The 72,089-nt window shown below is 40.4% G+C and overlaps 1 protein-coding gene across 1 annotated transcript; it reads right to left on the minus strand.

Moving 5' to 3' along the window:
• Positions 1-1,412: 1,412 nt before the first annotated feature.
• Positions 1,413-34,857, minus strand: LOC306861347 (mycolipanoate synthase-like). Its single transcript, XM_079403561.1, has 6 exons — positions 34,784-34,857; positions 34,537-34,690; positions 9,984-10,144; positions 8,634-8,840; positions 8,251-8,432; positions 1,413-8,147 (listed from the first exon to the last, which is right to left on the minus strand). Exons 1-6 carry the CDS (start codon positions 34,839-34,841, stop codon positions 2,586-2,588), a joined length of 6,324 nt encoding a protein of 2,107 aa, XP_079259687.1. The 5' UTR covers positions 34,842-34,857; the 3' UTR covers positions 1,413-2,585.
• Positions 34,858-72,089: the final 37,232 nt, after the last annotated feature.

The following is a 72,089-nucleotide window of genomic DNA, read 5'->3' on the forward strand; positions in this document are numbered from 1 at the left end:
TTAGGCCTCCGTCATGAGAATGGGTGACGTAGAGAGCCATACAAAAATTATTTCCTTCATCTATACCGATGAAGTGGTACGCTCACTGCTTTTTCTTCGAGGAAACGTGCACAACAGCACACACACTGAACCTAACCGACACAAATCGCTGTGCAAACCTAGGTGGCATAACCACTAGTTCTCTGAGCCCTATTTGGGAATTTTTTGCATCAACAGAAATATGTTTTTGGATCACTGGAAGCCGAGGAGTGGCGGCCGGTGATGTACAAGGCCCGTGCACAACCATGATTGGACTCTGGTCTGATCATTGGATTTTTTACCTCCTAACTAACCCTAACCCTAACCCTAACCTAACCTAACCTAACCCTAACTTACCTCTATCCATTGACGGTTAATCAGCATGCCTCCACTGCCCCTTCTCCACTCTTGAGTTCTTACCACTCGAGTTCTTACCACACTTATACGGGGGAGGGGGGTACTCTGGGTTCGGGCCATTCCTGAGCTCGGCACCCTTTCCCAGGACAGCGCGCCAACTACGCATTATTATACTCGCCAAATACGCATTACTATACACCAGCTAATTATATGTAAGTGTGAACTTGTGAATTAGAGTTTGCCAGGAAGTATCTGTGTATTGCTGCATCAAGCTGTTCATCTGAATGAGTGTTCAGTTCTGCAGGGTATATTGTAAGCCCAAGACGCTCAAGACTGACTCAAGAACACATTTATATGTTAGTGTTTCTTTCCGAAAATCTGGAAATGGCAAAAAAAAAAGACACTTATGGAAAACTGTAGGCCAGTGTAGTTTTGGGTGAAATTTTAAGCTTGGAGTAAGTGAAATTGTTTACATTTTTTATTTTGTTCTTTTCAATGCTTATAATTTATTTAGTTAATTACTCAGATGTTTACAATCCTTGAAATGCCATAGTTTTAATTTATAATAATATTTTTAGGTGTTGTTCAGTCATGGCATATTTTGTTTAATTTATAAATAAGAACAGTGTTATTCAGTCATGGCATATTGCTGTGTTTTTTAGGTTTGTAAAAAGAAATTTCATACTTTTATTACTTGTGGAAAAAGTAATAATTTGATAACTTGAAACACAATTTTAAATTAGTAGAAAGAATGCCATTGATTTTTTGTACATTTTATTTTTATTTAAATTTATTAATACAAATAGTGCAGTGTTCATATTAGCATGTTTATTTATTTTTTTTGCATTGGTACCGAAATTGGTACCAAGAACTGTGGATTTTCACTGGTATTGGTACCAAATACTGAAATTTTGGTACCGTGACAACACTAGAGACAAGGAATAGCAAACAGAGTCTTTAATACAATCCAAACACAGGGTACATCCACAGTGGAAACACAAACATAACAAGTGGACCCGACAAACACGACTGAACAGACTGGGGCTTAGAAACACAGGATAACGAGGGACAGACAGGTGCTGGGAATCAACTAATAATCAAACTAAACGAGGACAGGAACAAGACCAAATAAGGACAAACAGGAACAGAAACAGGGGCAAAACACAACACAGACAGTCCAGAATCCGGACACTTTCATTGTAGTTTTACTGATAAATGATCAAATCATATTTACATCTCATTTTGTATTACTGATTCAACATTTTCTTTGTAAAATATCATGATACTAGTATATTCACCATAATGTATTTTAAAATTACTATAAATCTTACTAATACTATTTTTTGGCAGATCCTTTTTTGTCACGGCACCCAAGCTTTGGAATTCGCTTCCCCTGGCACTCAGAACAGTCACCTCTTTCAGTGAATTTAAATCAAAGCTTTAAACATATTTGTTTAATCAGCACTATCACTAAATTGCATTGTGTATTTGTCCCATTTTTTTTCTATTTCTATGTCCTTACTACATTTTCTGTGTTTAATGCAACGGCATTATTTTCTTAATGAATTGGTCAAATGTCCACTGTAATTGTTTCTTTGTAATGAGTATTTGCTGTATTGGTGTACTTTGTAGAGCGTCCTTGAGCCTGGGAAGGGGGCTATAGAAATTAAACATTATTATTATTATTATTATTGTTTGGATTAATTCATTAAATCACAATTTATTTCATACTTTCAAGGATTTTATTTAAAATTTGTAGTTACCTTTGACCCAACTTAGATTTGTCATGATCTCTTCAGCTAGACGAAATAGTAATAATAATAATAAAACAAAAATAATCATCATTAACTTAATCATCAGCAGCATGTCAGTATGTGCCACTAATACAGCTTCGGTTTCATGTACATTAAAACAGATATAGAAAGCAATTTTCAAACTGAAGTGATGTGCTGAATGTGTGTTTAAACCTAGTGTGATTTTGAAAAAAAAAGCATAAGTTAAAACAATGATGAACAATGTTAAATCCACAGTTAAGGGCTTATGTTAAGTCCACAATTTTAATCTAGATGAACTTGAGTAAATTGCATTGTTTAATTGAGGACCGTATTACTAACTATACATCCATTTCACATCAGACTGTCATGAATTTCCAAGAAAGTCCTTGTTTTGTGGCTACAACATGACTGCTTTAGAGAAATACAAATTACAGATCATAAGTATGTAGAATACCTCTCATCTTCACTCTGATTTCTGTCTACAGAGTTCTTTTCCAGGATTTTAATGAGAGTTGCCAATGTGCTATTTGGATCCAGCAGAGTCACTAGAGGGACATTTACACCTCTATCATTGAAGATAAGATTTTGCAGAGTCATGGCTAACATTGAGTCAATGCCTAAATTGAAAAGATGAACATCATCATTCAGCTCATCCATCTCAATACCAGTCGTTTCACTGATCATGAACCTCAGACAATCACGTGATGAGGATGATTTCTTGGGTTGTTCAGGTCTGGTGATATTCATTCCAGCTTTACTATTAGCTTCCTGTGCTATTTTGAACAAGCGTACATTCAGTGTTTTGTTCTGACTGAGAATGTTATTCCAGTTGTTTTTAAAATTGAATTTGCATACAACCTGTTGAGGTTTGTTGATCAAGAGGCACTGCTCAAGACTTTCATGGATTTCTGGAATCTCCAAAAGCATGATTCCCCTTGCCTCCAGAAATCTTTGAACATGGACTTTGTTCAACAAAAGACCAAGATTCAGAGCTCCCCAATTAATGGACTGTCCAGAAAGCCCAATGTTTCTGCGGTACTGACAGAAAGTGTCCAAGAATGTATTAGCCGCAGCATAATTAGTTTGTGAGGCATTGCCAATGAAGGCAGCAATGGAGGAATAGCACACAAAGTAATCCAGATTGCACTCTATGGTAGTACGATGAAGGTTAATCACTCCATTCACTTTTGGCCTCATGACTTTCTCATAAAGCGATTTGTCAAGATGTTCAATCAGCCCATCGTGCAGGACAACCGCACTGTGGAACACCCCTTTGATGGGACTGGATGGAAATAGTTTTCCAATATTAACAATTGTCTGTTCCACTTGCTCAGACACAGAAACATCACACGGCAGAGACTTAATGACCGAACCATAATTGGTATTGAGTTTACTGATCTCTTGTTGCATCTGAGGGTTTGGACTACTCCTAGACAGAATGATAATGTTTCCTCCTCCTTTCTGAGAAATGAACTTTACTGTCTCAAAGCCCAAACCTGTTAGACCACCTGTGACAATGTAGACTGAATTTGCCTTGAATAGATTGTGTCTGGGCATCACTGAAATGTCAGACAGCTCGTTCTTGGCTTTACTGTTTAGATTGATAATGGGTAGGATCTGGCATCTGAAGTATGATTGATATTCTTTTGAAGAGAAAAGACCAGTGTTTTGAGATTTCACTCTTTGAGCAGATGTTGTGTCAAAAGACAAGGACTTTCTGTCCAAATGCATGGATTTCAGCCAGCGGTAGATGTGTGGCATTTGCATTTGCAGAGACCCTTTTTGCATTATCTGGGACATGAGGAGGGCATGGAAGCGGACTTCCTCATTTGTTCCTCGAAATGTTGTATTGAATGGAAATTCTGTCTTGTTGTCATAGACAAGAACAATGTCTTTGATGCCTCTAACACTGCTAGCTCTTTCAGTGGTTTCGACATGATACGGAGGTAGAATAACAGCTCCCACAACCTCACTAAAATCACAAGACAGCTGATCAGCCTGCGTGCACACTCTTACATTCCAACCTGATCTGTTTGCAATAGCAATTAACACATTCATCAAAGCTGAGTCAGGAACAGTGGAGAAAATACCCAGTTTCCATTGCTGTTTAGCTTTGGGCAAAGTCTCATGCAAGATCTCCCAAGCCAGTACCATGTAAGAGACACAAGGGATTTCATTCAGGAATGAAAGACTTTTTGCTTTGTAGCAAACAGCTGCTGGGATAACTACTTTAGTCGTGGCAGCCACAGGGTAACAAGACATAACATGATCACCAACTTTAAATTTGCTGACATCTTTACCAACAGCTGTGACAGTGCCACTGAAGTCAAGGGCTAAAAGCTTGTGATTTTCATTTGTGTGCTTGTTCCAGTACAATGTCTGACCATACTTCAGGTCAGGAATGCTGACTGGAAAGTAATCTGATGAATGAACACATATTTTACTGAGATGAAGCTCAATATTTTTTTCTTTAATCAGTTCAATGGAATTATCCATTTGAGCCGCTGACACATTTGTCATTTTATATGGGTCGGATGTTTGCAAGATGAAGACTTCTTCATCAAACATGAGGAGGTTTTTTGAAGAGATTGCCATGGTTGGCAAAGGTGTGTGGGTGATTTCGGGTTTGAGAATTTTGCCCTGCTTCACTACTAGCTCTGGATATTTGCTACAGGAGTATGATCTGAGGACCTCGACCAAAGCACTGATGTCTTCAAAAGAGGCAGAGCCCATGTCAATCAGCTGGAAGGAAAGTTCTGGCAACTCAGCTGAACATGCTCTTGTCATGCCTGACAGAACAAACCCAGGGTTTATGTGGTCCACTAAGGTCTCAGATGACCTATAGGTTATTACTCTAATAACACCTGAGAAATCAACTGCTTTGAGATATCGGACAAGCTTTCGGAAAATCTCACAACACCCCACCATACTGTCTAAGACCTTCTCTGATTCGAGGGAGGTTTGGTCTGCATCACCCCACATGAATAAAATTTCCTGGAAGTTATTCTTTACACTTGAAATTTTCAGTTTTGACAAAAGGCGTTCAACTCCATCTTGTAACAGTATGTTACCTTTTGAAGAAGACACATATCTAGATGTTGGGTCCAAGTACTGATGCAAAGCTTTAGAAATTCCTACCTGGTCAGAAAATACCAGTGCCTTATTCTGTGTATCAAACGTGGCAACTTCAGAGATTATACTGAAATTGTTGTGGAAGAAGTACTCTTTGACTACTTGGGGACGACTTCCTAGCATTATGATCTTCACATGCTTCAGTTCAACTAACACCCTACCTTGTTTGTTGGCTAAGCAGCCACAAACGTCAAAATCATCTTCTCCAACATGGACTGCTCTGAGATAAACAACCATCTCCTCTTGCAATGGTTCAAATACAGTCAGGCTGCCTATTTGCACAGGATATTGGGGTCTTGTTGATACACCCCCTATAGTTGCAAGAACAAGTTGCATGACGTAATCCAAGACCACAGGGTGAAGGTGATAGTCATGTAATTGAGGCAGTAATTCCTTTGAGACCTTCACAACAGATATAGCCTCTCTAAATTCTTCGCCACAATAAACATCTGCATAATTTCTGAAGACAGACCCATACTCAAATCCTGCTTGACTTAGAAGTTTGTAGAGTTCTTCAGTAGTCATGTGGAATGTGCATCTTTTGGAAATACAGTCTAATGAAATTAACTGTTCTTCAGGACTTCTACCTGGTTTTGCTTCTACTGTGCCAAATGCATAGACTGCAGAAGTAGACTGTATTTTGAAGTTACATGTGTTATCAGTCAAATGGTCTGAATGATCCAGCTGTACGTTTATTTCTGGGGCATTCTGGGTGAAAACGAATGGACTCTGGAATGTTATGCTGAGCTGCAGAGAACTTAGTGGAACCTTGGGTTTTGTATATTCCATGTAAGTTGCTAAACCCAGCTCTACATAAAATGCCCCAGGAATGATGGAAACCCCACCATGCTTGTGTTCCTGCAGGTAGGCCACTGATTCAGATGATAAATCACAGCTGAACACTGAACTGTCTGTACCCATTTGTGTCACTACTGGATGGTTGCCAGTGGGACTGATCAACTGCAAATTTGAAGCAAAGATATCACTCTTTATGTCATCAAACTGGTATCGTGGGTAAGGAATTGGTTCAGTCTCAAAACCTTTGTAGAACATTTCCCAGTCCACTTTGAACCCAAGTTCAAACAGTTTGGAAACAGCTGCAAGCATTGTCTCGTGATCTTTATCAGGCTGCACTGAGGGAATCACAGTGAAGTCATTTCCCAGAGTTTCAGTAATGTACCTTTGCAAAGATCTTCTTGGACCTATTTCAATAAATATCACACTCCTTTTGTTTTTAGCTGCAGACTTTACAGCTTGTTCAAATTCAACTGGTTCTCTGATATTCTTTGCCCAATATTCACCAGTAATAAAATCTGAGGAACACAAACTAACACCAGTCACTGTTGAAAACAATTCTGTCTTCAAATTATGTGCCTGCAATGAACCTATACTCTCTTTCACTTTGGATAAAATGGGATCCATCTTGTGACTGTGGTATGCTGCAGGTACATCTAAAATGTAAAGGAACAAATCTTTTCCACTGACTGAGTTGCTCAAATTCTGATGCAACCTGTCAATGTCATCTGCATCTCCTGAGAGGGTGCATGACTGAGGGCTGTTACAAGCAGCCAGACAAACCCTTCCTGAATGAGATTTTTCAAGAATTTTCAAGACTTCAGAAACAGCCATATTACTGACTACTAGCATCTTCCCTCCTGTTACAGTGCTTTGCAAAGAACTGCGATAGTGGATGACTTTCACTGCATCTTCAAGTGACAGTAAACCAGAACAATGAGCTGCAGCAACTTCTCCAATAGAGTGCCCCAAAACAGCATCAGGACTGATGCCCCAGTGTTTCAGAAGTGTGACAACAGCTACCTGAATAGCAAACAGAAGAGGCTGGACAATCTTTGGATCAGAGAGCTCTGCACTTTTCTCAGATTCATTTTCCAGCATCTCTATCATATTTAAACTTCCATAGCTTTGTAACAGAGTTTCAATCTTCATGACTTCCTCTCTGAAGACTGGCTCTTGTTTTAGGAGCTGCTTGCACATACCCTGATATGTAACACCATTGCCACAAAAGACAAAAACTAGCTTAGAGTCTGTCCTTGATGGTACATTTTTTCTCTCTACAGAAGCAGTAAGTTTCTCTTGCAGATCTGCCAATGATGATGTTTGAAATACTCTCCTGTATTTGTGTTTCAAGTGACTTCTTCTACATGCCGAGGTGTACAGTAAAGATTGTAGATCTGATATTTTCCCTGCGCTGATCTGTTCTGCCATATCTTCAATAATATTTTTCATGGATAATTCTGAAGCTGCAGAGACCACAAAATACCGATGGGATTTGTTTATCAGCTTAGTTTTTGGCTTTTTTGATTGCACATATTGTCTGACAAGTGCATGTGCATTTGTTCCACCAAACCCAAAGTTATTGATTCCTGCTGACCTCTCTCCTCTGCAGTCACTGATCCATTTTTCTTCTGTGGTTGGGATTTTCAAATTGAGAGATTCAGTGTCTATGCTGGTGTTTTCCATGGAGTGGAACAATGATGACACAATGGTTTCGTGCTGCATCATCAAAAGAACCTTTATGAGCCCTGCAACACCTGCAGCAGATTCTGTGTGTCCAATATTGCTCTTAACTGAACCAATGATGAGTGGCCCTGACTTCTGAGGTCTTGCTTTGGCAATGACCTTTGAAATACTACCTGCCTCTATTGGATCTCCAATTGGAGTCCCAGTCCCATGAGCCTCAATGTACTGGACACTAGTCACGTCAGTCTCTGTTGAGTAGATTTTTCTAAGCAGCTCCTCCTGCTGTACCATGGATGGTTTGGTGATTGGACTAACACTGTGGCCATCTTGATTTACTGCAGTTTTGCTGATAATACCCCAAATATGATCATGGTCTTTAAGAGCCTGTCAAAATACAAACAACTTATGGGTGTTTCTTGCAATAGTTTATCATTAGGTACATTGTTGTCACAGTGCCGTGTTTACATGAAACAATCTTTTTATTTACTTTTTTCAGAGGCTTTAATAGAATGACCCCGCATCCTTCACCTCTGCCATATCCATTTGCTTTGCTGCTGAAAGGTTTACTCGTTCCATCAGAGGAGATCATTTTTGCCTTGGAGAGAGTCACGAAAAAGGTTGGCTCCAATATACAGGTCACACCACCACACAAGGCCATATCACAATCTCCTGTTGAGTGTAATACACATAACCACAAAACTTAAGGGGGTGGGGGCTGCCTAATGGCTAATAATATGTTTGATTCAAAAGCAAAACATACATGAAACATCTAATGTCTTTAGCACAGTAGTGTATAATAGTGCATATACAATATACAGAATATGGACAATATTCATCCACAGGGTTTACATACATATTTTTGAAGATTACCTTGTTTTATGGCTTGACAAGCTAAGTGAAGGGCAACGAGGGAGGAGGAGCAGGCACAGTCAATGGACAGTGAGGGGCCAGTGAAGTTGAATATGTATGAGATGCGGTTGGCAGCTATGCTCATAGCGGCACCAGTGGCATTAGTGTGGTTTATATGTTTTGGATTTATCCTCACACTTGCCAGCTCAAAGTCTCTGTTCATTAAGCCTGAAAAACAAGCAAACAAAAGACATGTTAGCTGGCGATATGCTTTTATCCATAATCATTTGCTGTATACCTATTACAGTGCAACCTGAGGTTAAAGGGACACTCCACCCCAAAATGCAAATTTTGTCATTAATCACTTACCCCATGTCGTTCCAAACCCGTAAAAGCTTCATTCGTCCTCGGAACACAATTTAAGATATTTTGGATGAAAATCGGGAGGCTTGTGACTGTCAAGCAAATTACACTGTCAATGCACAGAAAAGTATAAAAAACATTGTCAAAATAGTCCATCTGCCATCAGTGGTTCAATCTTGATTTTATGAAGTGACGAGAATAGTTTTTGTATGCAAAGAAAACAAAAATAACATTTATTCAACAATTCGTCTCCTCTCTGTCTCTCTGTGTCAACGTAGCAAAGTCCGTACGCTATTCTCTGTCATCAGTAACGCATGGATACGCTGTTACTGATGACAGAGAATACCGTACGCACTTTGCGTCCATCGGATGCTCTCCAAAATGGCGCTACGCTGACACAGAGAGACAGAGAGGAGACAAATTGTTGAATAAATGTTATTTTTATTATCTTTGCGTACAAAAAGTATTCTCGTCGCTTCATAAAATTCAGATTGAACCACTGATGGCAGATGGACTATTTTGATGATGTTTTTTTATACTTTTCTGTGCATTGACAGTTAATTTACTTGGCAGTCAATGGGTCAGTCACAAGCCTCCCAGTTTTCATCCAAAATATCTTAAATAGTGTTCAGAGGACGAACAAACCTTTTACGGGTTTGGAACAACATGGGGGTAAGATTTGCATTTTGGGGTGGAGTCTCCCTTTAAGTGCCTTGCTCAAGGCAACAATAGTTGCAGGGCTATGACAAGCAACATTTCAGCATTACTATTTGTGTGGTGACATAAAGGAATTAAAGTACAATTGCACATACTGAGGTCACAACAAGTTGGATCCCTCTTGTGAACCAGGTAATTATGGATAAAATTGATGTGCTATTTAGCAACGCATCTTAACCAGAGGTTGCTCGGAAGGTACTTCCCATGCAGTAAGTGCAAATACTTTTTCACTGGGATTAAAAGACATCAAAATTACTTGTTTATTTATCTTATATTTAGCTTGTATGTTACCCAAAAATACTCCTGTTCGCATTCCACTGGCCTTTTCCATTGGTATCCCGGCATCCTCTAGGGCCCTGTAGGTGCACTGCAACAAAAGTTTGTGCTGAGGGTCCATGGTGATTGTTTCAGCATTAGTGATGCCGAAGAACTTGTGGTCAAACTCATTCAAGCTACACAGAATAAAACATGAGGGTGTTATTGCTTGTGGAGTTCAGACGCTACAGAGAAAAGGACAATTCCATCATCATTCATCCTCAGGTGATTTAATTCCAAACCTGTATGACTTATTTTTTGTTCAGCGGATCATGAAGATGATACTTTAAAGTCAGTGGACTCCAAACTACATTGAACCTCATTTACTTTCACTGTAAACCCCACATTAACCAAAATAGCATGAAACCGTACAGGTTCTGAAAAATGTTAGTAAAGATTAACAGAATTTTTTCCACTGAATTGTCTCTTAAAATACTATTTATTCTATCTGCATAACTTTAAAAACAAAGCAAAGAAAATGGTTGTGCTAGAGGAGATCTTTTTTACTTTCTACCAACTGCTTAAAATATATAAATCATTCAGTGATCCAGTGTGCAATGCAATGAAATGGCCAAACCTCACCCAGTCTACAGTATATACTAGTTTTGCCTTGGAAGTAGTTGTGTTTTTCTAGTGCAGTACATTTTTGAGGTTTGTACTAATGTGGCAGCCAGCACAAAGTGTGGGAAAAATTATTTGATCCCCTGATGATTTTGTACGTTTTCCCACTGACAAAGAAACGATCAGTCTATAATTTTAATGGTAGGTATTATATGAACAGTGAGAGACAGAATAACAACAAAAAAATCCAGAAAAATGCATTTCAAAAAAGTTATAAACTGATTTGCATTTTAATGAGTGAAATAAGTATTTGATCCCCTATCAATCAGGAAAATTTCTGGCTCCCAGTTGTCTTTTATACAATTAAGGAGCTGAGATTAGGAGCACTCTCTTAAAGGGAGTAATCTCAGTTTGTTGCCTGTATAAAAGACACCTGTCCACAGAAGCAATCAATCAATCAATCAATCAGATTCCAAACTCTCCACCATGGCCAAGACCAAAGAGCTGTTCAAGGATTTCAGGGACAAGACTGTAGACCTACACAAGGCTGGAATGGGCTACAAGACCATCGCCAAGCAGATTGGTTATGGCACTAATGATGTTCGACTTCGCCAGTCAGAGATCACTAAAAATAATGTTAAAGAGGTGTGTGAACTTGCAAGTATGATGTCAGACACTGTAATATGCTCTTCATCCCTCCTGGGGTGGTGCCGCTCTTCTCTCTAGAAATATGGCACACAGTCTTAGAGTTCGTACTTGACTAACTGGGGCCCAGGTCAGGAAGCAGACAGGCTGGCTAAACCGACCGTCTGCTAGCCACCTCATGTCACAGAAGTCAGTTCATTCTCAGCACATAGAGACTCCTTCACCTAGATATCACACTATAGAGACTGTGTCTGTTCCCCGAACTAGAAAATACAAAACACGTTCAAACCAATTTAAGAGTAACAATTTAATTGACGTTCAACAAATAAATAATTTATATAGTACAGAGAAACAAATGATAAAGCTTGGCTTACTGAATATACTTTTCGTCTCTTTTAGAAGAAAACAAACATAACCCCAGGTATTTATTCAATACAGTGGCTAAATTATAAAGTAAATAAAAAAATAAAGTATCAGCAAGTGTTGACATTTCCCAACAGCACAGCAGTAATGTAATATGAACTATTTTACTTCCAAGATCGATATTATCAGAGATAAAATTGTACCTGTAAAGCCATTGTGGTGGTTTCCCTTCTTTCTGAAGAATCACTCTCAGAGCCTTGTGGGGTTTTGATGCCAGAAAATAGACTTTATTATAACAAGACAACAAAGCCGAGGAGTCTTCTGCAGAACAGTCCTCCCAACATTCTCTGAGATTCTCTTTATATAGTCTAGTTTCTAGGCGTGTTCAGAACATTTCATACATGTGCATATTTCCTTTTTTGGCAATATTTATACATATGTTCTTTCCCTAGAGAGAAGGGGCTCCTAGACGTGTTTAAGGAAAGAAGCCTTCTTTGTATTTCCACATATGTTTTCCATCATAAGGGTCTGAACATTTCATCCAAGCGAGCCCTTAACACACAGGCATATGCTTATATTGGAAATATAACTTAAGACACAAGTGGTTAGATTCACATCAATTATACTTGATTAATTCATATTTTGACTAATAAAAATCTTCTACACCGTCAGCTACAGTACCGCATCAGATAGTACACTATAGATCCCCTGACGAACAATTCCACTCATTCTCTACTATAGGAGATGAAGAATTGTATAAACTTGTTAAATCATCTAAACCAACAACATGTATGTGTCACGGTCACCAGGAGCAAGGAGCGAGGAGAGTCAGGAGATAACGTTCACAACGTCTTTAATAGAAACCAAAAGCCAAGGAACACAGGAACATGGAGACATGATGCACACAACCGGAAACAAGGGACAGAACACACTATAAATAGACAGACACATCTGGAACATTACCAAAGCATGGCTGGGACTAAATGAACAGAATAGGGACCAAACAAGAACAGGAAAAACCAAACAAGGAGCTTTTGGGTGACCATGGCGGATCAGAGGATTCAGGCGGTCATGGTGGGTCAGGAGCCATAGCGGGTCAGGGTCCCGTGGCCTTGGTCTTCGGCCCGGCCACTATGGCCATGATTATATGGCCCCCCTCAAAAAAAATGTATTGGGGAAATCACAGTCTGATGGGCGCTCAGGAGGAGCGGGCACTTGGGGGCGTTTTGGAAGCGTGGAGCTCGATGGGACCAGCGGAGCCATAGGAGACGATGGACGGCTGGACGGGACTGGCCCTGGAGAGGCGGGCACTGGAGGGCTGTGTCGAAGCCTGGAAGGAGCTGTGACCTGTAGGCTTGCCACATGAACCGCCGGTGGACTTGCTTTGGCCGCGAATGGCGGCATGAATTTCCCCACAGATGGCGGCGTAGAGTTCCCTGCGGACGGCGGGCTTGCGTTGCCCGTGAACGGCGGCGGACTTGATTTCCCCATGAACGGTGGACATGACTTCGGAGCCGCAGACGGTGGTGGACATGACTTCCCCGCGAACGGAGGGCTTGAGAGAACTCCCTATAACCAAACATTGTATAGATTTTAAAAGGGGAAAGGAAAGTGGTGTGTGGCCAAGAATGGTGACCCATACTCGGAATTTGTGCTCTGCATTTAACTCATCCAAGTGTACATAGTGGTGAACATACACCCGGAGCAGTGGGCAGCCAATGCTGCGGCGCCCGGGGAGCAGTTGGGGGTTCGGTGCCTTGCTCAAGGGTCGCACCTCAGTTGTGGTATTGAGGGTGGAGAGAGTGTTGGATATTCACTCCCCCACCTACAATCCCTGCCGGACCTGAGACTCGAACCCACGACCTTCGGGTTACAAGTCCAACTCTCTATCCACTAGGCCACGACTGCCACAGCAGTAATTAAAATATTGTTAATTACTTATAAAGCCCTGAATGGTTTAGCTCCTCAGTACTTTAACTAGCTCTTATCGCATTATAGTCCTCCACGTCCACTACGTTCTCAAAACTCTGGCCATTTGATAATACCTAGAATATCAATATCAACTGCAGGCGGCAGATCCTTTTCCTATTTAGCGCCAAAACTCTGGAACAATCTACCTAACACTGTTCGGGAGGCAGACACACTCTGTCAGTTTAACCCCCTGGGGTCTGAGGGTGTTTTGGGGGCCTTGAGAAATTTCAACATGCCCTGACATTTGTGCATTTTTCAGTTGCTTATAAAAATATAAATGGCTAAAGTCTAATAACACTGTTAACAGCACAAACTGGGCTACAATAATATGTCAGGCAGCATTTATGGACATGATTGTGTTTTTGAGAAAGCAACGTTTATGTATGTTTACGATCGTGAAAAACAAAAATTTTAAAGTCCCTGAAATAAGGCCATAAAACACATACAATTCAAGTCAAGTCAAGTCGAGCTTCACTGTCATTTCGCTACATGTGGGGACATACAATGGAATGAAATGTCGTGCCTCGCAGGACCATGGTGTTACATAAATACAGACATACAACAATAAAGTAAAAAACACTATAAACCTATACACAACTAACCTACTGACAGATTTTAACCTGTTAACCTTTGCCAGAGCGACGGCGCACTGAACGCTCTTTGTTTGCATGTATCATTGTTTTCTAATAGAATAAATGAAATGGGACAAAGTTAATCTTGACAAACTATATACTGTATCATTCTGAAGGTCTAAGCCTCAAGCATCGACGACAGATCGCTGTTTTTCGATGGAAAACTTATAAGGAAAGTTTTTGTTACATTTGTGTAAGCAGTACACATCAAAACATGCAGAATAAAAAAGCAGTACGTACCATTATCATTGTAATAACGAGTCACAAACGCGTGTCCACTGCTGAAATCCCAGTTTAGTTAGAGAGGTAAGGGTCCACAGAACAACATCCCAGCGAGCACTTTTAGTCCAACGAAACAATAACGTTGTAATAAGGATGAATATTCCTTTGTTTACATTTCATTTCTTCGGGAGAGTTATTGTTCGTGTCCGTTATGGAATAAATTACGCTCAAAAACAGCGTCTTGGTGGTAAAAAAACAACACAGTGTTGTAGCATACAGTTTTACAAACAGAATGAGACCGTCCACGGAAAAAAAAGTCTCAGAAAAGCGGAATATAGTTTATTTTAATTTGGGAAACGTCTTTAGTCGTGACCAGCTGTGAATATTGTGTGTAACACGTCGATAGAATTGACCCGGAGGTAATATAGCCTCGGTCGATGACGTCATCGGCGCGCACCCGCAACACGAGGCTATAAATAGATGAGCCACAGGTGCATCATCTGGGCCCGGTTTTTCAAAAGTAATCCACTAGGATTTTGGATAACGGATTGGATCAAATCTTGAAAATGGGTTTTTCAAAAGAAAAAAACGGATTACATAATCGGATTAGATCACATAATCCAATCTTGGTTTTGATCCGGATCAAACCTTTAGTTTGGGTTTTTCAGAACTTTTTTGTAGGATTTGGATCACTTTGATCCAAAAAATCTGGATTAAATTGATCCCATCAGAAGGGTGGATTCAGCGTGGATTTCATGCCCAAAATGTAATGAAAACTTTAAAAATGTATCAAATAATACTATATTTGGATCATGCAGTATCTTACAAGATATCCTATTTATTCATAAGGTTTTAATTTGATTTGTTCATCCGTCAGGCTACAGTGATTAGGTAGGCTTTAACGTATTCAGCCTTTCAGTATAGGCCTACAGCAAAGTAGAAAGAGTTTGGCCTCATAAAATAATCCCCCAAACAGCTGTCAAAATTGACCAAAAACAATAAATTTTATTCTGTCACTAATTGATATATATATTCATCACAACCGAAAATATTTTTGTTTTTTGAATATTTATTAGTGATGCATGCAATGATGACAGAATAACCAAAAAAATGCAAAGAATGGCAATCACTGATTTTTGAAATCCAAAACAAATCCAAATCAGAAATAGTGTCTAACTATTGCGTCCCTTGTTGCTCTTTACATATCTATAGTTCTGTCAGGACCACTATTGTCAAAATGATAGATACTCAGCATAAAGTTTGGTTTGGCGGTATGGTTCTGTTCTGGGTAAAACTCCCTGTCCATCCATGCAGCCTGTCATGAATGAGCAGGGAGAGCAGCAATAATAATAATAATAACCCCCCAAGGGTTAACAGAACAGAACAAAGCAGATATCATTGATGTACTCAATGATATTTAAGTGTAACATTATTCAAGAAGTCTGATTCAGCAAGTAAAATCAGAAAGCCAAGTACTGACTGTGCGAAAGGAGGAGTTGGGGATGGAGGAGGGTAATTTGCTCCTGAGCAAGCGGGAAAGGCTGCCGATTCAAACTGAATAGAGCTTATATAGGAATGCCGCAATAGGTGTCGTATTCCTATAGGTAGATGTGATCGGCTGAGAATCAGCTGATGCAAGCTTGACTCACGTGACCTGCCAGAATTAACGCTAACGCTCGATTTCTGTCAGGACCACTATTGTCAAAATGATAGATACTCAGCATAAAGTTTGGTTTGGCGGTATGGTTCTGTTCTGGGCAAAACTCCCTGTCCATCCATGCAGCCTGTCATGAATGAGCAGGGAGAGCAGCAATAATAATAATAACCCCCCCAACACAAACGAAAGGCCAGAACCCCAACACACGATAGGCCAGAACCGCCCAAACCACAACTGATGGCATTCTGAAAGAAGCATAGCCTTCTTAAAATAGCAGAGACTGGGGCAGCAGGAAGAAGGCAGTGAAGGGGTGCTCTTCTTTATAAGCAGTTAAGAAGAGCAGCAGCCCCTTACCGGAGGAGAGTAGCAGCAAAGGGGTGCTCTTCTTTATAAGCAGCTAAGAAGAGCAGCAAGCCCCTTTAATGCAATACCTGAAAAAGATGCAGAAAACGCACTAAAATTGGCAGCCTAATCTGCAGCAAACAGCATACTGCAGCCATATGAGCAAACATGAATGGTTCAAGAGATCGCCGGTTCTACCTGGCCTAAAAGATTCAGCATCCATTTAAAAACTCTATAAAACAGCATATAACAACTCAAATCAACTCATCAGTTTACAAGTGTGTCGTCTCCCACTGAAATTGTGCTCGTTGTGTTATGTGTCCTCAATCTTGACAACCCACATGAGCGAAGACAAAAAACCTTACCAATACACTCGATAGCTTGCAGCAAGCATGTTGCTTGCTTAAATCACAGCATGTTGCAGTAGTCAAGAAACTTAAGGAAATAGCAGTCCCAATACTAGATGAGCCATAAGCAACAAGCATATTTCGAGAACAATCAGATGGTCTAAACAACAGCAAAACATTAGCTTCTTGCTGTTGCAAATTTAACGAAGTACCAGCACTTGCGGTAACACCAATAGTTTAAAGCAACAAGCAGGTCTAGCAACAAACATGATACTGAGCACTAGATAAGCCCTAAAAGCAAGCGAAATCCCTATACCCTAACAGCTTTAAAGCAAATACCTTCTGAAATAGCATAGACTGGGGCAGCACACCCTTTAAGAAGAAGAGAAGCAGCGAAGGGGTGCTCTTCTTTAATAAGCAGCTGAGAAGAGCAGCATGCCCCTTTATTTCAGTACAGCATATGGTCAATAGCCGAAGTTTAGGCAACACCATGTAGCCCTTATCCAGATAACCGTTAGCATTAATAACCTTTGGTAGCAAAATCTACATACTGCCCATTAGTATCAAGCATGTTACAGGTACACTAATTAAAGCAACAGCATATCACTAAATTAAAATACAGCGTTTTGAAAATAATGGTAGGATAAGTTTAATGAAACATAATTCCCAATACTAGATGAGCCTTAAGCAGCAAACCTGTGTCATATCAGATAGCCTTAAACAGATTAAAAATAAGCCTGGCTGTGGTAAGTTTAACTGGGTAATGTTACCAGTGTGTCAAGATACACCAATGAGCCTAAAGCAACAGCATGCCTAGCAAACAAACATGTTACTGAACAACTGCCTTAAACAACGAGCAATATTTGATAGCATAATTGCCAACATAGCATAAGGCAATGAGAATGAAAAAGAACTTCACTTAGCTTCGTGAAGACATTCAGAGTGAGATGAATAAAGGGTTAAATGTTCAGTTGTTACGTAAGCTTTAACCCTCCGTGATATCTTTGCTTCTTCCAGCAGGGAAAGCAGATCTCTTGTAAAAGTGTTGTTGATGCAGTCACATTAGCACAACTTCAGCGAATTGCGGGCATTGCAGGCAAGAGTCTATATCAATGATATATCGTTGTGAGAAGCAGTGCTTGCTCAGGTCACTTCCGAGTCTATCAGCTTATATCAATCACGGTGAATTCGCGTTCAAATTCACAAACTTGAATCTGGTGAGAACTCTGTGAGAAACGAACCCATGAAAATTCCTGATTGAAGCTTTCCCATAGAGATGGAATTTGCTGTCTAATTTGCTCCTGAGCAAGCGGGAAAGGCTGCCGATTCAAACTGAATAGAGCTTATATAGGAATGCCGCAATAGGTGTCGTATTCCTATAGGTAGATGTGATCGGCTGAGAATCAGCTGATGCAAGCTTGACTCACGTGACCTGCCAGAATTAACGCTAACGCTCGATTTCTACATTGTGATTTCCTATCCTGTTTGAGCACTGGTTATCCAGATTTGGTGATCCTGAAAAGTTCGTATCCGGATCAGATTGATGTAATCCGATGTTGCTTTGAAAAACTGGCTCAAAAGTAAATTGGATTACGTGATCACGGATCGCAAAAAAAAAGGATTACTAAATATGGATCAATTTTATCTGGATTAAACCTTTTGAAAAACCGGGCCCAGGATATGTTGTCTGAAGAGCAGTCCTGGGACATCTTCAGCACGGCAAAGCAGCGCAGGGAACAAGGTTACAGTTAAGTAACCGGAAACGTTCCCTTTTGAAAGCTACAATCGATGCTGCGCTGCTCAGCGCATTGGGAACGAGAATACCCACGCCGCCGTGCTTGGAAATGTCTGGACCACACGGTTGTGCAGGTGTGCCCACAAGAACGCAATAAGGCCTAAGACATTAGCTTGTGATGTTGACTCAAGGACATGAGAGTCCGGAGTGGCATGAACATCCAAACTATAAAATCTTATGAATGTGTGCGGAGAGGACCAACCTGCCGCATCACAAACCTGTTGTAAGGGGGCACCCCTTGCCAAAGCACTAGAGGAGGCGACCCCCCTGGTGGAGTGAGCCCTAAGACCTATAGGCGAAGCTTGACCGCGCGCCTCATAAGCAAGAGCAATAGCATCCCTGACCCAATGAGACATGGTCTGCTTGGTGGCAGCTGCTCCTCTGTTACTACCACCATAACAGACGAACAGTTGCTCTGACTTACGCCACTGGCTAGTGCGGTGGATGTAAGCCTGAAGAGCACGGACTGGACACAGTCTATGAGATTTCTCCTGCTCCGGCGTTGTGAACGGTGGAGGGCAGAAGGCCTCTAGAATGACCGGATGTACAGCCGAAAATGGAACCTTAGGCAGGTAATCAGGACTTGGATGCAAAATCACTTTCACCATTCCTGGGGCAAAGTCTAAGCAGGATGGAAAGATAGACAGAGCCTGCATATCCCCAATTCTCTTCAAGGAAGTTATTGCCATGAGAAAAACCATTTTTAGAGTCAGAAGTTTATCAGACGCTGATTCTATATGTTCAAAGGGGGTTTGAACCAGACCCTCGAGAACTGTAGCTAAGTCCTATGAAGGGATCTTGGTTTTTACTGGAGGGCTCAGTCGCCTGGCCCCCCGAAGGAAGCGAGAGAGCAGAGGATGTCTCTCGAGTGGCGCCCCGTCTACCAAGGTGTGGCAAGCCGAAAGAGCGGCCACATAAACCTGAAGAGTAGCAGGGCATGTGCCTGTTGATAGTTTCTCCTGCATGAAGTCCAGAACTGAAGCAACCTGGCAGTTGACTGGATCTACATTGTGTAAAACACACCACCTTTCAAAAACACCCCATTTATTGGCATAACTTTGTCTAGTGGAGGAAGCTCTAGCACTCAGAATGGTCTCAATAACGGCAGGCGAAAGCCCAGTGTACCTCAGTTGGTTCCCATCAGGGGCCAAACATGAAGATTCCACAGGTCGGGCCTGGGATGGAATATCGTGCCCTCCGCCTGAGACAAAAGGTCCCTCCTCTCCGGAATCGCCCACGGCGAGCCATCGAGGAGAGATATTATCTCCGAGAACCACACTCTGTTCGGCCAACGTGGCGCTATTAGCAAGAGGCAAGACCCTTGTTGGCGAACTCTGGCTAGAACTCCCGGGAGCAGAGAAACTGGAGGATACGCATACAGGCGCATCTTGGGCCATGTGTGCTCCATCGCATCCAGACCCAGTGGAGCTGGGTGACTTAGAGAGAAGTAGAGGGGACATTGCGCTGTCTGTTGTGAGGCGAAGAGGTCCACCTCCGCTTTGTAAAATTTGGTCCAAATCTGTTTCACTACTTCCGGGTGGAGTTTCCATTCCCCCGTCGGTAGCGTCTGCCTGGACAGTAAATCTGCTCCCACATTCAAATGCCCTGGAATGTATACTGCCCTGAGTGACAGGAACTTGTCCTGAACCCAGAGAAATCGCCGAGAAGACGCTATTCTCTAAATTGGATTCTGTATCCTATCTGCACTGTGCTTAATACCCACGCAGAAATGCCTGGCAGAAGTTTCCACGCTGCCAGACTCTCTGAGAGTGGTATTAATTTTAATACTTCCTTTTGAGGGGATGTTATATGTTCCGCGTCTGGAATGACAGCCGGAAACAACGGAACATCTAACATTTCGCTGGAAACCGCTGCCCCCCGAAGCACGAGAGGTGGCGGGGATGGAGTGGTTTTGTGAGGGTAGCGGGAAGGGGCGAAGAGATCTTGAACGCGCCCCATCCCGCGGGGGACTACCCCCACCAGATTGGGCGCCAGACCATCAGGACTTTCACTTCTTGTTAATAATAGTCCTGAGGTCTGGCTTGGGAGGTTGCTGAGCGCGGCGAGCCTGTCCCCAGTCTCTACGAGGGGGAGCACGCTCCGCCACGCTCTGCTTTTTAACCTCCCTAGCTTTTGAAGGACCGGCGCGGGGCTGGGTGGCAAACGGCCCCTCCCCTTGAGTGCGGCGAGGAAGGAACTGAACGAATGCTTCTTCGTGTTTCTCCACCTCTTTAAATCTGGCCGCTATGGTGTTCACGGAGTCACCAAACAAACCAGAGGGAGAAACAGGGGAGTCTAACAGAAACAAACAATCTTTCTCTTTAATACCTGTCAGATTCAGCCACAGGTGCCTCTCCGTGCTGACTAAAGCACTCATTGAACGGCCGATGGCACGGGCCGTTTGCTTGGTTGCACGGAGAGACAGATCTGTGGCTTGACGAAGCTCAGAGAACGCTTCCTCGTCGATGGTACTGCCCATACTCAAATCCTTCAACAGGTCAGCCTGGTATGCCTGTAACACTGCCATAGTGTGCAGCGCAGCACCAGCCTGACCTGCAGCTTGGAAAGCTTTACCCACTAGTGATGATGTTATACGACAAGGTTTAGTGGGGAGGGTAGGTTTCTTTATCGAAGATGCGGCTTCGGGCGAGAGATAGCTCGCGAGCGTCTCTTCAACCCGAGGTATCTCCGTATACCCCTGGGACTTCGCACTCACGATAGTCGAAAAAGTCGACGTCGAAGGCACAAAGACGCGAGAAGTATATGGTTTACTCCATGACTTAGACAGCTCATCATGGAGGTCCTCGAAAAAGGGGAGAGACTGATGTTGTGGTCTCTCCCTTCTGCCACCGGACAGAAATCTATCCTCTAGCTTATTACGTTTGGGGGTCTCTTGTTCACGTGGCCAGTCAAGCTGTAACCTGGCCACCGCGCGAGTAACCACCTCTAGCAATTCCTCGACAGATTTCCTTTCGCGAGAGGAATGCTCAGAGGCTGGCTGCTCGTGATCTGAAGAACCAAGAGATATATCATCCCCCTCCTGAACCGAAGAAGCACCGGAGCGCGCTTCGAGATCACGAGAAGTGATGTTAGGATCTGGTGACGCAGCAAGCGAAAGGGACGGACCCGTCTCTTGCTCGTCATGCAGATCCATACGAGAGCCCCACGATGGTAATGCGGGTGCGGACTGGAAATAGTTCAGACGGGAGCGAAGCATCTTAACTGTGAGCTGGTCACAATGCTCGCACCCGCCTTTCTCTATAGCCAGAACTGCGTGCTCTTCCCCCAAACAAACAAAACAGTAATCGTGTGTATCCAGCTCAGACATGGGACAGGAGCATGGAGGGACACAACACTTACTGATTTGCTGGCTCATTTCTCATCTTTTACTTTTTAAACTCTTTGTTGAAACGTGTCACGAATCCTGGCCATGCTCTTCCGTTAACTCGCCACCAGATGTCACTCACTCACCACATTGACTCTTACACTACACAGCACACTGGACTACAGTTCCCACAATCCATTGCACAGATCACAGCTGTCACCATTCACACATCACACACACCTGATTATCATTTCACAATCACTCACGCACTATTTAAGTCTGGGACTTGCTCTTGCTCAAGGCCGAGTATTGATCTGCGTTTAGTGCTCACCTAGCGCTAGCTGCTTTACCGTGCCATTCCGTGTTTCTGTTTTGTTTCTGTAATTGTTAGCGTTTATCTCTCATTCAGCGATAGCAACTTTACAGAGCCATTCTTATAGTCTTGTCTTGCCTTGTTTATCTTGCCGTGTCTGACCCTGCCCGTGTTTCCTGGATTTACCCCTTTGCCTTGCCGTTTGGACTGTGTTCGCTCCCCGTTTGGATTATTGCTGTCGACTCTGGATTATCTCTCTGCCTTGCCCCTTTGGATGCTGTTCGCTGATCGTTGACCCACGCTTGCTCCACGGATTGCTCTGTCTTGTCCTTGCCATACCTGTTTGCCGATCTCTGACCCTGCCTGTTTTATGACCATGTTTTATAATAAAGCTTTGCATATGGATCTGCACGTCTCACGTCTCGTCAGCCCCGTAACAAAACGTGAGCAAAAAAGATTTGAGAATGAGAATTTTCTGCACACTACCTCACTCGATGCACACATGCACAGAATGGTCTGAAGACAAAAGACCTGATGATGCACCTGTGGCTAATCTATTTATAGCCTCGTGTTGCGGGTGCGCGCCGATGACGTCATCGACCGAGGCTATATTACCTCCGGGTCAATTCTATCGACGTGTTACACACAATATTCACAGCTGGTCACGACTAAAGACGTTTCCCAATGCGCTGAGCAGCGCAGCATCGATTGTAGCTTTCGAAAGGGAACTTAGCGATCTGCTTTATCCATAAAAAACTTCTTCAACATTTTTCATATGTGTGTGTGGGGAATGTGGCCGTATCTGCATGATTATCATCTGTATGGACGGACATCAGCATATTTATTACAGACTCTATGACAGCTATCATTGTGATTCAATGATCAGCTATTATTGATTATATGGCCCATCTGTATGATTATCATCTGAATGGACCCACATCAGCGTGCGATTACTGACTGTATGACCATGTCTGCCAATATCACTTCATGTCTGGCAATCAGAATACTTCAATATACATACTATCTCGTTTGGCTCTCATCGAAGGCGGTCACATTTTTCTTCCCTCCCTGCCCTTATCACCCCTGCTTGCTCTCTCCTGTCTTGTCCTTGTCTGACACTGAAGAGACTTTCTCCGCAATATTCTACAAAACCGAAATTATGGATCTGATCAACTGGTCTCTTAATGCAATTGACACCATCTTGGGATCGGGAGAACCCAAGTGTCCTGCTGGCTACACGATGGACGCATGGAAGAGGTGGCGGGTCGTGTGTCTGGCGGCTCTTTCCGTGGAGGACATTGAAGACATCTACCTATTCGGAACCATGATAACTGGGTTTCTGCTGTTTGGATTAGGTGTTACCCTGTTATTGGAGAATTCAGGAGACGGGAAAAGCTGTCCAAAACCTCACAAGGCTGCCCGTCATGATTGAAGCAAGCGGTCAACTCTGAGACAGAGACTATTAACCGCAATATGGATTCGATCACGGCTAAGCTCTCGGCTTTGGAAAGGAAAATTGATGGACAAGGAGATCAGAATGGACAATGAGAATAAGTTGTGAAAATAAAAGGCAGCTTTTCGCCCAAAGACCAAACAATCTTATCTCTTTCGGCTTCCCAAAACAACAGAACAGCTTGGCAAGGTTGTTCTGGAATCTAACTCCCCGGATGAATACTGCAGAGAGACGCTCTTTCTTCCCTCCCCCCTCAACAAACACCTTGTGATTGTCGAGCGTTTGGGTTCCGGCCAAGGTCGTTTCCATGGCAATACAATCTGCGGACTGAGACAACTTGTCTGGAGTGCCAGCGCGGCGGATCTCTAGGCACACGAACTTACACATACACACATACAGATATTCATTCACCTCCCTACCCCCATCCAACGCCTTTGACGCTTCTTCCCGTCAGACTGATAACGGGTCTGGGTTAGCGCTGTAATGGCTGCAGACCGGATGGCTGGTCGCCTGAGCTGGATTATCTTGCAAGTGTTCCTGTATTGACTGTGCTCTATGCTGAGGTTTTTTGTCTGTTCTCACACTGTACTCCCGTTCAGGAGCATAGTGTGAGGATATTTTTTTTCTCTATAATAATCTATACTGACACTTTTTTTTCCGTAGACGGTCTCATTATGTTTGTAAAACAGTATGCTACAACACAGTGTTGTTTTTTTTACCACCAAGACGCTGTTTTTGAGCGTAATTTATTCCATAACGGACGCGAACAATAACTCTCTGAAGAAATGAAACGTAAACAAAGGAATATTCATCCTTATTACAACGTTATTGTTTCGCTGGACTAAAAGTGCTCGCTGGGATGTTGTTCTGTGGACCCTTACCTCTCTAACTAAACTGGGATTTCAGCAGTGGATGCGTTTGTGGCTCGTTATTACAATGATAAAAGTACGTACTGCTTTTTTACTCTGCGTGTTTGGATGTGTACTGCTTACACAAATGTAGCAAATTTGTGCCACTCAGTCCTTATAAGCTTTCCATCGAAAAACAGCGATCTGTCGTCGATGCTTGAGGCTTAGACCCTCAGAATGATATATAGTTTGTCAAGATTAACTTTGTCCCGTTTCATTTATTCTATTAGAAAACAATGACACATGCAAACAAAGAGCGTTCAGTGCGAGGTCGCTCTGGTGAACGCTAACAGGTTAAAGGATTGTTAGGCTGCATTAATTAGGTCAACCAGAAATGGGAACACTTCCCATAACACCCAATGTACTTCTTACATCGTAAAAAGAATGGCATCTACGCTAATATTGGTCTGTTTCTTTCTTATTCCGAGATCACCGTAGCCACCTGATCCAGTCCGTATCCAGATCAGATAGTGGATCAGCACCTAGAGATGACCTCTACAGCCCTGAATGTTAGCGGAGACCAGGACACTTAGATGAGCCCCAGAGACAGATCCCCAGTGAGGACCTCATCTCTTAGACAGCCATCGGGACAAGACCTCTGGAATCAGATGAGTCCTTTACACAATCTGACTTTGTTGCAGTTGGAACAAACTGCTGGTTCGTCTGGCCAGAGGAGAACTGGCCCCCGACTGAGCCCCCGATAAAAGTTTTTTATCCATTCTGGTACCGATGGAGTTTTGGTTCCTTGCTGTTGTTGCCTCTGGCTTGCCTAGTTGGGGACACTTAATTTCCAGCGATGTCGTCGACTTGATTGCACAGATACTATTTAAACTGAACTGAGCTGGATGATGACATCATTGAATTCAATAATGAAATGCCTTTAACTGAAAATTGAGTGTTTAATCTTGTCATTTTACATTATTGACATTATTTTCCTATTTTGATATTGGAAAGTTGCTTTGACACAATCTGTATAGTTTAAAGCGCTATATAAATAAAGGTGACTTGACTTGACTTGATTGGTGAGAAGGTGACAACAGTTGGTGCGATTATTCGCAAATGGAAGAAACACAAAATAACTGTCAATCTCCCTCGGACTGGGGCTCCAAGCAAGATCTCACCTCGCGGAGTTTCAATGATCATGAGACCGGTGAGGAATCAGCCCAGAACTACACGGGAGGATCTTGTCAATGATCTCAAGGCAGCTGGGACCATAGTCACCAAGAAAACAATTGGTTACACACTACGCCGTGAAGGACTGAACTCCTGTAGCGCCCGCAAGGTCCCCCTGCTCAAGAAAGCACATGTACAGGCCCGTCTGAAGTTTGCCAATGATTAAGAGGAGAACTGGGTGAAAGTGTTGTGGTCAGATGAGACCAAAATCCAGCTCTTTGGCATCAACTACTAAGTACCACCAAGTACTAAGTCATGTTTTGCGAAGGGGTCAAAAACATATTTGACTCATTAAAATGCAAATCAATTCATAACTTTTTTGAAATGCGTTTTTCTGGATTTTGTTGTTGTTCTGTCTCTCAATGTTCAAATAAACCTACCATTAAAATAATAGTCTGATCATTTCTTTGTCATTGGGCAAACGTACAAAATCAGCAGGGGATCAAATATTTTTTTTTCCTCACTGTACACTGCGGCATGAAGCTTTTTATTGATTGTCACCATTGTTGAGTTTCTTGTGCTGATTGAACTCTTTGTGCTCAACATGTTTTTATATTTTTCAGAATAACTGATTGTTGCAACTGCTGGATCTCATGGTGCAATAACACAGGTAATGCAAAATATTAATGATAACACATTTAATATCACTAATTAGACTTTAGATGAGATTGGTGAATCAAGCTAATTTCATGATGGTCTTTTGTCATCATGAATACGTAAGGCCCGCCAAATTGGCCTAATGATGGTTTCCAATAGAGCGGGGGAAGGTTTCCTGTGTGTTCTGTCTTTTCAGTGTGGCAAAGTAGTTTAATTCCAATTTATTTTTATTTGACTCCATTTTATCACAACCTCAAATTTTAGAATAGAATGTCAATTTATTGTTGGTCAGTTGTATAATAGTTTAACTACACATTAATCTATTTAAATCTTTATTGAATCCGGATTCCTATAACACTTTGAGTCTCTTACTGGCCAGGTATACAATCTCAATCAAATACTCGTCAGTCTCAGACAGAGGCAATTGACTAATATTATTTGGATAACCATACCATGCTTGTTAATTTCTAAAAGTATATTATTTAGCCCCCATAGATCTGTACACACTTAATTAAACCAGAGGTCATGATCAGTACCTTCCTCTCATGGTAACGTTTTAATCATGTCGTGGTTTCCTATGTATACTTAGTTAGAATAATATTACAATAATCAGAGGTTGAGGCTCAACCTATAGCTGAAGTCAAAAGTTTACATACACCTTGCAGAATCTGCAAAATATTAATTATTTTACCAAAATAAGAGGGATCATTCAAAATGCATGTTATTTTTTTATTTAGTACTGACCTGAATAAGGTATTTCACATAAAAGATGTTTACATATAGTCCACAAGAGAAAATAATAGTTGAATTTATAAAAATGACCCATTCAAATGTTTACACCCCTTGATTCTTAATAATGTGTCGTTATCTGAATGATCCACATCTGTTTTTTTTTTGTTGTTGTTTTTGTTTAGTTGTTCATGAGTCCCTTGTTGATATTTCACATAAAATAAATTTACATATAGTCCACAAGAGAAAATGATTTGAATTGATAAAAACGACCCCATTCAAAAGTTTACATACACTTGATTCTTAACCCTTTAGGCGCCAGGGTTTTTTTGAAAAAAATGCTGGATTTTGACATCAAGAAGCTTGTGGCTTGAAAGGGCTTAAAGATAGAGATCTACTGTAAATTAGAAAAATGTTGGGCATGACCGAAAGTTTATGTGGGGTGTAAATATACTAATCTAATTTGCATATTATGATGTCATCAGGGGCAGCCCTCTTGAATTTCATAATATTTAGGAAATAGTAGATATTGAATTGATGTTTGATTTTTTTTTTTGTCTTTTTCTCCTCATTCCCAATAATCAGAAAAGAGGAAACCAACAATAAAACAGGAGAAAGTACTAAATTATTATTATATTACTATACTATATAGTAGTAAAACGCATGTGAACAGTAGCCTACTTTTTGATCAGTTCATCAGTAATATTGAGGAAATAATAGATATTGAATGGATGTTTGAACTTATTTGCATGTTGTTGTTGTTTTTTGTCTTTTTATCCTCATTCAAAATGATTAGGAAAAGAGGAAATCAACAGTAAAACAGGATAAAGTAGTTAATTATTACTATATTACTGTGCCATAGTAAAATACATGTGCCTATTTTTTGATCAGTTGACCAGCTATCTGCCCAATCAGGTATCTATGTGACAGTTTATAGTTCTTGAGAGTATGGTACCTCTCATTGCATGGCATAGCGCACAGACCTACCCCAAACTGACTGCACCTGTACTGTCTGCTGGCGGCCCTTGGAACGCGCGCGATCAGAACAAATGACGCAATCTGGCCGATCATCAGAGGGCAACAGCTCTCCTATGGACACTAAGACCACGTCCACCCCTGTCACCCCCATCCCCGTTGGGCAAAGTGTTGAAATGATCATTTGTTTGTGCTTTGTGAACGATCGCGCCTTGCGCAGTGGCACCATTGCACGGAAAAGATGTACCGGGAGAAGCGCGATCATAAGACGAGCGATCGTCATTTCCAAAAGGCAAATATTCCCCTTCAGAGTCAGAATCGGCGAATGACATTTGCAACAGATCCTCACAGTACAACTCTTTATTAGCCATTTGGCGATTTTCTCTCACAAATCTCACAATTTAATCAGACGCTATGAACTGAATTGCTTCCCCATCAATGACAGTATAGCTCACTTGCTCTACTATTTCCTCGAACAATTTTGGTCTAGAATCGAAGCCTGAGACTCGAACCCACGACCCACAGGGTTACAAGTCCAACACTCTATCTATTAAGCTACGACTGCCAACATAACAAGTGGAACAAGTGACGTGACATACGGCCAAGTATGGTGACCCATACTCGGAATTCGTGCTCTGCATTTAACCCATCCAAAGTGCACTCACACAGCAGTGAACACACACACACACCGTGAACACACACCCGGAGCAGTGGGCAGCCAATGCTGCGGCGCCTGGGGAGCAGTTGGGGGTTCGGTGCCTTGCTCAAGGGCACCTCAGTCGTGGTATTGAGGGTGGAGATAATACTGTGTTGTTACCTGAACGATCCACAGCGGTGTTTTTTTTTTGTTTAGTGATAGTTGTTCATGAGTCCCTAGTTTGTCCTGAACAGTTAAACTGCCTGCTGTTCTTCAGAAAAATCCTTCAGGTCCCACATTTTTGGGTGTTTTAACCCTTTCCAACTATGACTGTATGATTTTGAGATTCATCTTGTCACACTGAGAACAACTGAGGGACTCATATGCAACTATTACAGAAGATTCAAATGCTCACTGATGCTCCAGAAGGAAAAACCATGCATTAAGAGCCCGGGGTGTGAAAACGTTTGAACAGAATGAAGTTGAGTACATTTTTCTTATTTTGCCTAAATATTTTTTGTTTTGTTTTTTCATGTAGTACTGTCCTTCTGAAGCTACAGAAGATACTTACTTGTTTCCCAGAAGACAAATTAAGTTAAATTTACCTTGATCTTCAAATACAAAAAGTTTACACCCCCGGCTCTTAATGCATGGTTTATCCTTAATACAGACAGTTTAACTGTTCAGGACAAACAAGGGACTCATGAACATCTATCACTAAACAAAAAAAACACAGCTTTGGATCGTTCAGACAACTATAATACATTATCCATTCACCACACTTACTTATTTTATTTTTATTTTCTCATTTCTAATTTGCACATACTTGACCTGTACATACATAGTCTATGTTATATATTGTGTTTTTGCTTCTTTGTACATTTGTCAGGTCAGTACTAAATAAAACATAACATGCATTTTGTATTATCTTATTTTGGTAAAATAATTCAAATTTTTCAGATTCTGCAAGGTGTATGTAAACTTCTGACTTCAACTGCATTTAGATCTACAATACTCTGTTCTTTTAAAGGGAAACCCCATTATTAGCATTGATGTTTACCTAAGATGGCGGCGCGCGCAGTCGCAGCAGCTTCTCTCTCTCCCGACAAACCGGTGTTTTCGTGTTTTTTGTCTTGTAAGTCGCAATGTTTTTGCACATCTTCGTCTCGTCTACCTGTCTTTAAGCGGGCATACAGTCGTGAGTTTCTGCTCGATGTCGGCAGAACCACATTTTTAGAGTTAAACTCCGCGCACACTGAAGAGCTGCGGGACCTCGGTCTGCTCAGAAGGCCTTCTCCATCACCGACCCCCACTACTGCATCTCGCCCACAGCGGAGGCGCTACAAGCGGCGTGAGAGGAAGCAGAAGAGGGGTAAGCGCGGAGGTATCCGAGCTAGGCTAGCGGCCAACCCACACAAGCCAGCTATCCCCACCATCGTAATGGCGAACGTACGCTCTTTGGACAATAAACTGGACTACATCCGACTATTCCGCTCTACTCAGAGGACTGTAAGAGACTGTTGTGTTTTTGTGTTTACGGAAACATGGCTTAACAACAGTGTACCGGACTGCGCCATACAGCTCGACCAGCTAACATGCTATCGAGCCGACAGAGCTCTCGTCGAGGGAGGTAAGATCCGGTTGCGGCGGGCTTTGTGTTTACATCAATGATGCATGGTTTCGCGACGCTGTTGTGGTCTGCAAACACTGCTCACCCCTGGTGGAGTTTATGATTATTAAGGTCCGGCCGTTCTATCTACCGAGGGAATATTCAGCCATACTGCTAGTTGCTGAATACATCCCCCCCAGCTCCAGCAACAACATCAGGAGTGAGGCACTAAATGAACTGTACCAGCACACCAGTGAGCAGCAGACAGCCCACCCAGATGCCTTTCTTATCTTGGCTGGGGATTTCAATCACGCAGACTTAAAGAGTGTGTTCCCAAAAATTCACCAACACATAGACTTTCCAACAAGGGGAAAAACACTCTGGACTTTGTTTACACCACCCAGAGAGGAGCTTACAAGGCCCTCCCCCTCCCCCACCTCGGAGCCTCAGACCACATCACTGTCATGCTAATGCCTGCATACAGACCGCTCGTTAAAGCCATCAAACCAATACACAAACAGATTCAAGTGTGGCCGGAAGGGTCGTCAGAGGCACTTCAAGACTGCTTTGACACCACTGACTGGAATATGTTTAAACAGGCTGCCACATACAACAATACTACAGACCTCCAAGAGTACTCAGAGACTGTTACTGCCTACATCTCCAAGTGCATTGATGATGTAACGGTCACAAAGTCCATCACTGTCCGGGCCAACCAGAAGCCGTGGATGACAGGGGAGGTCTACAGACTTTTGAAGGCTCGGAACGCTGCCTTTAGAGCTGGAGATGAGGAGGGCCTGAAGACAGCTAGGGCCAACCTATCCAGCGGCATCAAAGAGGCCAAGAGACAGTACTCCAGGAGGATAGCCCATCGTTTCAGCGACAGCAGAGACACGCGGAGCCTGTGGCAGGGGATACAGACCATTACGGATTACAAGCCCCCACCACAGACCTGTGACAAAACCATCCCCCTGCTGAACGAGCTGAATGCCTTCTTTGCTCGCTTTGAGGCACAAAACAGCACCACTGCACAGAAGACTCCACCTCCTCCCGGTGACCAGGTGATGACGCTGTCCCCAGACAGTGTGAGGAGATCCCTCAGCAGGATCAATGCACGCAAAGCTCCGGGTCCTGACAACATTCCTGGGCGTGTACTGAGAGACTGTGCAGTGGAACTCACTGATGTCTTCACAGACATCTTCAACATCTCGCTAAATCAGGCCGTTGTCCCCACATGCTTCAAAGCTACCACCATCATTCCAGTCCCTAAGAAGTCATCTCCATCCTGCTTCAATGACTACCGTCCAATAGCACTCACTCCCATCCTCATGAAGTTCTTTGAACGGCTAGTCTTGCACCACATCAAGTCTGTCCTCCCCCCCCTCCCTGGACCCCTTCCAGTTTGCATATAGGTCCAACCGCTCGACCGATGATGCCATCACCACTGCCCTCCACCCAGCCCTCACACATCTGGAGAAAAAAGACTCATATGTCAGGATGCTGTTCATAGACTTCAGTTCAGCATTCAACACAATCATCCCTCAACAGCTCACTCACAAACTGGCCCAGCTGGGGCTCAATACCTCTCTGTGCAACTGGCTGTTGGACTTCCTGATCGGGAGACCTCAAGCAGTACGGGTCGGCAGTAACACATCCAGCACCATCACACTGAACACTGGGGCCCCCCAAGGATGTGTGCTGAGCCCCCTCCTCTTCACTCTGCTGACCCACGACTGCACACCATCACACAACTCTAACCTGATCATTAAGTTTGCGGATGACACAACCGTGGTGGGTCTCATCAGCAACAGAGATGAGACAAACTACAGGAGCGAGGTGAGCCGCCTGGCCGGTTGGTGCAGTGACAACAATCTCTCTCTGAATGTGAAGAAGACGAAGGAGATTGTTGTTGACTTCAGGAGAGTACACACTCAGCATGCCCCTCTGACCATCAACGGTGCGACTGTGGAGAGAGTGAGCAGCACCAAGTTCCTGGGTGTGCACATCATTGAGGACCTCTCCTGGACTAACAACACTGTAGCACTGGCCAAGAAAGCACAGCAGCGTCTCTACTTCCTCCGCAAACTCAGAAGAGCCAGAGCACCGACCCCCATCATGTGCACCTTCTACAGAGGCACCATCGAGAGCATCCTAACTAGCTGCATCACTGTGTGGTATGGCGCTTGCAACGCATCCTGCCGCAAGTCACTTCAACGAATAGTGAGAGCAGCTGAGAAGATCGTTGGTGTCTCTCTCCCCTCCCTCCAGGACATCTACAGCACCCGTCTCACCCGCAAAGCCCTCCGCATTGCAGGCGATCCCACCCACCCGACACACAGCTTCTTCAGTCTGCTGCCATCAGGGAGGAGACTGTGGAGTCTCCAGGCGAGGACCAGCAGACTGAAGGACAGCTTCATACATCAGGCTGTCAGGAAGCTGAACTCCCTCCCGTCCCTGCCCCCCCTCCCCTCTTTTTACCCCCATTTAACACAGCAACACACTAGGAACTCTGACTCTGTGACACCCCCCCCCCCCCCCCCCCCCCCCCACCGACCAACAAACTGTGACCGGCACCTGTCACTTGTGCAGCATTGGCTGATCACTACCCATCCAACATTGACTGCAAATTACCTCTTCGGATAGTCTGACAAAAATTTATCCGAACTTGTCACTTTAACAGACTGATAAGCTCTTCTTGCACTACACTCATAACAAAACAAAACAAAACAAATCTGCACAGTTTTGTTTTTGTACATTCAACTGGTTTGCACTCCATCTATTCTGCCATGTGCCTTATGCACTTTATCTATCTCTCTTTTTTTATTTTCTACAATGTCCTCAGACTGATAAGCTCTTTTGCACTACAAATATATCTACACAGTGTTGTTTTTATTTAACTGGTTTTGCACTCTATCTGCCATGCGCCTTATGCCACTTATCGATCTAATTCTTATTTGTTTATTTTTTTTCTACAATATCCTCATTTGTATATTTGTATAGTTGTATGCACATATGTTTAAACTGTATTTATCTGTATCTGAACGTGTTTAATGTTAACTGTATGCACCAAGGGTCTGAGAGTAATGCAATTTCAATTCTCTGTATGTATGTGCTGTACATGTGGAAGAATTGACAATAAAGCTGACTTGACTTGACTTGACTGTAGTTCTTGACAAAACATCCTTCAAAGTAAAACATGAACTTACAATAGGAATTTGCATTAATCAAGACCCCAGACCTGAGTAGTTTACACCTTTTGGGGACAGAAGGTAATTTACATAAAATAAATGGCTACCCTAATGTTAAATGACTGTCAGTAATATCCAGGCATGGAAACTACTGCTTGGCTTTATCAATTTAAAATGCTACAAATCAAATGAATCGCGATTTCGATAGTATAAAAGTATATACATTAAATTACTACAAGCACGAATTAATGGAGAGCTTGGACAGCATTGTTCGTGCCCCACATCTCTCCTTTCATGCGCTCCACTGTGTATCGCCAGTCACAGGATGGCATTCATGTTGCATTTGTAGCACTCTCTGACTCTGACACTCTCAACATTAACAAGAACTTTGAAATAAGAGTGCAAATTTTAACTGTCAGTCAGACAAAATATGCATCAAAGTGGCATTCGTTACTATAGAAATCAGTAGACAAAGGATGCATTTTCTTTCAGAATCATCATCATCGCAAATAGGAAGGAAAAGTTGAAAGCTGTAGTATTTTATTTTAAATGAAAATAAGAGGATGAAGCTCACATCATTCCAAGATGTGACATAAAATGTTACCCTATACATTCACACGACGCTTGACAATAGTTAACATGAAATAAATACTTTATCACTTTAATATTGCATATTTGATAACTATATTGTAATATATAATATTAAGTGTAATCTGTCACGTCCACTGAAGTCCCGTCAGTACACATGCGCTGATAGCTCTAAAGTAAACTAACCCTGAAACAGAAGCTACTCCGGAGCAGGTTATGTTCAGACAATAATTTGCTCTGGCATCTTAAATACCCTGAAATTTACCTCTATTTTTGGAACCGAAAGCTGAGTTTAACTGCTTACTTACCTTTAAACATACCCGGGTATGTCACATAACCTGCTTTCTGGAATACCTCCCAGGACTGACAAATTATAAATGTAAATTCATTAATGTTAATGATAAGTCAAGGGCCACTTTTTTTGACCATTTTTGAACTTGACAAACATAAGTGAAAATCATAAGTCATTTTAGTGAGGGCAAATGAACTGAAGCCTTACCCATCAATAAGTGCTGCCTTTGCTGTGTATGTCTTTCCTGCTTTACTCTCATCTGGATTGTACCATTGAGACAGATTAAACCTGTCATTTGGTATCTGAACTGCACAGTTCTCTCCATGAAGGAGGACTCTCCAGAAGTTTTCAAGTCCCTCACCTAAAATAGACGAGAACATACCATGTAAATACAATTTATGCCAAAATCATAATCTGAACAAATAATGAAACACTGTAAATTGATAGGAATTACCTCCAGGAAAATGGCATCCAATGCCAACAACAGCGATTTCTACATCATCACTCATCATGTTTCATGTGCCGTCTGTGTACATACTTTTGATTTTACAATCTATAGACAGCAAAAATAAACATTGAGACTGTTAACTTGATATTCACAGCATTTAATATTTTGGCTTTTTCTTCCTTTATGTATTCCTTTCAAGCAGAAAAATTTTTTTTTTGCCAGCGATCTCTGGTTGAGTGATGGGCAGAGTATTGACTAGTCTTGCAAGTCAACCAGAAAATAAACGTCCTGTATAATGTAGAGTTAATCTGAAAATCTGATGAAATATAGAATCAAACTTGAAATAAAGCTAAGATAAATAAGCTTTTTAAAGGTAGGCAGATTTCACTGCATATTAAAATATTTTTTAACTTTTTATATTTATTGTTTTAAGAATATTGATAATATATATTGATAAGCTGAAGCTTTCTGTAATTTTCAATTGTTAAACTGTTTTTTATTTAGACTAATTTAGAATGAAAAATTTACTTACCTGGATACTCATGTTGAATCTTGTCTTGTTGAAAATGCTTACATGAGGCTCAGTCTACCCAATATTTATGAACTAAAAGTTAATGATTGATTAGTATTGCCTAGCACAACATTTCATTGAGCTGGAAATCATTATCTGTTATTCAGGCTTGAAGAAAACTTCCTGTAACCTCATGAAATAATTTCTTAAGGAAATCCCCATGACTGTAAAGAGTCTTTTTATGTAAGAAGCTGTAATTTGCACTTTGACAAGTTAGCAGAATCTATTAGTGATATCAAAGATTGAATGGTCAGTATTTTCCGGCTCAGTTCTGACAAAACAGAGGTAGGGTACAACGGACTAAAGGCACACCTTAAGAAAAAAACATGCTTTCACTGTGCCCAAAATGTATGATTGCAGAAAACCATATATACGTTTGTATTGAATATTTATGGAGCAACAGATTTGGTGTGAAAAATCATACAAGTGGTTTATTTTGTTTAAAAATCTAATAAATCTTTGAGGTGGCAAGGGGGGCCTTTTACCCAATACATGGGGCAAAAGGCACACAGTATTGATACAAATACTTCAGCTAAAAAGTTAATACTTGTTCAAAATCACTTTAGCAAAGTTTGTACGATTTTCCGCTTATTTTGATTAATAAAATAATTTTTGTTCAATAAATATACCGTCATTAAAATGTTAATATAAAAATATATTTTTAAAATTATTTTGTTTCTGTATTTTAAAAGTAAAGATTCTGAAAGCATTGAATGAGATCCCATAATAATTTAAAGTAGTAACAACAAATTATATTTTATTATATGATATGATTAATATAATGTTTTTAAATATGATGGTTTCATTTTAAACATGGTGATTATCTTAAAGATGGACACCCAACATAATATATGATATTTACCAACTGAATCTAACAGTGTCATGTCAACAAATGGAAAAAGTCAGCAATCTATTAATGATCATGTTAATTACTGCGCCTTTAACCCCAACAGCAGGGGCGCTTTTTACCCCAAATACCATACTTTTACATATTCTTTCGTTATTTAAAAACTGTTGCTTTCATCATCTTAAATAAAACTGAAAATCATTAGGAAGACCTTTGTCTCAAAATATATTCAATTATTTTAGCGATTCTCATTTTCTACTTAAATCTACAACATTTTTAAAAATATCCTATATTAGATCAAGTTAGCACAAAATCAACTTTGCACTGCTGCCCGTGATCATGTCACGGATTAGCCAAATTTGCACATGCATCTTGAAAAGAGGAAGTCTTGGAAAGTGCTACGCCAAGTTTTATGCCGTCTAGTGCTTTAGAGGAAAATACAATCAAAGGTGCCTTTTACCCCGGGGCACCTTTAGCCTTGTTGCACGCTATTAGTAATTGGATTAAAATAAATCTCAGAACATGAAACAAGTGAATATAACTTTTTGTTGATTTACCATTAAGCCATCTTTTACAGCTAAGAAACTGGGTGTTACATTTGATAGCAATCTGTACTTTGACAATCATATTTCCAATGTTTGCAGAACAGACTTTTTACACCTTAGAAATGTTGTTAAACTAAGACATGTTTTGGTCAAGGACAGTCCTGCAGAGTTTTTCAGAGAGCAGGTTATGTAAAATACCTGGATATGTTTAAGGGTAAGTAAGTGGATAAAATCTTAACTTTTAGGTAATGTAAGTAGCCAGAACAGGTTATTCTCTGAACAAAACCTGCTCCGGAGCAGCTTCTGTTTCAGGGTTAGTTTACTTCAGAGCATCAGCGCATCCGTGACCTACTGATGAGACTTCTGTGGATGTGACAGATTGTGCACAGTATTATACATATTGTTATATAGATATATAAAGCAATGTATTGGCCAGTAACATTTTTTGCACCATCGGCTGATTGTTTAAAAACAAACATCTGATGATCAGGGCCAGTATATCCTGTCAATCCAAAGGGGGCGGGAACATGCAGGGAATTTGTGCTGTGTGTAAAGGCTGATTGATGCTTCTGCATAGGACCTACGCCGTAGTCTCTATGCCATAGGCTATGCGTCGCTTTTCATTTATATTTTTTCTGGGGTTGAAGAAGGGGCTGAATGTATTGGTGTTTCTGTGGGTGTCCCAACAGCTGGTGAGTTGGACATGCCGCAGGTGTCACGGTTGCCAACTGTAGCGGAACAAAGAACAAGGAGACGAGGGATAAACTCAAAACTACAGTCATTTAATAAATCCAGAACTGGGAAACACAAGGCAGGCAGAGACACACAAGAAGCACAACATTGATGTATAATACCGGATGCTAGATAAAGGAAAACACAGGGCTTAAATACTCAAACTAAACAAGATAATTAAACAAACACAGGTGGAGACTAGGGATGTAACGGTATGAGAATTTCTTATCACGGTTATAGTGACCAAAATAATCATGGTTATCAGTATTATCATGGTATTGATCAAATGTTCTGGAGATGTTCAAAAAGTACTGACACATAAATCACTTCAAGTTTTAAATCAACAAACAGCAAATAAAATGACTTTTGTTTGCATAAACACTAAAACAATAACATTACCAATGAGGTCTGGATTTTAAATGACAACTTGACTGACACCAGTTTAATAGCATGTTCAAATAAATAATGTAAATGTTCAAATAAAGCTTTGAAAAAGTTTCATATAAAGGTAAACCTCACATTTCAGCCTTTAAAGAAAAGTCAAATTGATAATTGATTAATTAATGATTATATGTATTTTATCTGCTCCATAAATAATTCTATATAACTTATCTGAATTGTTTAAATGTGGAGAATCCACATAAGCTTGTTTTTCATCAACCAGTTAAAATTTACAGCAGGGCATGCAAATTTGGTCCGTTTTTTGGCCAGACAGAAACTGCACACAGGCTGAATGTAAATAAGTGTCTGTAAATCCACTCACTGACAGCAGATGGCGCTTTATACGGAAAAGCTGAATTACAGTTGATTCCCGTGAGCTCCGTGGACAAAGCAGTATTGCGAAAGAACACTCCCTTTAGGTATTACATGGAGCGAAGATGAAAACAAAATGCCATCGAATCGTTTCTAAAGACAGTCAGATCCTTCAGAGGTACATTCATATAATTAATTCACTGATATATTCATTTGTATAATTCCCTTAGCACTCTTTTAAAACCTCCCAGCTTTTCCGCCCTGTTTTAACTGAAAACTAAACTACTCTGCTGCCATGCGCACGTGAGACAGTTACTTAAAACTGTACTTTATGCTGGACAATATTTATTTATTGTGAGTTGTTCAGATCGCGGTAATCGAATACGGTTTTAATGATAAATAAATATGAAACGGTAATACTAACCGTGGGGAATTTTATCATGATTTATCGTCAAACCGGTAATCGTTACATCCCTAGTAGAGACTAATGAACTCATAATGACACAATGAGGACAGGAACATAACCAAATATGGGCATACAGAAACATAAGGGAGAACTAAGTCAAGGGGAGCACATGAGACAGAAAACCACAACACAATACAGAAGCACTGAGAGCAGGACTCATTTCCACTCTTTAAAAAAATACAATATTGCACAACATAAGGGTTTTGGAAATAGTAAATACTTTTATGCATAAGTACAGCGAAATATGAAAATTTGATATAAATTTGAAATAATTTTTCAAATTTCGAATTGAGCGTACTTGTAAAGATAATTTTCACATTATTTTACTTTTACATTACATTTAGTCATTTAGCAGACGCTTTTTCCAAAGCGACTTACAAATGAGGACAATAGAAGCAATCAAAACAAAAGAGCAATAATATGCAAGTGCTATGACAAGTCTCAGTTAGCCTAACGCAGTACACAAAACAAAAACACAAACAGCTTAGCAAGTTTGCTAGTATGTCAATATAAGATCATTAAGTAATCTTTACCAAACACTAGTTCAGGCAACTCAAAGAACTATAATGTTAGTGTAGTGTTTTAACCACATATTATCTTTATTTTAGCTTTTAGGGAATCACTCTTAAGATGATTATATGATTTATATGATTAATTGCTATCAATCAGAATGTCCAACCTATACCTGGTTAACGATACCTTATTAACAACTTGTCCAGCAAGCATTAAAATCAGCACGTTATTTCTTAATAATTTGTTTATCTTATTCGCTGGCCAACGATACAACAACCCAAATAGTTAACTTTAGTTATCAAGCTCATGAGCGTAGGTAACGCGAAATGGAATCAAAGTTTATTTACTATTCTAACACAATACTAAACTTAGACAACACAAAACAGACGACTTATACATACATACATACATACAGGTAATGAGTTGTTTTGATCTGAAGAGAGTCTTAGGTTCTAATGCTCGTTTCAACCTGAGGGAATCACACATGCAGGAACTCTTTCTTTTCTCTTAAAAGATAAATACAACCAGTTTCAGCCGATTTAAGGAGGTTTGTTTGCCTTACTGTCTCTGGAGTTCAGTCTTTTCTTCGGGTTCAAAAGACGCTCTACTTCAACTTTGCTCTCAGTCGAGGTCAGTTTTTTCCTTTCCAAATGTAAAGACAATTTATTTTGACAAAACCACTCGGATACCCCTTCAGTCTCTCTACTTAATTAATTTTCAATATGTTCTTTCTTCTCATGAGAGACAATTATTGCTGCATCATCTGCATATAATAAAAGCTTATTAGAACAAGCCATTTTTAAATCATTAATATATAATAAAAAAAAGTAAAGGACCTAATACACTCCCTTGCGGAACCCCATATGAATTGATTAAACAGTCTGACAGCACCCCATTTAAATCTACTATTTGACACCTATTTTCAAGGTAAGACTTAATCCATTTACAGGCCATAATCCTAAAACCCATCGCTTTAACCTTTAACAGCAGAATACTGTGATCAACTGTATCAAATGCTTTTTTCAAATCTAACAGTACCATCCCATTTAACTTCCCTTTATCCATTTCTTTCCTTATATAATCTGTTAAATATAAAATTGTTGTCTCGGTGGAGTGTTTTCTCCTAAAACCAGATTGAAACTCATACAGTATGTTATATTTAAAAAGATAGTCTTCTATCTGCTCACAAATAATCTTTTCCATCACCTTTGATAATGCACTCAAAATTGACACCGGCCTATAATTATTACATTCAAACCTACTACCTTTTTTAAAAAGGGGAATAACTCTTGCTTGTTTTAATTCATCCGGAACCTTACCTTTACAAATTGAAAGATTTATAATATGCGTAACCATAGGAGTAATAATATTGGCTGAATCCTTAAGAAACTTCACTGGAATATTATCTAACCCTGTTGCTTTACTACTTTTAAGATTTATTAATTTCTCAAAAACATTACTCTCCTTTACTTTAGTAAACGAAAAACCTCCCGGCAAAATACCACATTTAGCATAATACTCCTTAACTAATTTATCATTAAATACACCACTTTGTGCTGGAAGCTCATTTACCAATTTATCTGCAACAGTAGTAAAAAATCTATTAAAATGATTTGCTATCTTTATCTGATCGAAATTAAACCATAATTTTTGAGAATCCTGCTTCATTTCACTAATCTTATCTTTAAAAAATGTTTTTTTTAGCCTCTTTTACCTTATCTCTTACCTCATTCCTTTTACGTTTAAATTCCTGAAAATTATCATTATTTCTATCCCTTTTAAAAACCTTAAAACTATCATTACGCTCCTTAATTGCCTTTAAAATACTATCCATCATCCAAGGTTCAGTCCGTTGCTTCATTCTTATATCCTTATAAGGTGCAACCTTACTCAAAACTTCTAAAAAATTAATCTTAAACGTATCCCAGGCCATATCCACATCATCACACTGCAACACCCCAGTCCAATTAACCTTACTCAGTTCCTCTGTAAAGTCTTGAGGACTGTATTTCTTGAGAGATTCTGTTTTAACGCATACGAGTCACAAAATAAATTAAAATGTTTATACATTGTAGTATCATGTTTTTCCATATCCGTATTTAAATCCCCCATAATTATCCTCTCTTGTCCAATATTAAAATTAGAAACACTTAAAATCTCATCAAGTCTCTCATAAAAATCATTCTGATCAGGTGGGCGATAACAAATACCCACTAAAATAGGTTTACTCTTGGGTAAAAAAATATCCAGCCAAATAGCTTCAATAGCGGCACTGACCAGATCTTTTCTCTCCTTAAACAAGACATCTGATCTAATATATGCACATACTCCTCCACCTTTACGATTTCTATCGCTTCTTAACAAACAGTAATTTGCAATATGTATCTCTGTGTCCAAAATTGAGTCATCCAACCATGTTTCACTGCAACCAAACAGAGACACGTTGGATTCCTGACATAAAAGCCGCAAATCACTTATCTTTGGAAGCAGACTCCTCACGTTGAGATGAAACATGTGCAATCCCTTCAAAGTACCGATGTCCCTCATTTCCTTGATCTCCGAAGTCATTCGATCCCGTGAAAACTGCGCGTCTTCCTCAAACGACCTAACTCTGGGTCTCGATGTCCACGGAGTCCTACCACCTTCCTCAAATGTAGGAAACTCATCCACCGCACCATATTCCATTCGAAATACCTCTCTTGTTACCAAACAAGGAAGCAGATCTCTCCAACAACCCGCTATAGAACTCCATTCCACAGCTACTTCCGAGCTCCTACATTGCTCGACAGTCGAACCCCGGTATCTCATATCAGAATTGTCCGAAATGATACCTTCAAGATCCCTCGATACAGGCCCAGGACATTGATGAATATCTCCAGACAAAAGGAGACACTTCATAATAATCAACCAGTCACTTAAATGCCTTTTCATTTTTCCACTGCGTCGTTGTTTCCTCGAACAGTTAATCCACGGACGATAAATCAGCGAAAAAACAACACTCTTCCCAAAACCGAAATGTTTATAACTCCATTTGGTTTGATTTTCTTCTCTCCCAATATTAAAAGAAAAACCATCCACTTCTTTCGAACGATTAAAAAGAGTATGCAATAATGAGAAACTGAACAGCGATATTAACACTCCACACCTGCCTGCCACCATCTTGATCTGTTCAATTAATTAACTAACTAATTAACATTAATAGCCTATAGTCTTTTGTTTTCGAGTATACTTTGTTTCAGTCGCAGAAACTTAGTATAACTCGTTCCCTTTTAAAACCAAATATCCTTAAGCAAAGGTGTGGCTCTCTTTGTCTGTTTAGAGAGCGCAACAGAAAAGGCGCGTCCCCCCCCCCCCCCTCCTCTGGGAGAAGCGCGGGTTCGTGAGGAGGTCACTTTTTTTTGGAAAGTTGGGAGTTGTCTTTAGTTCGAGTCGGCTGTAACAAGGCCTTTGAATTAGGGTGCCAATGTAAAGTAAAATCCAGGAGTATGAGTTCTGTTTTTGTTTCAAAATTGACAAAAGGGAGTTTTCTTCGTCCGACTTTATTTATGATAAAACCAGCCAGGCGCTTAAAGTGGCCCTTCTCTAAAGAATTCCAGATGTTCTTTTCTTTCCACTATATCCTGGTTTTATGGTCCCAGGAGAAAAGGGGGTTCGGAGCGATGGGCGCTGGAATGCGAGCTTTGATCCTTGCTTCAGGAATGTGTTGAAAATAGGTGTGTGTGCGTATCCTGATTAAGACCAGGGGGCTGTTCCATAAAATACGCTAAGAAAAGCGGGGATTAAAGTCAAAAACCTGACTTGAAATAACCTAACAAATCAATCGGGACTAAAGCGGTTCCATAAACGACAATTCAAGTTCACGCAATCTGACTAATGCTATCCAGGTTCAGTGAGTCAGGATAATGTGACGTACACGCTTATTCTGAAGCAGCCCTTAATGTCGATCATGGATCAAATCGATCCACCATAGCAAACAGCGAATATTTGTGCTGTTTAACGCATTTGAAACATTGTGTTTTCCTCAGTGCATAACTGATACGTCACAGGAATATTTTTTATATCTGTAAATGTCAGAAAGCCATGCAAATATATCCATTTAGCTGTCAGGAGTGGGCGGGGCTTATGCGAGAGAACGAGCGCTGCGGCGCGCATGCGCGCTACACAGACGGAGCAGAATAGAATACTAGCGCAAGAATTCTGAATAAAATATACATTCTGCTAAAATATTTGTTGTTGGACATTAAATGTGACACATATAATTTTACTACATATAAGTGTATTTTTATGATAGCAGCAACTGTTAATCACTAGCTCAAATGAGTTAAATGTGTGTTCCTCTTATCAGTTAAAATGTACTCTGATTTCTATTATTTATTTACATTTTTAATTCAGTGATTTTAACTTTTGATTGTGTTTTTATGCTTTAATGCTTTAATGAGACATTTTAGATTGTAATGTTTTAATGTTCTAATAACCATAAAAGGTACAGCTGTCATAAATTCAGAGAGAAAGGCTGCATGGCTAGAAACTTCTGATCAACTGCATGCACAAGTAGCAACTATGTTAAAATGTCATTCGCCTACATTTTGGGCACAATACATTAAATACAGTTGGTTGTAGCCTATTTTTTATTTATTTGATTATTTAAGGTGTATTTTCTGTATACTTTTATTTTTGGACTGATAATAAATTAAACTGACTGTATGTGAGAGAGTCAGTGGTAATATCGATGCGTTCCTATTGGTCAGAGTTAGAGGAGCTCAGCTTAGCCTGACAGTTAGCCTGCTCCGGACCAGGTTAGTTTGCCAGCATAAGTTGCCGGGGTAACTGAGTTTGAACTTTTTTAAATTTGATTTATGAAACCGAATCTACCAAAAATAAGCCTGACTAACCGAAATAAGCCTGGCTTATACTCTAATCTTGGTTTATGGAACAGCCCCCAGGTCTTACATTAGCTGTATTTACATCGTTTTTGTCGTAATTTGAGTCTGTTTCTCTGTGTTTGACGTGGGGTGCTAGCCAATAAAGGAACACAAAAAGTGCAGGCATTTGTCCCTCATGTTCTTCCACCTTTTCAAACACTGACTTTTCTAACCCTATTTTAGCTGCAATTGCTGGCCAAGAAAATCACCTACAGCTCAACCTGGCAAAGACTGAGCTTCTAGTCTTTCCTGCCACTCCAACTCTACAGCATGATTTCACCATCCAGCTAGGTTCTTCTACAATTACCCCATCAACTTCAGTCAGAAATCGTGGTGTAATCGTTGATGACCAGCTGACCTTCAAAGACCACATTGCACAGACTGCTCGATCTTGTAGGTTTGCATTACACAACATCAGAAAGATCAGGCCCTTTCTGACAGAGCATGCTGCACAACTTCTTGTCTAGGCCCTTGTCATTTCTAGGCTGGACTACTGCAATGCTCTTCTGGCTGGACTTCCATCAAACACAATCAAACCTCTACAAATGATTCAGAATGCAGCGGCACGACTGGTCTTCAACGAGCCCAAAAGGGCCCACTTCACTCCTCTCTTTATCTCCCTGCACTGGCTACCGGTTGCAGCTCGCATCAAGTTCAAGACATTGATGCTTGCATATAGAACAGCCACAGGCTCAGCACCCACCTACTTCCACTCACTATTATGAATCTACATCCCCTCCAGAAGTCTGAGATCTGCTAGTGAGAGTGGTAACATCACAGAGAGGCTCAAAATCACTCTCCAGAACATTCTCGTTCACCATTCCTGGCTGGTGGAATTATCTTCCCACCCCTATCCGGAATGCTGCATCCCTGTCAACCTTCAAGCAACAACTTTTCAACCACGGGATGAAAACTCATCTCTTTCGACACTACTTTCGGCACTACTTTCTTTCGGCAGATTACTCTGAAGTGGGTGACAATGACTCCAAAAATGCATTTTGTATGCTCTGCACTGCTAAAATTTCATGAGGTGGAACTATGGGTAAAAATTCTAACACAACTAATTTGATTACACACCTTAGAATGCCAACATCTGACAAAGTGGAGGCCTCTTTAGCTATAAAAGCTAAAAGCCAAACAAAGGCTAGTGTGACTCTCTCTATCATACAAGTATTTGACAGCACCAGAAAATTCAAATCTGACAGCATGAAAGCTCGAGAAATTACTCGAGAAGTAATGGAGTTTATGGCACTTGATGATCAACCATTCTATGTAGTGGAATACTCTGGATTTCAATGACTACTAGGCCTGCCGTTTTGGTTCTCTATATGCAATATTTCTGCATTGCCATAGTTTCCGCCCTCAGCGGTTGTACGCTGTCCTCCATTTTCTCTGCACTCGAGCAGCTCTACAGGAAATTAAGTTTCCACAATATATTTATATATTGCAGAACCTTAATATATTTAACTTATGGCTAAATTTGGTACTTCTGTATGTTGTCTGAGTGTTGGCATCCTCTGAGGTCCTCTGAGGGGTTGGCATTATCTTTTCTCAGGTTTTCGGTCATCTCAGATCATTTAAGGGTTGGATCCAGACTGAAGCTTCTGTAATTCCTAGTTACCACGGGATGTTAATCCTGTGGCAGAAACAGAGAAACAAATAAAGACATAATTAGCATAGCTGCTGTTCCATCTAAGCAAAAATGATTTGTTCAACCCAAGCTAAAGAATAATAATAATGTACGTTTGATCAGATATAACTGCAGTACAAGATTATAAGATGCATTATGTGAATGCTTGGCTAAAGAGATGTGTCTTTTATCTAGATTTAAACAGAGAGAGTGTGTCTGAACCCTGAACGTTATCAGGAAGGCTATTCCAGAGTTTGGGAGCCAAATGTGAAAAAGCTCTACCTCCTTTAGTGGACTTTGCTATCCTAGGTACTACCAAAAGTTTTCAAAAGTTACCAGAGTTTTGCGACCATAGGGAGCGGGATGGATTGTAGAGTGGTAGAAGACAAATTAGGTATGCGGGAGCTAAACCATTTAGGGCCTTATAGGCAAGTAATAATATTTTGTAAATGATACGGAACTTAATAGGTAGCCAGTGCAGAGACTGTAAAATTGGGGTAATATGATAACTTTCTTGACCTGGTAAGAAATCTAGCCGCTGCATTTTGGACTATCTGTAGCTTGTTTATTGAAGATGCAGGACAACCACCTAGCAGTGCATTACAATAGTCCAGTGAATGCATGAACTAGCTTTTCTGCATCAGAAACAGGTAGCATGTTTCGAAGCTTGGAAATGTTTCTAAGATGGAAGAATGTTGTTTTTGTAACATGGGAAATATGATTTTCAAAGGACAAGTTGCTGTCTAATATAACACCCTGATTTTTGACTTTAGAGGACGTAACAGTACATCCGTCTAGTTGCAAATTGTAATCCAAGAGATTCTGTGTACTGTTTTTTGGTCCAATAAGTAATATCTCTGTCTTATCTTAATTTAATAGGAGGAAATTATTGGTCATCCAATCTTTTACATTTGTTGCACAATCTATGATCTTATATAGTTTAGAAGTTTCATCTGGTCTTGTTGAGATATATAGTTGAGTATCATCAGCAAAACAATGAAAACTATTCCCGTATTTTCTAATAATATTACCAAGGGGCAACATGTATACTGAAAATAGCAGATGACCTAGGACAGATCCTTGTGGTACTCCATACTTTACTGGTGATAATTGAGATGACTCCCCATTTAAATGAACAAAGTGGTAGCGATCGGACAGGTAGGATCTAAACCATCTTAAAGCCTGCCCTTGAATACCAATATAGTTTTGTAATCGATCTATGAGTATGTCATGGTCTATAGTGTCGAACGAAGCACTAAGATAAAGTAATACTAGCAATGAGATGCAGCCTTGGTCTGAAGCAAGAAGCAAGTCATTTGTCATTTTAACAAGTGCAGATTCTGTACTATGGCGAGGCCTGAAACCTGACTGAAATTATTCATAGGAGATCATTTTTTTGAAAGAAGGAGCACAATTGAGCAGACACAACTTTTTCTAAAATTTTAGACATAAACAGAAGATTTGAAATGGGTCTGTAATTTGCCAGTTCACTAGGATATAGTTGTGGTTTCTTAATAAGAGGCTTAATAACCGCCAGCTTGAATGGATTTGGGACGTGACCTAAAGATACAGGTAACAACTCTTTCAGTAGTTTAGTGGGTACAGGATCTAATAAACGTGTTGTTGGTTTAGATGCACTGATAAGTTTATTTAGCTCTTCCTGTCCTATAGTTGTAAATTTCATCCTTCAATTTTTCTTTGGGTGCGATGAATGAAGCTGAAATACTAGACGCAGTAGAATCTACATTTGATATTGTATTTCTGATGTTATCTATTTTATCAGTAAAGAAATTCATAAAGTCATTACTATTAAACTGTGAGGGAATATTTAGATCGGGTGGCGTCTGTTTATTTGTTAATCTAGCCACTGTGCTAAATAAGAACCTTGGATTGTTTTGGTTATTATCTATGAGTTTGCGGATATGCTCTGCCCTGGCAGCTTTTAGAGCCTGTCTATAGCTGGACATACTGTTTTTCCACGCAATTCTAAAAACTTCCAAGTTAGTTTTTCTCCCTTTGCGCTCAAGATTACGAGTTTCTTTCTTGAGAGAATAGGTATAACTGTTGTACCATGGCGCAGTACGTTTTTCTCTGACCTTTTTCAGTTTGAGGGGGGCAACAGCTTCTAATGTATTAGAGAAGATAGTGCCCATGTTGCTAGTCATTTCGTCTAGTTCATGTGTATTTATGGGTACACAGAGCAGTTGAGATAAATCAGGCAGGTTATTTGTGAATCTGTCTTTGGTGGCTGGGACAATAGTTCTGCCCGGACGATAACGCGGAGCCATATAATTAATATCAGTAATACGCAGCATGCACGATACGAGGAAATGATCACGATATCTATATAGGTAAATCAATTCCATGCGATATAATTAAATCTAGCGTATGATTAAAATGATGAGTGGGCCCGGTGACGTTTTGCTTGACTCCAAAACAGTTTATTAGGTCAGTAAACGCAAGTCCTAACACATCATTTGTATTATCAACGTGAATGTTAAAATCTCCAACAATTAGCACTTTATCAGTTCTGCGCCGACTCTGCTGGGGTGCAGGCCATCAGCACGGAAAAGCCTAGGACGCTCCCAGAAAAAAGCCTAGGACGCTTTTCAAGGTAATGCGCCTCAAAATTTACCTAAATACGTATATGTCTGCAAAAATCATTTCCATCCAGACTGCTTTGTGAATGTCATGTCGTTATAGTGCTTAGCTATTTAAGCCATATTTGTGTGCTTGCTTTAAGTATTTTAATTGATCAGTGCCGTGCTTGTGAGATTAGATTGTGCCGTGTTGTCCATTCGGTAGCGCAGCACAAGCTCTGTAATATCGCGCTGTTTTGTCCCAGTTTCAGTGTATTTGGCTTCCCATATGAACACCGGTTCTCTCGCTCTCAGTCGTGTTGCTTCTAGTGGCTGTTTATTGCTGTAGGTATGCAAAGCAGAGACGTATATGCTACACCCTCTTCTGGAGACGAGGCGGGAATATGCAGCTCATTTTCATATAAAGTGACACACACCAAAACAGCTCTTTTTTTTAGACATGCCCCAAAAATGACATAATATATAATAAACGATCTGTGGGGTATTTTAAGCTGAAACTTCACAGACACATTCTGGGGACATCCAAGACCAATATTACATCTTGTAAAAAGGGGCATAATAGGTGCCCTTTAAGTATTTAAAAGGAAGGAATATACAAGGAAGGACACTGTTCTCAAAAGCTGAAGGACTCAGGTCCTGGAGGGCCGCAGCCCTGCAGAGTTTAGTTACAACCCTGCTCCAACACACAAACCATGTAGTTTTCTAATAAGTCTGAAGGATGTGATTAGCTAGACCAGGTGTGTTTAATTAGGGTTTCATCTAAAATCTGCAGGGCTCCGGCCCTCCAGTAATTGAGTTTGACCCCCCTGATCTATATACTAATGTTTAATTAAAATTAACCCTCTGGGGCCTACAAACGCGAATACGCGTTTTGTGGCAGATTTTCCTGATAAGGCAGAAATGAGCTTGAATTACTCTGCCATTTTTGATCGTTCAGATAAGAGCAATACACCATTCAAATCTGTAAGGGGTCTACTTTTATTTGTATACACTCATAATAACAACAATACGCTGTGATTTTGTAGAATAAAGAAAATAAACAGGGTGCGTTCTCTGTCATCTCTGTCTCTGTCACCTCTCTTCACAGACACGGAAATAAAACAACCAGAATCTCAGCGAAAACATGCCTCAAAGACAAGATAGATATATTTATAGAAAGGTTGAAATGTCTCATTTTAAATTAACCAATTCAAGTCGAAAACAAATAATCTGTTTTTATGTAATCCGTATGAAAGTAAGGAGTGGTCCGGTTTCTCCTGTATCGCCCCATTACAGCTAATGTGATCCCGCATCTCATTGAGCACGCTGTTCATATGGAAATGAACTGAGGTGAGCCAGGTAATCATGTACACGCCCCTGAGAAATGGCATAAAACGTCAAGCTTCATCATTGAATTACTTACTTTTTCTGCACGTTTGCATTATGGCACGCTACACGGGTGAAGAAGCACTTCGGATGGTTCTGGACAGTGACGAAGAAATTACATTCTCCTCAGAGGAAGAGCGTGACTCCGATGACGAACGTTTGTATTTTGAAGAACGTCTGGACCCAGCGGAGGATATAATTTCTGATGAGTAAGCCTTTTATTATTACCTTAGTGATGTAAAATGTTGCTCAGCTATAGCCTATTTTATATCCAAATTTGGAAATTTCCAAACAGGCTATTGTCAGACTAAAATCAGCTATTCAGAGTAAAATTGGTTGAAATATGAATTATTTCCTCCTTACAGGCCACTTATTGTAGCCTACTTTTTGATCAGTTCATCAGTAATATTTAGGAAATAATAGATATTGAATGGATGTTTGAACTTGCATGTTTGTTTGTTTTTATTTTTTTTATGTTCTACAAAGAATGAATGCGTTATACCAGGCCATTGGCTTTCTCTATCTTCCTAGGTGTAAATGTATCAGAAAGCTGTAAATGTCACCGATAAGTGGACCATCGACAGAGATATACGCACGTCCATTCTTATCAATGATGCAATTTATTATCAGCTATGCATCTTCTGGTAATTGTTAACCATTGTTTAAATTTTCGTTTAGGACTGTGGCTGCATCACCGGCATCTTGCACAAGAAAGGCACGCAAGTGTCGTTCAGTTTTGAATTCGCTGGAAAATCACAATGAGTAAGTGCACATTCAGTATTTTACCGATGTTAGTTAAATTTTGTTAAGAAATGTTGGGATACCACTATAATAAAATCTTCCTGTATGGGTTTATAGAAATTTTACTTTTGTTATGCCTGTATCCCACATGAAAAAATACTATAGTAATCTATAGTAAATACTATAGTGTTTTTGAACCATACTATAGTAAAGTTGATTATACTGTATATTTTATAGTATTATTATTTTATAGTATTATTTTTATATGTGGTTGATAGTGTTAAAATATAGTTAATTTGTTATTGGCATTCTGTTTTCTCATCAAGTATGCAAATACTAAGGTAGCCTACTGTGAAAAATAAATGCTAACAGTTGTTTGCAACACTTTTTTAGGACTGTAAATACACCACTCTCGCCTTCACCTGCATCTCGCACAGGAAGGGGACACAGGTATTGTTCAGTTTTCAATTCCATTCAATAATTGTGTAATTGTACATTATATTGTAACACAATAATGGTAATAAGTTTATTAGTTAATAAGTTAATTGTAGTTTATTAGTGTAAACGACATGCTTTTGTTTTTTCTTTTTTTTTCTCAGATGTGAGAATAACCGTGCAAAAGAACCTGTAGCAAAAAGAGCTAAATCAAATAAGCAGCCCATGGAAAACAGAGACTGATGTTGACATGGGTCCACAGGCTCTGAGATTTCTGCCCGCACAGGAACCTGGACCACAGCTAAGACCATGTGATGCACACACTCCCATGAGTCTATTCAAATAGTTTTTTTCTGAAACTGCTGTGTCCACTCTGTGTCAAAACACCAATGCCCAGGCTGCCAGTGCACGTGCAGATTTGTTTTTTCTTGGGAGCACATAAAAAAACACTTTGGAAATGCCAGGTATGTGATGTTCATTTATATATTTCAACCTTATATATATATATATATATATATATACAAACAAAAAATATATACATTTCTTTTTTCCTCACATTCTTTCTTGTAGCAAATCCCTCTCAGTCACACACGTGACTGAATGGCTCATTATGCGGGCCTTTGTCTTCTCATGTGTGAATCACTGCATTGATAATGATAGTTCACGCCCTCTCGCATAGACCCTTTCTACTCAAAAAGTGACTTAGAAATTTTAAATCAATATATTGTTTTCTCTGAATGAGTAAGATGATTTTCAGATCATTTTGAATAAAAAAAAAATTCTAGGCTACAAGACCCAGTTCTCAAAAGTCTTGTGAACAAATATTCTGTATGTGTTTTATGGCCTTATTTCAGTGACTTCAAAATTGACATTTTTCACTAACCATGCATAAACGTTGCTTTCTCAAAAACACAATCATGTACATAAATGCTGCTAACATAATATTGTAGCCCAGTTTGTGCTGTTTACAGTGTTATTAGACTTTAGCCATTTATATTTTTATAAGCAACTGAAAAAAGTACAAATGTCTGGGCATGTCGAAAGTTCTCCAGGCCACCAAAACGCCCTCAGGGCCCAGAGGGTTAAGACACGGGATAGATGGATTACTCTTCAGCTTACTGTTTTCAACTAACGATTTTTCCATTAGTGCTGATGTACATTCCACCAGGATCAGGAACAAGGAAATGTCAACCAGGAAATATTGCCTCTGCTCACGTCTATAATGACTCTAGGAAAGAACATAAGTGGCAGAGGGGATTTATGCATTCGTGCATATACTGTGTCATAAATTACTCACTCGTTCCCTTCAGTGACAATTATGCACAGATCAAGTTAATTAATGCCAAACATAAAATTCCCAATTTTCAGTAATGTGGTTTAATCAATTGGATACAATTGCAAAGTTGTGTTTGTATTGACATGTTTAAATGAATAGATGCACATATTAAATAGAAAAGGAGACATTGGGTTGATTCCCATGATACAAAGAGATCTACCTCTGTCCTGCCGAAAAGATCCTAGATCTGGGCCACCATATTACAGTTCAGCGTCCAGTCCCCTGACCTGAGTTTCTGCCTCAACAGAAAGTCCGCTGTGAGGTTCAAAGCCCCGGGGACGTGTACCACCCTCAGTGAAAGAAACTTATCCTGAGCCCAGAGGAGGCAGCGGCGTGCTTGCCTGTCCAGGGTGCGTGTGCGCTAGGCTGTTTATGTGCCATGACAGAAACTCTCCCATCCTCCACAAGCTAGTCCGTCCTCAGAGATCGCGGCCCACCCAGTTAGGGAGGCATCCATCATAATCCATGGGTTATGACGTACACCGTGGGTTTCTCTGAGTGCTTCTGCACAACTCATTTACTGAAACGACTGTGAGCTCCCCAAACCGTAAGACATGGGGGAAGCACCGAGTCGTCACTCCTGCTGATGGGCTACCTCCTGAGTGCGGAGCGGTCTCTGGGAACAGAGGTTAGGTTAGAAGACTCGCGGGTCCTCCTGAGCATGAATTCGTCTTGAGCTATTAGCAGTCCTACCTTATTGGCTGGGTTGATAAGAAGCCGGCCACAGCAACTGTTAAAGTATTTAAACTGCTCGGTCGCTGCTCTATGGTTGGGAAAGCCGATTAGTCACCAGAAGAGACGGACGGCAGCTCACGTAAGTGTTTTGAATAACTTAGTCGCAGTTCTGTTGTTTAAATTATTTACTTGCTGCTAGGAAGGAATAGTTAGTTTCCTACCTATTTCTACTCTGCATTTTCGTTGGGGTTTTTATGTTTGATTGCACTTACTGGTAATTAGAATAATTTGCGCCTCAGCTGAGAACGAGCCTGTGTGATTGTGCAAAGTGTTAGTTTCGTCTTGAGCTATTAGCAGTCCTTCCCTTTTGGCTGGGCTGATCAGAAGCCGGCCACAGCTGTTTTCACTCTAGTTTCTTAGACTGTATTTATTTGATGTCAGAGCGTTCAGCCTCCTCGTGTGAAGACCAACGAGTGTAAAGACAGACGACTTTTTCCTGCGCGACTTTGACCAAGCAATGACATCGAGCACACACTTAAGTATCGTTTTTATCTTCCCTCACACTTTCCTATCCTCTATCCTTCCACATCTATCATGTGTTTCCAAACCATTCCGGTTCTCTCTCAACCTCGCTCTAAAAACACACGCAGAAGGTTACGTAACCCTGCTAACCTGTGCCCTATCTCTACATCTTCCACTGCACCTCTTTCTTTCTCTGTAGGTCTTTGGAATTGCCAGCTGTCAACAAAGCCGACTTCATTTCTGCTTTTTCCTTACATTCCACACTCAGTATCCTGGGCTTGACTGAGACCTGGATTCGTCAAGAAGACTCGGCAACCCCAGCTGCTCTCTCTCACAATTTCTCTCTCTGAATCTGACAGGAAATTTGTGGTTAGGTTAGGAGAATTTTTATCTTCCACTGCTTCTCTCCCCTGTGGCCTTCCGCAAGGCTCGATTTTGGCCCCCTCTCTATTTTCATTATACATGCTACCTCTGGGATCTATCTTTAGAAAACATGGGGTGTCGTTTCACTTTTATGCCGATGATACTCAAATCTATTTACCTTTTAGAAAAAATTATCCACTGACCATGACTGCTCTTTCATCCTGTTTAGGTGAGGTTAAATCCTGGTTATCTCAAAATGTTTTATCCTTAAATAAGGAGAAAACGGAAGTAATTGTTTTTGGCCCTTCAGAACATATGAAAGCATTTAATTTTGACTTGGGATCCCTATCGGCTTTTAGGTCTCCGCAGGTTCGAAATCTGGGTGTTATCTTGGATGACTCATTAAAATTCGACAAACAAATTTCTTCAGTAATTGGGTCCAGTTTTCGTCAGCTCCGTATACTTGCAAAAATTAAACATTTCCTCACTGATAAGACTTTGGAGATGGCGGTGCATGCTTTTATCATGTCACGTCTTGATTATTGTAATTTGTTATACTGTGGCATTTCTAAAGCCCAAATTGCCCGTCTTCAGTTGATCCAAAATGCTGCCTCAAGATTTCTTTTGAAAAAGAAAAAAAGGGATCACGCTACTCCACTTTTAAACGCCCTTCATTGGTTGCCAGTACAATTTAGAATACATTTTAAAATTGTACTATTTGTTTTTAAATCTTTGCACAATTAAGCACCCGGCTACCTATCTGAACTGTTGCATCAGTATATCCCCTCAAGAAGCTTAAGATCTGGTGACCAGAATCTTCTTTTAATTCCACATTCCAGACTTAAACGTAGAGGTGACCGTGCCTTCTTTGTAATTGGTCCTCGTCTCTGGAATGACCTGCCCGTGGAAATTCGAATGGCCCAGAGCTTGACCATTTTTAAGTCTCTGTTAAAAACCCATTTGTTTTCATTGGCTTATTAGATTTATATTCCTGCCTAGTATAGTTTTTTTGGTACTGTTTTATTTGGGTTCGTTGTTTTAATCTGTTTGCTTGTTTTAATTACTTTTATGATGCTGTATCTTTTGTGAAGCACTTTGGTCAGTCTCGTGGCTGTTTTAAATGTGGCAAGTTGGCTGGGGTGGGGGCACTGGTTTGCTCATTTCTAACAATTGTAAATACTCTACCCACTCTCCCCTAGGCAATCTCAACTCATTTGAATCTCATGCCGTTACTGTAACAGATCCTATAAGACTCCAGATTCTACCAACCTTACTAGATGAGCTGGACTGACTGCTGTCCTCTTTCATGGAGGGTGGCACTCCACTCTTAGTCTTCGGCGATTTCAACATTCACCTAGACAGGCCTTATGCTACAGACTTCCAGTCACTCCTAGCTTCATTTGATCTCAAACGCCTCACCACTACTAGCACGCACAAATCAGGCAACCAACTCTACTTAATTTACACACGCAATTGTTCTACAGATAACATTCTGGTACAACCACTACATATCTCTGACCATTTCTTCATTACATTTACTTTACATTTTGCTACCCAGGTGCCACCATCTCCCTTACCGGTTACTTTCAGTCGCAACCTACGCTCCCTTTCCCCTCCCTTCTTTCCTCTGCAGTATCCTCCTCTCTTCCCTCGCCTACCCATTTCTCTTCTCTGGATGTGAATGCAGCCACTGACACTTTATGCTCTACCTTAACCTCTTGTCTAGACGACATCTGTCCTCTCTCCTCCAGGCCAGCACGGGCTGCCCCTTCTAACCCCTGGTTATCCGATGTTCTTCGTGAGAATTGGACCAAACTCAGAGAGGCAGAGAGAAAATGGCGCAAATCAAACGATCCGTCGGACCTGAGTAGGTATCAGTCTTTGCTTTCATCTTTCTCTACTGAAGTCCACACTGCCAAATCCTCACATTTCCACAACAAGATCAACAGCGCTCCAGACATGCATAATCTCTTCAGGATATTTAATTCTCTCCTCTGTCCCCCTCCTCCACCTCCCACCACTTTGATAACCGCTGACGACTTTATTCCATAAAGGCTTCAGACAATCAGCACACCCAAAGGGCATTGGGTCTCATTCACTAAACATGCGTACGCACATATTTTTGCGTGAAGTGTGCGTACGGACGTTTTCACGAATAAATCATGATTCATCAAAAACGTTCGTACTAAAATTTATTCTAAATGTACGAAAAAATTCAAGAACAACTTATACCACACGTACGCAATAATCATGTATGCCCAGGGCCTTATAAGCATGTACAAAGAACCCCACATATAATTAGATGTGTTATGTACAGGGTGGGTGAAAAGTAACTAGACGTTAAAATTAATAATAAAGTATAATTAGAGGTCCAATTATATATATATATATATATATATATATGTGTGTATAAAATTAGAGGTCCAAACAACAAATCGCCTGATCTATGCTTATATAAACGGTGATTATTGTTTCTCACCTTGTGTTTGGAGGCATGGCACACTTGGTACTGCTTGAAGACATTGCGACGCGTGCTCTAAGGAGAGAGCGCGTCTTTAGAGAGCGCACAGCAGGGCCGGCGCCAAGGGGGGCACTTCTGGGCCGTGGCTCCCCAAACGAGTTACTGTGCCTCCCCACTTTTCATCCTCTCCCCTCCTTGCTGAACGCGATCGATTTTGAAAGCGAAAGTACCGATAAAACAGCGCACATAAGAAAGCAATTGAACGCTTTAGCGAGCGTGAACACCTGCACGCGATCACAGATTGCACGCTCTTCACTAATACACCCCCCCCACACACACACAACGTGATTTGTGCCCCCCCTAGAAATTTAAATGCCCCCCGATGGAGGTGCCCTAGCGAAAGATATGAGATATGTTTGCTGAGAGTGATGAATGGCTGTTCAGTTGCTTTTAAATAACACATTTTTTCTGGCTTCCACCTCCGACAGCAAAACCTCACGTTCATTATTGTTAAAGTTATTTTTCTTTGTCTTTTGTCTCGATGCCATAACTGTCTTTCTCTAGACGAGTGCCGCTTTGCGGAAAACCCTTATATGGAGCTGGTTTGGGCGTGTATTATGCTAATCACTAACCTCGTGCACGCGGGCGCTCTTTTAGAAGACTCCAGATTCACTAACAGAAGAACGAGTTTAAGAACAAGCTCATGTGCGTACGCACTTGTTGTGAATTAGGCGGAAAGTTTTCGTCAGAAGTTCAAATGTGCATATAAATACAAAAAACGTACGCACTTATTAGTGAATGAGACCCATTCGCCATTGCATCATAAGCTACGCAGCGTTGAGTGAACCTATGAAAGAGAACTGAAGGAGCTTCGGATATTTTCTTTTGTATTGCGATGTACAGTGCAATGAATTATAGTCTTCCATACGTCACCAGAGAGAAGTCTGCCGTTTTCACTAGGCAATGTAAAGAAATAAAAGGTAAACATATACACAGATGATCTGTTCACAATACGCTTTAAAGCATGCATTTAGAAAGTAGATTGAATTTTCATTTCTTTTTTACTTTAATATACGTTTTGTCTTGTGGTTATACTTTTGAAATGGATTGGTTCCATTTACTTCCATTGTAAGTTTCTCTATAACCTAGTGTGGTTAAAAAAAATAAAAAATTATTCCCTTACACACCTGACTTATGTTTAGCTGGGGCGTCTACAGGCAACACCCAAAGTATCTTCTGCATCCTTTATTGCAAAGCTTGTCTTAAGTGTTGGTACATTTTTTTTATTAAAAGCATACAAACGATAGGCCTGCAAGAAAAATAAATGTTTGTTTAAATTAATAAAAGAAACTTCCTTCAATCCTTTTTAATTATAATATGCCGTAAGTTTAACTACTGATTTAATAGTCACCAGATTACGCACATCATGGTCATCCTATTCATTATGTACTTACACTGGGGAATGCTAGAAGATTTATCATGGTTAAAGATGCTGTATGTAGGATTGACACTTAGTGGTTAAATTAGGTATTGCAGTCCAAATTCAAAATATTGGAGAGGTTTTTTTCACCCGGCCCCTCCTCCTCAGACTTGACGCACACACAGGTTGCCAGATTGACGACACCAACTGGAACGAGCGCATCTGACAATGGAAAGCATTGAACCTTACACTGTAAGTTGATCAGCTAATGTGTACGTTTGCAATATCTATATTGTTTGCAAATTATAAACCACCTTTTATTGTATTTTTATAAATCTGAATCTGCGTCTCATTTAGGAGGCTGCTGCTGCATCCTCCGGAGGTCACATTTGTCGGCCGCATACATTGAGGAGGCCCAGTTGTAAACAATCAAGTAGACTGTTATTCATTGTGAGGTGTAAAATGCTATAATTTATTTCTTACTTTGAAATCTAATGGTTAATTTTCTCAGATGAGACTGCCTCAATAAATTATGCATAAATTACACATAGGCAGAAAAGCCCGTTAGGCTGAAAACACAAGCTCACTACTCTGCAAATCCACACTCTGGAGTTAGTATTTATTTATTTTTTTTCCTTACTTTTTTTTTTTTTTTACTTTTTTCCTTCTTTCCTTCCTTTTTTTCCTCCGACATCACATTGCTGAAGAAAATTAATAAATATTTTCACATTCTTGTATAAATAGTAGTAGCCTTGTGTTCTTTCTCACTGCAGCCTGAGACAGATCCCAATAACGATGTGCCCTCGTCAAGTGAAGCCAGTGAGGGCTGGTCAAATGACAGAGGGCGTAGAGGGCTCTTCAGTGGACATTGCTGCTCATCAGTCTGTCTGGAATGCTGGAGAAAAGGTGGTAATAAAGATATATCTTTATATGCAAGCTGTAGTGTGCAGTTTTTTTCTACTGAACACAAGAAAAACAGGTGTTTTCCACCTACCGAACCCTCTCCCGACTTGACTTTGCCGGAGTTCATCTATGGTTGGTGCCGATACAAGAGGAAGCAGGCCAAACCTTCTGGAATCATTAGGGCGATGGGACCTTCATCTAGGCATTCCCCTGCTAGTCAGTCTCTTCCAGAGAATCCGAGCCTGCAGATCAGGGATGTGCCCATGTCTTCTTTGTCTTGACAGTGTAGAGACTGTATTGTCTGGAATTTTTCTTGTACATTCTCTTGTACCTGACATAAGTATTGAAAATATTCATATATATCATTAACAGATGCAGTTATATTTGCTGACAATACATTGCAAATTATTGGTAGATTTGTTCCCCCACTGTGATGATTTGTATCTACAGCCTTTCAGAATATTAATTGTCATTTTACATTTACATTTAGTCATTTGGCAGACGCTTTTATCCAAAGCGACTTACAATTGGGGAATACAAAAAGCGATTAATCTTGAAGAGGCAATCAGACAGAGGAAGTGCTCATAACACCAAGTCTCAGTCATTGTTCAAATAAGTACAAGCTAGTAAGCGGAGAGAAAGATAGAGGGAAAGAGTTTTTTTTTTTAAGTTTAGGATGAAGTACTGCCGAAAGAGATGAGTTTTCAGTTGTTGCTTGAAGATTGCCAGGAATCCGGCGTTCCGGATAGGGGTGGGAAGATTATTCCACCAGCCAGGAATGGTGAACGAGAATGTTCTGGAGAGTGATTTTGAGCCTCTCTGTGATGGTACCACAAGTCGTCGCTCACTAGCAGATCTTATCATTTATATACATACAATCAGTTATAGTTTGCAACAAGCATGTTGTAACGTTTCCTAGTTTTGGTTGACTAAATTATTATAATTTTTCATTTAATTGCTGGGGTGCCAGACAGGGTCACTGTCATTTAGTCAAACCAACCTTGTCAAGTCAGTCAAGAAACTTACAAAGGCCTATGTATCTAAATAGCCACATACCACATAGATATGAGTTAGGAAATTCATAAACCTTCAAAATAAAAAGAAAAAGAAAAAACACATCAACATAGAGAGAAAGCAACTGAACATAAATCACCTTTCAATTTTCAAATCAGTATATTCAAGGTTCAAAGTGCCAAAGATCAAACCACAATTAGAACACAGAAAAGGAGAGCAATCAGTTCATTAGAAGTTGTCCACAATATAAATCGTATAATCCAGCTAAGAGAAACAGATCAGTTCAAACAGATCACCCATTCAATTCAGTTTCTGATAATCCAGCAGCATGAACTCCCAATAGAAAAGGGGCCCAACAGAAAACGGGTAATAATAATAATATTGTCAGTCACCAGTCAACAGTATCCACAGCTGCTGTAATTACTCACAACCTCGTTTTCTTGAAAGTCCGGTTCGAGTCCGCGACTCTGTAACTCTTTGAGCGTTACGATTGAGTTTTCCGACTCCCGATCCATCCGTCCAGGTCAGAGTACACCTTGCTTGACGGCATCCTTGCAGCGTTTAAACAACAATCTGCGTGACACACAGCAACGTGTGATGAAGTGATGAATAATCCAGGCAGTGAGAAATTATTAGATCGCTATGAATCGCCGACGGACTTAACTTTCAACGCGGTTAAAACAACAGAAACGCCGCGTGAGTCTTCAGAAAGAACTCCGTGAGCTACTGCTTGCCACTTGGCCACCGCCATCTTGCCAAACGGACGTCATCACCTAATAAAGGTATATTAGAAGGCTGGACTCGCAGTGTAACCAATCAAATGACAGGAACTACATAAACATATATTATCCTTTAATGCTGCGTGCATTCAAAGTTAATTAATTTTACATAAACGATGAAAATGAATGATACTTAGTACTCACTATGAACATTTTACTGAAGAAGAAAGACATCTTAGAATAATAATTCCATAAGAACTGAATCGATACCATACTATTTATTCCTGTGATGATATCGTCACACTCCCCTCTCCTTAAGAAAAGCCGACCCTTAGGCAAAGGCGTTAAATCAGTGGCCCAAAATCTCTTTCTCAGTAAATCCAAGGAACTCTTCCTCATCACTATCTTCTTTAAAGAGTTCTTGTAATCAACGTTTTTGTAACAACTCAAGTTCCTGTGCAGAAGGGAAACAGGGTCTAAGCTTGGAGACATGGACTACCCTTAAATCCTCTCCTGAGTCCTCCAGGACAATTTCATAGTTCAGAGGTCCCAGCTTCTGGACTATCCTGTAAGGTCCTTGCCATTTTGGAGCAAGTTTCGCAGAAAAAAACTTCTCTGCTTTGGAATAAGGGTGAGCACGCATCCAAACTCTATCTTTTTCCTTAAACACAATTTCTCTCCGATTCTTGTCATAATTCCGTTTTTGACGTTGACGAGCTGTATGTAATCTTTTCTCCACATACTCCTTCATGTGATGTAATTCTGTCACTTTGTCATAACAGGAATCATCAGGACATATAAAAATATATGTCATAAAACAATAAAACTTACTGTTTGCTTCCATCAAGGTTCATCATGTCTGGTCGGTCCTTGTGGTAGTTGTAGTCAAGAGCTGCAAGCAGGGTTCTGGCCTCAAACGCAGGTGGAGTAAAAATGAACGCTTGCTAGCATTCATGAGTATGTGATTTTGGAAAGACTCAAGGTCTGCTGTAGATCTGTGAAAAGGGAGAGTCCAGGATTTAGTCATTTAATTTATTTTGGTATGTGTATTCACTTGTGAAAAACAAACAAATTACCTAAAGTTCAGGTATTTATGCACTTCATTAAGAGATAATGCTTTTAAGAGTCTCATGAGCCAATGAGCCTCGTACAAGCCACTGTTTTGTCCCATCACTTTCCATATGCTCATGTTGGCATCTCCCCAGAAACCACCTGTGTTCATTTAACTAGAGGTTAAAGCAAAAAAAAATCCTGAGCCTGAACTTTTTTCACAGGTGGGGGTTTGATTGCGGGGGTGGACACATACGCAGGGTTATTTGGCAAACAAAAAAAATTATTTGAATGATTTTCCTTGAAACTAAGTAGTAACCAGGCTCAGACTACTGAAATTGTTTTGTTCAAAAGAAATAATGGTAAATTGGAAAAAATTGAAAAAAATGGTAAATAATGGCACCAAGATGGCGCCGCTGTGTTCGGAGGCCGCCCAGGTCGCTCCGCATAGATTGTGCTTTTATTTACTTTTTACTTTCTCTTTTTACACATTTAACGTCAGCACTGTTCACTTATAACAAAGAAACACTTTTGGATATTGGAAACCGCTACACTAACCTGTTCCAGGACACCTTATCCACGAATCCATTGTGGCCACTCGAGATTCTTCGGAACGCGGAGATGAACAATAACCCCTCGAGGCGACGGATCAAGAAACACTGCGGGAAACGCACTGCGAGACAGACTCAGGAAAAGGGCTCATAATCCTCCTCTTCCGAGCATTCTGCTCACAAATGTCCAATCCTTGGAGAATAAGATGGACGATCTTAGAGCCAGGATTAGTTTCCAACGGGACATAAGGGACTGTAACATCCTTTGTTTGTCAGAAACATGGCTCACGCCCTCGGTCCCGGACACTGCTGTAATGCCGAATGATAACTTTTCTGTTTTACGGATGGACAGAACAGCAGAGGCCGGTAAATCCAGGGGCGGAGGAGTGTGTTTCATGATTAACAAGAAATGGTGTGATCCCAGGAATATCTCCATTCTGTCGCAGTCCTGCTCGCCTCATCTGGAACATCTTTCCATTATTTGCCGCCCTTTTTATCTGCCCTGGGAGTTTTCATCGATCATTGTTACTGCTGTTTACATTCCACCACAGGCAGACACCGGCTTGGCTTTGTCTAAGCTTCACGATGTGCTCAGCGGCTACATTAACAAACATCCTGACGCTGCCTTTATCATCGTGGGAGATTTTAACAAAGCCAGCCTCAGGCAGGTAATGCAAACTTTTATCAACACATATCCTGTCCAACTAGAGGACCAAATACACTGGATCATTGCTACTCTCAGTTCAAGAATGCCTACAAAGCACGCTCACTACCGGCTTTTGGCAAATTGGACCATGCCGGCATTTTCCTCACACCAGAATATAAACAAAGGCGCGTTCAGGATCCCCCGGTGCAGAGAGTAGTGATGCGCTGGTCCTCCCACTCAGAAGCTATGCACCAGGTGGCTCTTGATGACGTCGACTGGGACATGTTCCGGGCGAGTTCATCTGACGTCAGCGAGTTCGCAGATGTAGCATTAAGCTTTGTAAACATGCTAACCGAGCAAGCTACAGAAACAATAACTGTAAGGACCTTCAGGGAAAGTCGTGGCCTAATGGTTAGAGAGTCGGACTTGTAATCCGAAGGTTGCGGGTTCGAGTCTCCGGCCGGCAGGAATTGTAGGTGGGGGGAGTGAATGTCCAGCGATCTCTCCACCCTCAATACCACGACTGAGGTGCCCTTGAGCAAGGCACCGAACCCCCAAATGCTCCCCGGGCGCTGCAGGCTCCGGGTGTATGTTCACGGTGTGTGTGTGTGTTCACTGCTGTGTGTGTGCACGTTGGATGGGTTAAATGCAGAGCACGAATTCCGAGTATGGGTCACCATACTTGGCTGAATGTCACTTCACTTCACTTCACTCTAATCAGAAACCGTGGGTGGACAGAACAATCCGTGCTGCGGTTAACACACGCACTGCCGCTTACAATGAGGCTCTTCTGACCGGGAATATGAGCGAGTACAAAGCATCGTGCTATGCTCTCCGACGCGCAGTAAGAGCCGCTAAACACAGATACAGAGAGAGAATTGAGTCTCATTTCTAGCTCAATGACTCTCGACGGATGTGGCAGGGACTGAGGACCATCTGTGCCTTCGGAAAACAAATCCTCCGCGGAGGTGAGAGCAGATCCGTTGCTGGCCGACGAGTTCTAAACATCTTCTATGGCCGCTTCAATTGCAACAGCGGCAGCGCTACTCTGCCATCCAGCGCGTCAGGAAGCAGCAGGCGGAGCAGCTTTAATCCTGTAATCACCGTGTCAGAGGATGAGGTTCGGAGGGCGCTAAAGAAAGTGAACGTCAGGAAAGCATCTGGACCTGATGGGATAACCGGCCGTGTTCTGAGGTCCTACGCTGATCAGCTTGCTGGTTTGTTCACTTCTATCTTTAATGAGTCCCTTGCTACCTCCGTGATTCCCACCTCATTCAAAAAATGCATAATTTTCCTTGTGCCAAAGAACAATAAACCCTCTTGCCTGAATGACTATCGCCCAGTTGCCCTCACATCTATAGTCATGAAGGTTTTTGAGAGACTTGTAAAGAGCCACATCTGCTCCTCCATCCCTGATACTTTGAACCCTCTTCAGTTCGCCCAAACAGATCTACGGACGATGCCATCTCTCACGTCCTCCACTCCTCCCTCACACACTTGGACAGCAACAATGGGAATTATGTAAGGCTGCTATTCATTGACTATAGCTCAGCTTTCAACACTATAGTCCCCATCAAGCTGCCTTCTAAACTCTCAGACCTTGGCCTAAACTCATCACTCTGTGACTGGATTCAAGACTTCCTCACCGGCAGACCTCAAGTGGTGAAAGTAGGCCAGTTCACCTCAAACTCCATCACTCTTAACATAGGAGCCCCACAGGGCTGTGTCCTGAGTCCCCTGCTCTACTCTCTCTACACGCATGACTGCGTGTCCTCTCACAGCTCCACGTCTATTATCAAATTTGCTGGTGATACTGTGGTTCTGGGCCTCATCTCCAACAACGATGAGACCGCATACTTGGATGAGGTAGAGAGACTCACATCATGGTGCCAGGACAACTGTCTCTCTCTGAATGTGAGCAAAAGTAAAGAGCTGATCATGGACTTTATGAAGACCTCTTTTGATCAGTGGTACCCCTGTGGAGAGGGTGAGTAGCTTCAAGTACCTCGGTGTAAACATCTCCGAGAACCTGACTTGGACTACACACATCCAAACACTGGTTAAGAAAGCCAGGCAAAGACTGTACCATCTGCGACAGCTGAGGAAATTCAGGGTCTAACCAGCAATCCTGAAAACTTTCTATTCAGGGACCATAGAAAGTGTATTGACTCAGTGCATCTCAGTGTGGTATGGAAACAGCTCCAATCAGGACTGCAAAGCACTACAGAGAGTTGTGCGCTTAGCTGAGCGCATCTCAGGGTCTGCTCTCCCCTCTCTGCAGGACATCTACCTCAAACGCTGCAAAAATAAAGCTGTCAAAATCATCAAGGACTCAAATCACCCTGGTAACCGTCTATTCACTTTGCTTCCATCTTCTAAGCGCTTCCGTAGCCTGGTGGCAAAAACAGAGAGACTTAGGAGGAGCTTCTTCCCTCAGGCCATCAGGCTCCTAAACTTTAACTCTGTGTCATAACATCACTTCACTTGACCATGTAAATATCACCATATAAATAAGCTATTCATAATTTTTCTGTACAACTTTTTTGCACATTTATTTGCACATTCTTCTTTATTACTATTTAAGTCAGCAACATACTGACCTGCACATTTATATTTATATATTTTTTTCTTTTATTTTATTCTTTTATTTTTTTCTACTTTTATTTTTCTTAATATTTGTATTCTATATAATTGCACTGTCCTTGGAGCGGACCTGACCTACATTTCACTGCTGGTTATACTCTGTATAATTGTGTATGTGACAAATAAAAATCTTGAATCTTGTATTTTACTGTAGGCTGTGAGCTCCACCTTCACACAATATGGCCAATGGAACAGGTCTAAGAGTAAACAGCATATCAAGTACATCAAATTTGACAAAAACATCATAATTATACATCCAAAATCAATAAAATTACATTTTTAAAATACAAACATACTGTATTTACATACTGAGTAATCCAGTCTCACAAAATCATGATCACAGCAAATACACTGACATATGCTTTAAACATGGTTACAGTGTAGTATGGTTGCTTGCTGTACCCCTGGATTTGATGGAGACCTCAAAGGGAGGAAGGCTTTGGCACTCCACATGACTGAAATTGCATCTGTATGGGCATTTTTGTACTGACAGCATGAGGAATGTTACTAGCTGCTTTAGACAGTCCTCATAGACAATGGATGCACGTTTTCCTATTAGGTCATCCTCAGTGAAGACCTCTGGTGGAGAGGGAAAACAGGGCGGTTGAGTACATGGAGGTGGGTCAGCGGATGGAGGCTCTGTGTCGAGGATGTCATGAACAGTCTCATTCAGTCCGATTATTGGCAGACTGTCAATGCATGGTGGTGCCTGCAGCGCTCCACCCATCCTGTCAGAAAATGAAATATTAACAATTAATTACATTTAAAAGTCAACATGGTGGTTTAGCCAATAAGCATCTCATGGTCATATTCATGTTACTTCCATTTTTTCCTGTTGCAAATGGGGCAATGGAAATTCAGTTTGGTGAAAGATGAAGTGTGTACATTGCGAGGAAAAAATGGCAGTTAAATACTGTTAGTGACTAACTGTTTTGTACCCTGTACACAATAATAATTTTAAAAAAGATTTACGTATTATGCCAGCAACTGGTTTGTTTGGTAAGAGCAACATAGAACATACCGTATACAAAGACGAGGAACATAATCTTCATCTTGGCTGTCATCACCTTCAGTTTTCTCTTCTTCCTCATCATCTGTTCCCCAAACAATACTGTCAAATTTAGATTAGTTAACTAGAAATCAAATTACAGATACATGTATTTTTCACAATAATATATAAAAAATAAACAACAACAATTATTACAACTTACACACTGTTCCTGAGGTCATTGATCTTGTCATCATCTATGATCACATTTTCTTAGTCTTGAACACTCAAATTTAGCAGACTAGATATATAAAAAAAGAATAATTATCACATAAATTGAGCATAGATATAGATTGCAGTTTATTTAATGAGACCACACTTACTTGTTGTCACAAATTCAGCCTCTGTGGCTCCCTCCGATCACCACCAGTGGGAACCATCTCCTGAGTACTAACATTATCATTCGGACTCCATTTCCCATATCACCCCGTTCCTGAGACTGATTACCTGCACAGGTGTTCCTCATCAACCAGCATATACAGTGGCATGCGAAAGTTTGGGAACCCCTTGAAGAATCTGTGAAAATGTGGATAATTTTACCAAAATAAGAGAGATCATACAAAATGCATGTTATTTTTTATTTAGTACTGTCCTGAGTAAGATATTTTCCATAAAAGATGTTTACATATAGTCCACAAGACAAAAAAATAGCTGACATTATTAAAATAACCACATTCAAAAGTTTGGGAACCCTTGGTTCTTAATACTGTGTGTGGTTACCTCGATGATCTACGACTGTTTTTTTGTTTTGTGATGGTTGTTCATGAGTCCCTTGTTTGTTCTGAACAGTTCAACTGAGCACTGTTCTTCAGAAAAATCCTCCAGGTCCTGCAGAATCTTCAGTTTTCCAGCATCTTTTGCATATTTTAACCCTTTCCAGCAGTAACTGTATGATTTTGAGATCCACCTTTTCACGCTGAGGATGATTAAGAGCCGGGGGGTGAAAACTTTTGAACAGGATGAAGATGTCCAAATTGTTCTTATTTTGTTGAAATATCATATTTTTCCATTTAGTACTGCCCTTCTGACGCGACAGAAGATACTTACATGTTTCCTGGAAGACAAATGAAGCACAATTTACCTTGATCTTCAAATTCAAAAAGTTTTCCCCCCCCAAAGGTATTTGTCTTATCCACTGCGCCATCAACACCCTCTAGAGCACCCTCTGCGCCATCAACACTTGTTCTCTAGAGCTTCAGAGGCACCCATGGTGCTCTCCAATTCTTCTAAGTGCTGCAACTCTTCTCTATAGAGACAAAGATGGTTTACTTTAATATTTATAGACATTACATTTTGTTGTGTGCCAACGTATGCTATAATAAAAAAATCTAAATAGCATAACATCAAACTTACTTTTAGTAGCATACTTATGTATTAATTTGTATTTACATTTAGTCATTTGGCAGAGCTATTATCAAATACAAATCAGATATATTCTTCGTATACACATCACAGTGTGGTTTGAAAACGAAAATTGAATCAAATACTGACCGGTCTGAACCGGTACTGATACCGATGTGATAAACAGCCATGACCCGTCTGCATCTCCGCACTAGTTGGACACACTAGTCTCGAATAAACGCTGTCTTACCAACCAGGTATCAAGACACACAATGTAAACGCCAGCACTGTCTGAATGTCGAATTAAATAAAAATATTCCTACTAGTAGCCAGTATACATCAGTTAACCTACTTTAGCTAATTACTTACCTGTCAAAGAGAAAATTAGCCAACTCGGCATTTGTCTTTAAACCTTTGTCTATTTTAAGCTGTCTCCATCTCTCAAAGATATCTCCAATATTTATTCTGCTTTTATTATACCGTTGTTGATCATAAAGTTTTTTTGATATATGTGTCAAGGTCTTTTAGGATGGGAAGACATTTCTATTTCCCGCTCTGAAACATTTCGTTTGCCAGCTTCCATGACTGAAATGAAATACTCTGTGTTTCCCACCAACTGGCAACCCGGGGTGCCGAAATACAATTGGGTAAACTGGCAGTGAGCGGGTATCACAAACCATACCAAACACAGACATTCCGGGCCGGAATGCACATTTTCAAAGGAGAATTAGAGACTGTAGCAATGTTTTTCAGATAAACAAGTATGTTAACTTAGCATCTTTCTTAAATATCTGCAAACATTTTATGGTATTTTTATGCTTTAGTAGAGTCAAAATCCTACATACAGCACCTTTAAAGGGACATCACTGTTCTGATGAATAAACTTCCAGACTGATAAGTAATCATGATATTTAAAGAAGAACCTAAACAGTATGATGCAGTTTCATGGTACATTGCGGATTTCAAATACATTTTCTCATCCATAGTATTGCAAGTACATAAGTCATGATTTTTTTCGAATGCAAAGTAAAGGAGTTGCATTTAAATTTTCAATTGTGGGAGAATTATAAATCTAAAATAACCTTTAACTCTGGCCCTCGAGATCAACTGTCAAGCAGTTTGGCTATAACCCTAATCAAACACACCTGAATGAGCTAATCAAGGTCTTCAGGATTACTAGAAAGTTACAGGTAGGTGTGTTTGGTCAGGGTTGGAGCTGGTCTCTGCATGGGGGGTGAATCTCGAGGGCTGGAGTTGAGAAGCCTTGCTATACCTGGGTCATGGGTTCGATTCCCAGGGAATGCAGGAATTGATAAAATATGTGCTTTGAATGTAATGTAAGCCGAATTGGAAAAAAAGCTTCTGCTAAATGTAAATCACAACCTATTCATTTATTTATTTAACCAGGTGTTTAAAATAAACTACGACCCTTAACATCGTGACGCTTACTGGAAGAACTTGAAAATTTGGAAGGGGGGAAGAAAGTGGTGTGTGGCCAAGTATGGTGACCCATACTCGGCCAATTCAATGAGAACTCGGCATGAAATGAAATGCAAAGAAATGGAAAATTCTTTATGTGTGTGTGCATAAAGCTGCATTATGCATTGTTATTCAAAGATGGTAGAGATGCGCGGTTGGCGGTTACAGCCGCGGACGTGATGAAAAATAATATTTTAATTAAATTTGGGCGGGAGGCGGGCGGTTGTACCAATCAAATTAAAAAAATATATGTATACATTGTTAAATATTATCTGACTATACCTACATCCCAAAAAATCGAGCACACTTTGAAATAGTCAAATTTTCATCAGGCAGTAATATGGCTAGTCGAGTATATGCAGATCGACTGCTTGTTATTATCAGAGATGGCAACGCCGGCGAAGGAGGTACGTGACAAACTCAAAATAGGAGAATTAAAAACAAAGGAAATAGGTAATATTTGTGAATGTGTACGTGACATTGCAAGCGTAAAATAAATTCGCATGCGCAAATAAGTTTTGTAAAGGTGTAAATCAAGTTATAAGCTCAAGAAAACAGGACTTGCATCATTGTACTATGTTTTGTAAGTGTAAAACGTGTTGAAAAACTGCAACTTCATATTAATTTGAAATAAATATGATCTGTATTCTTCTGACCTACATTTTTTCCGCGCTTGCTTTTTTAGCATGCAAATTTATTTTACACTTGCAATGTCACGTACACATTCACAAATATTACCCTGCACATGCAAATATTATTGACGTCATTTTACCTTCATATATTTTGCCAGAATTTCTTTGTCGCAACTGTGATGGCGTAGTATTTCATTATGCTTCAAGTTTGAGGGATGATCCTAAGTCCATGGGTTATTGGGGCATTGTCATACAGGCAATTTAGCCTGGTCAGACTTTATGTTCGCTCAAAGAGGGATGGCATATTTATTTTTCTAATTTAAGTTTGTGGGGGTGACTGAGCCTATAAGGCTTAGCTACGATATGACGTTTTGTTTTTTTTCAACTGTTTGTCAAAACATGCGACTATAGCCTATGCCTACATTTTTACTGCCTGTTGTTTCTTTTGGCATATAAAATAGGCATTGTCTGATAGAGATATCAATAAAGGTTCATCTGTGTCGCAGAATTGGTGTTGTTTCCGATTTCTACAAGCTCAATAACATCCACAGCAAAAAATAAAAAGTAAATAAATAAAAAAAATAGTCGAAAAACTGTGCCCATTAATTAGATGTGCAAGGCAAGCAGGTACGTTTTTGGGGTTGCTATGGACAACTACAAATGTGAACATTATTAGGCTATAATGTAAATGACTTATTTTATTCGAACTTTCTATCTATTTGCTAAAAAATAAAGTGAAATGGGCATTTAGTAGTAGGCTAAATAGCAGCATGTTGAAATGATGTGCCAAAATGCGTTTTCTATTAGGCTACAAAAAAAAAAAAAATTGTACAGTACAGTGCGTTTAATTTAGGCTATTTATTTATTTTTGTCCCTGTGCGCTGATCGGAGACGGAGTTCACTGCTGATATTCTGAGAGCTTTATAGGGTGCTTCTCATTTCTTATTTGTGCATCCTCGTTTCCTTTCCTTGCTTCCTTTCCTCGTGTCTTAGCTCCACCCCTCCAGGATGCGAGGGAAGGATGCAAGGAAAAGACGCTAGGACCGAGGAATCGAATCAAGTGAAAAGACACATCTTCGTATCCTTTAGCGTCACTTCAAAGCGTCGTCAATTAATGCTGGATTTGGCTTGCACGTTTGGATTAACTACATGTCTACATTAAAGTCATTCTCTATTCTCTAATAATCAATAAAGAAACATTCATTTAATAATAAAAATTAAAAATAAGAATAAGCCATTCAAATAAAGAGCCCAATCAGCAGATGGCGTGCGGGTGCGGTTTTAAAAATTGGTCAAAAACGTTGGTGCGGATGGATGGCGGACGGATGATGAGTTTTGTGATGCGGTTGCGGATGAAATAATAGCCCATCCGCGCATCTCTAAAAGATGGAATATTCATAGTGTACTTTCCTGTAATACACGTATATCAGAAATGTTCTACAAATTGAAGTATTTCTGTTAAAACATTTCACTGATCTTTATTTTAATTTATTATCATTTATTATAATTTTTTTGGTCAAGAGTTTATATATTCTGCTGTACTTTTTAAACATACTCAAGGAATGTATTGTTGTAATGTACACAAGATTTATTGTTGTAAAATACATTAAATTGTTCTTGATTTTTAATATAGCATTAGAATGCTGAAAAATTGCTTTATAAGTCACTAACAGTGTACTAATAATGCATTTCTAATAAGCTGAAATGCTATTGAAAATGTTCTTGAGCACATTAAAGTTAAGCTTAAAAGATATTTTAACTGTACCTCAAGAAGTATGAAAGTGTAATAAATAATAATATAGAAATGTACAATTAAATTATACAAAAGATACTTGAAGTTTTTCCATTTTAACACAACTAAATACATTAAAATATATTGCAATTAGCTTAAAGTATATCTTAAGCATATCTTCAAGAGTTGTTCCAAAATAACACATTTATTATGCACTTAGTATAGTATAAAAAATTTAAATATAACAAGTGCACTGATATTAGTACAACTGAAGTGCATGTCTTTTTGTCCTGGGTTGTCTGTTGAGTGTTTCAGTTAGGATCTATATGTTAATGTTTAATTGAACTTAAGACACAGGATAGATGGATTACTCTTCAACTTATTGTTTTAAAACTAATGATTTTTCCATTAGTGCTGATGTACATTCCACCAGGATTAGGAACAAGGAAATGTCAACCAGGAAATATTGCCTCTGCTCACGTCTATCATTCATTACTCCAGGAAAGAACATAAGTGGCAGAGGGGATTTATGCATTCATGCATATACTGTGTCATAAATTACTCATTCACTTCAGTGACAATTATGCACCGTACACTAATGTTACTGAAGTTATTAGCTAGTTATATTGGCCTGAGAAAGTCAACATACTTTTTCCT

The sequence above is a fragment of the Barbus barbus genome (assembly GCF_936440315.1).
Source record: "Barbus barbus genome assembly, chromosome: 42".
Taxonomy (NCBI): domain Eukaryota; kingdom Metazoa; phylum Chordata; class Actinopteri; order Cypriniformes; family Cyprinidae; genus Barbus; species Barbus barbus.

Bases quoted from the DNA above. Each gene is read 5' to 3' on its own strand.
- LOC306861347 (XM_079403561.1), bottom strand. From the start codon at position 34,841: ATGATGAGTGATGATGTAGAAATCGCTGTTGTTGGCATTGGATGCCAT. The intron at 8,433-8,633 runs GTAATCTTCAAA...TACACTCAACAG, and splicing joins TTGTCAAGCCATAAAACAAG to GAGATTGTGATATGGCCTTG. The intron at 8,148-8,250 runs GTAAATAAAAAG...GTATTTTGACAG, and splicing joins TATTAAAGCCTCTGAAAAAA to GCTCTTAAAGACCATGATCA.